The sequence below is a fragment of the Schistocerca gregaria genome, chromosome 2, assembly GCF_023897955.1.
Source record: "Schistocerca gregaria isolate iqSchGreg1 chromosome 2, iqSchGreg1.2, whole genome shotgun sequence".
Classification (NCBI taxonomy): domain Eukaryota; kingdom Metazoa; phylum Arthropoda; class Insecta; order Orthoptera; family Acrididae; genus Schistocerca; species Schistocerca gregaria.
The window spans coordinates 385,668,424-385,740,512 of record NC_064921.1 but is presented as its reverse complement, the minus strand read 5'-3'; the positions used below and the strand labels follow the sequence as shown (position 1 = coordinate 385,740,512).

At 42.8% G+C, this 72,089-nt stretch overlaps 1 protein-coding gene across 1 annotated transcript; it reads right to left on the bottom strand.

Annotated features, from left to right (window-relative positions):
* Positions 1-15,532: 15,532 nt before the first annotated feature.
* Positions 15,533-68,586, bottom strand: LOC126336162 (outer dynein arm-docking complex subunit 4-like). Its single transcript, XM_049999654.1, has 5 exons — positions 68,514-68,586; positions 63,461-63,686; positions 53,345-53,477; positions 33,196-33,345; positions 15,533-15,813 (listed from the first exon to the last, which is right to left on the bottom strand). The coding sequence occupies exons 1-5, from the start codon at positions 68,570-68,572 to the stop codon at positions 15,665-15,667; spliced, it is 717 nt and encodes a 238-aa protein (XP_049855611.1). The 5' UTR covers positions 68,573-68,586; the 3' UTR covers positions 15,533-15,664.
* Between the last annotated feature and the right edge of the window lie 3,503 nt (positions 68,587-72,089).

Genomic DNA, 72,089 nt, shown 5'->3' with positions numbered 1-72,089 from the left:
GCACGTCAGCATGTATCCCGTGCCTCCCAACGTGCTCTAGAAAGTGTAAGTCAACTACCCTGGCCAGCAAGATCTCCGGATCTGTCCCCCATTGAGCATGTTTGGGACTGGATGAAGCGTCGTCTCACGCGGTCTGCACGTCGAGCACGAACGCTGGTCCAACTGAGGCGCCAGGTGGAAATGGCATGGCAAGCCGTTCCACAGGACTACATCCAGCATCTCTACAATCGTCTCCATGGGAGAATAGCTGCCTGCATTGCTGCGAAAGGTGGATATACACTGTACTAGTGCCGACATTGTGCATGCTCTGTTGCCTGTGTCTATGTGCCTGTGGTTCTGTCAGTGTGATCATGTGATGTATCTGACCCCGGGAATGTGTCAATAAAGTTTCCCCTTCCTGGGACAATGAATTCACGGTGTTCTTATTTCAATTTCCAGGAGTGTATATATATATATATATATATATATATATATATATATATATATATATATATATATATATATATATATATATATCGATTGACTGTATCAATGTTGGTCTCTGTGAAGTTATGTCATATGCTGAAAATACAATTTTCATTTGAAGAACTATGTGAATACAAGAATTAATATTTGATGAAAAGTATGACAAGTATCGTCTATACTAATATTATAAATGTGAAAAGAACTCTGTCTTTTAAGGTTTCATGATTAAAATGCTGTACCAATTTTGATGAAATTTGGTTTTCAGATAGCTTGAACACTGAGTAAGAATGTAGGCTGCTTTAGAAACTATATAGTACAATACATTTAGTGATTTAAAGAATATAATGTAAAAATGGAACAATAATTGCACTTTGAAAACGCTTTGTACTCTTTCACTTTTATATTTGTGAAAATGCTTTTATTGTTTGCTACAGTTTATGTCGTATGATTCAATGTAATGAATACAATGCTCATACACCTCTCGGCTTGTTTAATCTGTACTTCCATACCAGTATTAGTCACAAACCCATTGCACTTTAGCCACTGACCATCACCCTTAACTTACAACTTCTAAGATTTTTTAAATTTTTTTTATTTACACATAAAGTTCCATAGGACCAAATTTAGGAGCAAATCTTCAAGGTCATGGAATGTGTCAGTACATGAAATTACAACATAAAAGTATTAACAGATAAAAATAAAATGTTTATGTACCCGAAAAATGTCAGTCCATAAATTTAAGTAAATGCAATCAACAATACAACAAGACCCAGCTTAATTTTTCAAGGAACTCCACGAAGGAATAGAAATAGTGACCCATGAGGAAACTCTTCAGTTTTGAAATGAAGCTGCGTGGATTACTGCTAACATTTTTTAATTTGAGTGGTAGGTTATTGAAAATGGATGCAGCAGTATACTGCACACCTTTCTGCTCAAGAGTTAAGGAAGTCCAATCCACATGCAGGTTTGATTTCATACGAATATTAACTGAGTGAAAGCTGCATATTCTGGTGAATAAGCTAATATTGTTAACAAGAAATGACAGTAAGGAATAAATATATTGTGAGGCCAATGTTGAAATGCCGAAACTTGTGAACAGGGCTCAAGAAGAGTTTCGTGAACTTACACCACTTACTGCCCAAACTGCCTGTTTCTGAGCCAAAAATATACTTTTTGAATGGGAAGAGTTGCTGCAAAATATAATATCATACACCATAAGAAAATGAAAATAAGCAAATTAGACTATTTTTTGTGTCAAACAATCACTCAATCCAGATACCGTTCAAATAGTAAAAATGGCAGCATTAAGTCTTTGAATAAGATCCAAAATGCAGGCTTTCCACGACAGTTTACTACCTGTCTAAGCTCCTAGAAGTTTTAACTGTTCGGTTACACTAATCAAATGCCCATTCTGTGAAATTAAAACGTCAGGTTTTGCTGAATTGTGTGTTAGAAACTGTAAAAACTGAGTCTTAGTGTGATTTAGCGTTAGTTTATTTTCTGCAAGCCATGAACTCAGGTCATGAACTCCACTATTTGAAACTGAGCCAATGTTGTACTCAACATCCCTTACTACCAAACTAGTGTCATCAGCAAACAGAAATATTTTAGAGTTACCCATAATATTAGAGGGCTTATCATTTATATAAATAAGAGACAGTAGTGGCCCCAACACTGATCCCTGGGGCAACCCCCACTTAACTGTACTAGCATGCATCAACTGTTGGTGGTCCTGTGATTAGCATTTCTTACCTTCGCTTTGGAGTTCCGTGTTTGATTCCTGAGCAGAAAGAGTTTTTTCTGCTCACACCAGGATGTGTGTGTTGTCCTTGTCATATTTTACTATCATCTGCATGCATGTTGCACAAGTGGCATCAAATAAAGAGACTTACACCAACTGCCCAAACTTCCCGAACAGAGTCTCCAGACTGATAAAGCCATACTCACTTTTCACTTCATTTTACTGACATGCGAGTATGAAATAAATAAGCAACAGCAAACAATTAGTTTTCAGCCAGTTACTAAATGAAAACACAGACCAACAGACTGGAAATTGTGGATAAATGAATTCTGCCCCGTAAACTACTTAAACTAACAAAAAGACAAGTAAATATCAGTGTTCTAGCATTGGCTTCCAGCTACTGACACCTAGGATGTGTTTTGTTCCTAACTTCTATAACAATGTGGCAAGCTTATCTTCCTAATGGCCCATATGTAGCCCCCACAAGAATTGAACAGTTTATGGGTCACAGAAAACTTCTCTTTGGACGCTGTGTAAAGATACCCACATTTTATGAGTACTCACCACAAGCAGTGCTTCTCCACAGATATGTGTAGGTAATTTCTGAATACAATTTTATTTATTTTTGCTAATAAGATTGTATGTTTTTCACAAGGAATGATCGAAAATAATATTTTTGTGAATATGACAAATGAACAGATTTGTTTAACTAGTCAACTCAGATCTGCTTCCTTCAATAACTGTGTCTTAGCTTATAGTGACTAACAATGTTGGAAAACTATTACTCATGCTCTATATCACAATACTCCTTTTCCTCATGTATCCTTCACTGTCAAAGTCAGTACTTTGCATTGAATTTTGACATATGTTTACAAAACCTTCAGTTTTCACTTAATCTTTTAAGAAATGTAGTTCATTCTGGTTCATTAAATGTATACTAAAATCAGAACCTGAAATCATACCTCACTCATTCTTTGTCATTTAGGTATTAAATCCATGGTTTATTGAGTACTTGTACTTCAGTACTACGTGGCAAACTTTTTATACAGTTACCTTAAACCAGCCCAACACACTTAGTGTTTATAACTTTCAAAATGAGCCAAAATGTAAGATCTAATGGTAAAAACAGGTGATGTCACATAAGAAAAAGTATGCAGAGCAATTAAAACACTTAAAAACAATAAAGCAGCTGGTTTGGATGAAATCTAATCAAAAATGCTGAAATTTGGAGATTTGGACTTAATTCATCACCTACTGTTGACTGTTGGCAAATGAGGCAAGCTATGTAAGTGTGGTGCCACTGCGAGACACCACACTTGCTAGGTGGTAGCCTTTAAATCGGCCGCGGTCCGTTAGTATACGTCGGACCCGCGTGTCGCCACTATCAGTGATTGCAGACCGAGTGCCGCCACACGGCAGGTCTAGAGAGACTTACTAGCACTCGCCCCAGTTGTACAGCCGACTTTGCCAGCGATGGTTCACTGACTTCTACGCTCTCATTTGCCGAGACGATAGTTAGCATAGCCTTCAGCTACGTCATTTGCTACGACCTAGCAAGACGCCATTATCAGTTATTATTGATACTGAATCATGTACCGTCAAGACCAACGTTCGTCATTACTGGATTAAAGTTAAGTATTCCACCAGCTACATCCGTTGTTTCTAAATTCTAATTTCCTTGTCCTGTTCCAGACCTCACGCCAGCCTGCGTGAGCTAAATCGCGTGCCTATCGGCCTCCTCTAGTAACACGGTGTTGGCTCTCCTGTCAACCACAACAGTAAGACTGGAGCCTGGCATCATCAATAAACTATCAAAGAAGAGAAATCTAAGCGAATGTACAGTCTGAGAGATATCTGGCTTCTTTCAGTGTCAGGCAGAGTCTTTTGCCTCCTTGTTCTAAAAAGGATGCAAGATGCAATAGATTGCTGACTATGAGAAGAACAGGCTGGCTTTCAAAATGGGGGGTCATACTCTGAACAAATATTTATCTTTGAAATGTAATATAACGATCCGTAGAATTTAACTCTCCTCTTTCTTTACTTTATATGTCTTGCCATCAAGCAATGGTGTGGAATTAGCTCAAGTGTTTTATGGATATGAAAAGTTACTTATACTCTTGCTTTAGTAAAGACAGATAAATTTAAGAAATCTGGAATTTACAAAATTCATTGTGGGTTTTGCAACTGTGTCTGTGTCTGCCAAACAATTAGAGACTTCGTGGCCAGGTGCAGAGAACATTCATACAGCAGGAACAGAGTTGGTGGTTGCTATTTAAGAGAGGAGGTCCATATGAAGCAAAGATTTGAGGTTTTGCATGTTGAACCTAATACATCTAACCATTACAGTGTGCTTCTTCATGCATAGGACAGGTGTTCTCCATGCATCCTTTCGGTTTTGGTTTGTTATACGATATCTCTGTTAAAAAATCAAGCTCTCTCTGTTCCTTAGCTTTCTTGGATCTGTTTACTATGTCTGGGTATTTCTATCAATAACGCGGAGAGAGAGAGAGACAGAGAGAGCTGGAGGGTGGTGTACGGATTTCAACGAAGGTCTAAGACAAAATTGTATTATGGGAAATGCTCGCTAGTTTTACTGGGAAGAGAGTTGTTTATCGGTAAAAGAAGGAAGAATTTTGATCATCGTCCTTTGCTGAAGATATAAGAGAAAAACAGTGGTACTGAGAGATAAAGTAACATTTGTACTCCCAATATATTCGTTCTGTGGCTTGTAATAACGAATAATGTACAAAGGAAAGCGAATTCGCAAGAGGAGAAAATCGCAGGAGAAGGAAGAAGTAGAAGAGGGAAGATGTGGAAGAGAGAAGATATTGGGGAAGATTCATCACAGAAGACAGCACAGTATACTTTTAAAATATTTGAGTACATATCACAGACAGCTGCTGTTAACCTGGAATAAATCAGATATCGCAAAAATCATCGGACTGTTTTGTGGGTCGAGACAAGTACAGTGAACTCTTGTCATTGGTGTAGTAAACTGTATTGCATAGTTACATGCAGTCATAATTGGTATTGTATCTATGGGCAGAGTGTCAGATACTGTTTGGCTTTGAGAAGTACGAATCAAAGGACGAGCTGTTTAGTAAGGGTATGTTAGTCAGCTGCCTGTAGTTAATACTGAGTGATGTTTTCTACTTTCAGAAGGCGGTTGCTTCTTCTTCCATGAAAATGATCTTTTCCTTGTTTTTACAGTGTGACTAAACTTTCTGAAGCAGATGTCTCAGAATTAATAGGTTCTGTAGTTGCTCCATATGAACTACGGAATGTAGCATCGCCGTATTTGCTCCAGACCAGCGACCAACGAGCAAGAAGTGTCGGCCACAAGTTATTGCAACAGTCATCCTAGGTATGGAGCAGCAAAAAGCGCATCTATGCAGTCACATCATTAGATGTTAATTGACATTTGTCAACAAAATCTCCTGGGTATATACATTTAAAGTAAGTCACTTACTTTTGTGTCAGCCTTTGGTTTATCTCTTTGGTAACTCTCTCGCTGTAATTCAGCAGATTAAAATTACATATGTGCCATAAATGATCAGTTTCAGTGCTCGAAATTCACATAATTTTTCACATGATGAAGTGTATTGACTTAGCGATTTACAAGGAAGGCATTAGTTTTACTACTTAATTACTCTGCAAACGTTTCAAAACTGAAGTTTAAAGAATGATTTTTATAAAATTATTGGAGGCATATGGCTTCCTGACTTTACTGATACTTTGGAACACTGCCTACCCACATTCCCAGGGACATTTATTATCACATCAGCACTTACTCTCAAATATTAGTATAAAGTTTATCCAATTGAGTGAATAACTTACTTGTATTCGTTTTGTGTATGAGGTTTTTGTTTTGTGTCTGAAACTTCGGTCAAACGAGTTAATGGAGTACAGAGAAATGAAAGATGTTTGTTTGCTTGTAGGCACCTGTAGAATATGATGAATAGCTGGGCTATAGCAACATTAATTTTCCACAAAAGAGTCTTAGCCAGACAGTGACAGCAATAGGAACCAGGTAAAGGAAATTAGAAGCATCTATGACCATTACAGTCTGGTTGTTATTTTATAAATACATGCAATTGCTTTGTTATACAAAATAAGGCTTTTTATTTTTGTAACAACCTTCTTCTTTACATATAATTATTATAAATAAGTGTTTTTTGTACTCCAATTTAATTCTGTTACTTTTTCATGGCTTACATTGCCACGTGTCCCTTACATAACAGTTGTTTGAGGTGTTTGATCTGTACTGTTCCCGGCTTTCCTAGTGCATTTGCGATACATCCTAATAAATTCACCAACAAAATTCAAGAATGCTTTCACTTCGGGCGTCCATTAATTTTTTTTGTTTTGTTTCTTATACTTTTGTGGGCCGGATGAATTGGATTTATTTTAAATACATCTTAATTTACAAATATGCAAAGGATTCATCTGACTATTACATATTACAGGACTTCCCGCTACAGTGTATCTCATTTTTAAACAAGTGTGTCTATGATTTTAAATTTACTGAATGCGTTTTAACTTTGTTAGTTTAATTCATGGTGGTATTCTGTTTTGTTACTATATAGTTGTTTGTGTGCGCGAGCTGATCTTCACAGATTCTATTGTTCCTACATGTGTTTGGACATTATTTTAGGGCACCCTCGCCACCTAGTTCTATTTGATTGGTAACGTTGTCCACTGTGATTATTTGTTGGTGAGCCTGGCTAGGCTCTCAGCAACTTAAAGGTGTTTATCTTTTATAAATAGCCAATATGTAATTGCCCTCATATTCTGAGAGTCCTTAATGTGAGGCTTTGCACAGCATTGTGTTTTTTCTCTACCGTTTGGTCTTTGGTAACACATTTGTAATTACTCTCAAGTTAATTTTTTGTACTTTTACTTCATTGTGTATTGGTGTTTAATGTTAATTGAAAAGCATACATTCCTCATAGATGCCTAGATTATTAGGAAACACAGTGGTATATGAAATAGTCAGTGTACCACGGCACCATCCATGAATACAGATGCCTTTCCCCATTAATGGTTTCTTCCCTCAACTATGAGCGCACACGGATGTTTATGTCAGCTAGTACTAAGGACGAGTTTGTTGCTGTATATTTTTGACTCTTTGTTTGAGTTTTGTATTAAGATAGTTTTTTATTTCCCCAATACACCGTTTCTGGACCTTCTCATTTTCCCTATCCTATTATGCTATTTTCTCATTCCCTACTGGTCCTAATGGAAACATGTAAATGATGTATACTATTTGCAATGTTTTGTTTACGTTTTTGGGTTTAATTTTAACATTTAGGTCTTTCTTCCTATTTCTCTACAATTTTCAATATTTTTGTTATCAAGCTGTTCATTTATTTCTATGGATGCTAGTAAGGCCATCATATCCACACATCTTTTCCACTTGGTGTCTTTTCTCATAGGTATGCTTTTGTAATGGCAGCTTTCCAGCATTTGAGCAATGATGGTGTGGTCATACACATATGATGACAGTAGTTTGTATCTAGGCTATTTTGTGTGGTACGATTATTTTGTGAATATTTATGTAATACTTTCCATATCTTGATGCATAACAACTTTTGTAACTTATGCTTGTGCTTACAACTTTATTTTTTTATCTGGCAGATGCTTGGAAGATGGGGTGTGCCTGAAACACCTCAGTATAAACATTTTTGAACAGATGACCAGCTCATTTCTAGTGTCCATTTATCATTGACATAATATGTGCTCTCAATTTTTAAAAAAAGCTTTTGTTGGTATATGTCAAGACTCTTTGTGGAACATTGTAACTGTATATGGAATTCCTGACCATCTCGCTGATGTTTCCAGAAACCTGAATCTAGACTTGAGTTGCTGTATCAGAAGAAAGGATAGAAAAATCCCTTTCTTTAGCATTCTGACAGGCATCAGACAAGGATGCATTTTGTCACCATTACTTTTTATATTAGCCATAGAATTCATGATGAGAAAACTCCAACACGAACATAACTTGCAATGAGCAGTCTAGGTTTAGGAACTTGGATTTTGCTGATGACATCGTTCGACTGGCAGAAACACCTCGAAGTTTACAACTAATTTCTACTATCTGGATGGAGTGACCAGTTCTACAGGGCTAAAAATAAGTGTTAAGACAAACACAATGTGTATAACAAATGTATCTACTTAAACTGTACTACAGCTTTTGACTGATTTCCATCTCTCTGGGGATGTAGACGCAGACATTAGCAGCAGAACTAGGAAAGATTCTATTGTCTTCCAACGAATGCGATCTGTTTGACAATTAGTCTCCGTAAGTAGGTCTACAAAACTTCGTCTGTACTTTAGTATGATCTTAGGGATGGTCATATATGCAGATGAGATCTGAAAATTGCCAATAAAATCAGCACAGCACAATGCTTTTCACCAGCGATACTTGAGACGAATTTCGAAGATCAGTTACCACGATCAGGTTTCAGATGATCATGTCATGAGAAGTAGTAGTTAATGCAGCCTACACAAAATCGTTGCTGAAAAGAGACTGAAACTTGCAAGACATTCTGTGCATTACAGATGGAATGATCTCTAAATCAGCACTGCCGTGGTAGCCAGTGGATGGATATGGAAGTAGAGGAAGACCTCATTACAGCTGAAAACGAACTTTTGCAAAAGATCTCCATTGCACGAAAATGAGGTAGGAGGAGTTCACAGAAGGGGACTTGTTGCTCAATAACCTGCTTTGTGTTGCAGAAACTAAGTCCAAATAATTTGAAAGGTTCATGTAAGGGGAAAGCCACCTACTTTGCATGATGCAGGAACATTTTGTGAAAGGATTAAAAAGAATGAGTAATGTTATTAAATAGAGTTTAAATGTTAATCTGCAACTCCGAGAAAATTAAGTAAGCACTAAGAGCATTGTTAGCAAATACACAGAAGATAATGTCAATGTTCAAGGTTCATTTCATTAGAAATTTAATAATTTTAATTAAAAAAAGTGGAAAATCCAGGATAGAATGTGACAATATTATGAAAGGATGTTTGCTACTCATTATATATTGCCGAGTCGCAGATAGGCACAACAAAAAGACTGTCAGAAAGTGAGCTTTCAGCCAACAAGGCCTTTATCGAAATTAGACAAAACACACATACACACACAAACGCAACTCACACACACATGACCAAAGTCTCTGGCTTCCGTTAGAGACTGTTGTCATGTGTGTGTGTGTGTGTGTGTGTGTGTGTGTGTGTGTGTGTGCGTGCGCGTGTGTGTGTGTAACTTCAATAAGACGGCTTCATTAACGGCACAAAATGATGCATTCACACCTCTCCAACAGAATGAAGGACCCAAAAGAAAAAGCTTTGTTGTGGATGGTGGTCACCTGCTCCATAAGGCTGTTTGGAACATTTAAAAAAGGTCTGAAGTCTTCCGAATGAAACATGAAACCTATTCGAGAAAGCGCTACATACCGTATCCGAAATCACAATTATATTCGATGGCTATCCAAGTGATGCTTTGCAAATGGGAACAAAGTCTTCTGAAAGGTCAGATACAAATGGTGTAGTTGCACAGGAGACGTTTCTCGCAAATGAAAACAGGAAAACTGCTGATGCTCATGCGGAAATTTGAGGAAGTAAATATTCAAGTGCTCAGGCAGAAGAAGATGCGGATTCATTAACTGTGAAATCTATTTCCCAAGCTGCTGAGTGTGGTAGTGAGGCAATCGTAAACAAAGACATTGACGTGCTTGTTCCCCTAACGGGTCGACGAAACGACAACAACTCGTTCTTCCATATGCTGGGAAAAGGGAAATCAGCAGGAATATGGTAGTCCAGTAATTCTTTCAATTCAGTCCTGCATTTGCCCTTTTAAACAATGTCTTCACAGGATGTGATACCACTCCCCTGTTTTTGATCAAGGAAAAGAGAAGTTACTAAACCTACGGAGCAACAGCCATACCTCAAAGCGCAAGCTGCTGAATTTGTTAAACCCTCAGTCTCTCAAGATGTAGCAGCACAGGCAGGAGAACAGCTGATGTTGACAATGTATGGGAATTCCAACTACGGGACTTTTGGACGAGCTCAGGCACGAGCTTTTTGTAAATTCTGCCCTGAGAAATTCTTTCAAACTTGAAGGGCTGCCGCCACAACTGGACGCAGCAAGGTGGCAGCCATTGCGATTCTACCACCAAGTGCAATCTTGGCAGGGGAAGGAAACTGATCCATGCCAGTGGGACCGGATGAAAAACTTATCAGGCTTGTTTGCTGTGATGATTTACGAAAGGTGCGGCACCACACATGCTACTGAAGATGCGCGTGCAAAACAGGATGCACAGCAGTATGTGGACGTCGCAAATCTAGATTGAACTGAAACCTCGACGTGCAAATGCTGTTGCGGGTTATTTTGCGAGAACGCCCTTGAAATTCAGGTCTACGAGGATGGGGAAGAGACTGAAGATATGTTCCATGATGAGAAAGTTGGTGAAGGTGCCGCAATGGATCTCGAAGATCGGATGTTGGACCGGGAGCAGCCGCAACCTCCCAAACGACATCGGTGGAAATGAAATTTAGTAAAATGTGAATCTCAGTTAGTTAAATTGTGTTTCTTCATATTGTTATGGCGTGTTATTTGTTCATTTGTATAGATTTTTAATCATTTATATGTAAATACGTATTGGTCATTACTATATATTTGGTTTTCATTTTGGTAAAATAGATTTAGGTTTTGGAGAGTTTTAAAGGAGAGAGTCGAATTCGCCCACACCGTACGATATATCCAAAGAACTCAATAGTTTTCTTCAGAGCTACTATTTTGTAAAATTTCAAACACGTATTTGGACCAAACCTGATTCTATAGCTCCTTGACCAAGCCTCACATGGACTTGTCAACAACTTCTTTCTTTACTATCCGCAATATGTTGGTTGCTCTTCTTTAACAACAACCTTCATTCTGAAATCTGTATACTTTGCCTTTGTTTGGATGTAATTAGTCACTAAGTCATCAATATGTTCGTCTGTTTCATTACTAACAGAGCTTTCAGTATCTAATGCTGGTTTTTTTGCTTCATGGATACACATGAGTTTCCCCTTGTGGTTTCCTAGCACAAAATCTACACGTGCTTATTAAAACTGTAGTTGGTTTGGAAGATCCTTCCCAACCACCATTTCTAATTTCATTGTGTCTCTAGAAATCATATAAATATGTTTCCACTTTCACATAGTCAATGTCAACAGTTCTTCAAAAATACACTTGTACAGAGACAAAGTTTTTCACAAATTGTGCAACCTCGTAGCATCCATAGTCTGACATTTTGTCGTAATAAACTAAAATAACTATCACAGTCAACTAGCGCCCTCACCTCTCGCTTACTTATTCTATCATTTCAAAATTTAGGTTAATACTCTTCCGAAAAGCATTTGCGTTGATTGTCGCCTTTTGGTTATTCTTTTCCTTCGCGCATTCAGACGAATTTCGGCCAAACTTACTGCAACTAAAGCATCTCTTTCCCTTGTTATTGTGATTGCAATCATTGGACCTGTTGCCGCTGGCGTCACAGTTGAAACACTTCCTATATGAATCGCAAGCTGCGCTTTTAGTGTTTCTGTTACATGTGTCTTTAACATCATTCTTGCTAAAATTTCCGAAATTTTCGTTACTGTAACTTCTGTTATTTCTTTCGGCAGTGGCGACACAGCTCTTTCGTATTCCCTTGTAGCTTCTGTAGTTTTTTCCACATTTCCAGCGCCTTGAAGTTGACGGTTTGCCTGCATCATCTACAGCCCTATCAGCCACATACTAGAATATCGATTTGTTATAAATATCAGCACGGGAGGCAATATCTTACATTCAGAAACTATTCTCTACTCACTTCCTTCTTTCGTCGAGACGTCAGTTTGTCAGTTAGTAGATCTCTGTAGTACTTATCTTCGTGTCGAATTCTTCTTGGAAGGTTGCTTCCGTGAAGCCACGACTTCAGATACTTCTCGCTCTGAATGAAAAGCTTAGCCAAATGTTAAAGCGTATTTTTTTTTAAAACAAGAATTTTTAATAAGTTCAAAACCATTAAAAACGCCGTTTCCCTCACTGTAGTTAAACGGCTTAACAGCACTCTCGAAGTCACGAAATGACAGAGAAATTTCATAATTATTCTGTAATTGCAGTCAAAATTGTGTTTCGTTTTTGTTGTCTGTTTTTGAATCGGAATTTTTTTCGTCTTCTTCTCCACTAAACTGAGTCTTGTATCGCTACTTATTCGGACTGTATTCTCTTCATCATCACTACGTTGTTCACATTCCATGCCATCGTTTATTTTCAACTCAGGTTTGCCGAGATTAGGTAAATAATAACAAATTTCTGTTGTCGTTTCATTTTTATCCCAGTATCTATTTACAACATATTACAGACTGCTCCCAGCTGCCCCTTTGAAAATGACGCTTCGGTAAATGGTATCTTAGCTTCAAGTTGTCCAGCTTTTGGTCGAACAGTAAAACCATCAAATTCTCTCAGGCGATTCTGATTTTTCTGTCATCTGGAATTGTTTAGAAAATTAGTAAATTAATTTATGTGAAGTTTTAATGGCTTTAATCGATTCAGTCGTTATATTTTCATTGACTTTCTCCATTTCGGCTTATGTTACCAATTCTGGATTTTTACCAATTTGGTTCACTTTTCACAACGTTCCAAACTAGACCAAATTAATCTTTTGTAGCGTCTCAGAATTAAAAGATAATTAAACCTGTTGTTGTGGGTTCCAGCTTGGCGTTCCACGTTGTAATTTGTTACGACTAACAGTTTTTTTTCGTCAAAATGTATAAAAAAATTTCTTGGGTCATTCTTCTATTGCTAATCGTCATTAAAAAGTAAATCCTCGCCATAGATTCAAACCCCACACAAACACACGTCGCTACGTCGTCGCAGGCAAAACCATGTTCAGAGAAGTTCGTCGTAAACTCCGTAGACAGACGGGCAAAACTGTGTCGTTACTCGTTCATTGGATTGCTGCGGGCTCTCAAAAGTTTTAGGAAAATAACTCTTCTGGATTTCAAGTAAACTATTTATTACTTTCGCATTTACAAACTCTAAAAATGAATTAACAGATGAACAGTCCAATATAACTCGCATTGTATCCATGAAAATACAAAAACTACTGGACGTTAATCGATTATTCTGGTGCTCCACTCGTGTAGTCGCCAGGAATATCTTTAAATCTGTCATGCGAACCTCACATAATAATTTGTATTGGGTTTGTCTAGCCATACTCTTAACAGATTAGTGCAAATATAAAAAACATTTTTACAGAAAATTCACAGTAAAAAAAGTTTGGAAAATGAATTAAGGTTATTTTACAGTATCCTCTTGAGCACACTACATACATGTAATGAGACTTAACATGATGCCAACTGTAGACCAGACAAAAAATAAGAACGATCTCAACAGAGACTGAGGAACATACACCTGTAACTTAAAGTGTTAATGTAATTACTGATTGTACACAGTATTTCATAAACACACGATATCGTTTCGTATAAAATCAAGAAGGGTTCTGTTCATCATGACACGATGAAACTCGAGATCTTGAAGGGGTTCCTTCTTTTTCGGAAGATTTTGCGGTAAGCTGTTTTATTTTGCTTAAAAAAACTGCTGGAAGAAATCAAGAAGCTTACATCACCTTCTACTTTCTTTTTATAGTCACAGAAAAAAATTCCTCAGACTAATGGGGTACTTTAGGAAATTTATTACACATTGATCTACATTTGCAAAATCCTCGATTTTACTAAGAAATAATCAGGCATATAAGTTTGAAGAAGGGCAGAAGCGAACATTCAAGAACTTCAGCGCTATCCATTTTCGGATCCTGTTTTAAAAATCTGCAACAAAAATACGGTACAGAATTACACACAGATATATGTAAGGAAAGCATTGAAGTTGTGTTATTACGTGAATCTCCAGATGGTGACAAGCTACATCCAGTCTCTTACATGGGTGAAGAAGTAACATCTGAAGAAGAAAACTGGGTGTCAATACGAAACTTCACCATACAGAGAAGATATCGACAAGAATCGTAGGACTACAACAACGTGTTCCAAATTTATGAAATTCTGACCAAGTGATTATGCCTTTTCATCATCTGAGTCGGATGATTCTCAGGATGGCCAAATATGAGATTGGGATGGGACATTTTAAAGTCTCCCTGCCAACGAGACGAATGACACACCAGAGAAGCCAACTAATATGCAGTATTTTTTGTATGTTAATGGAGAAACGGTAAGGTGCGAACAAAAAGTTTCCGTTTATGACGTTCTGCAGCATATACGCAGCATAGCGTGACTCCGATGTGGGTATATAAGGATCAACATTTCGGTAAAGGATCAGTGTGACATTCGTGTCTTTTCGACATGCGAATGGTAAAGGTGATAACATGAACTATGGCGACGTCATTACCAAATACGTCCAAACAGGACCAACGTGCTGTCATTCTTTTCTTCGCTACAGAAGGACAAAAACCGATAGATATTCATCAGAGAATGAAGAATGTATATGGAGAAGTATGTCTGTCGCATACCAGAGTTGTGGATTGGGGTGCTGCTTCACACGACCGCATATCGCATATGTCATAACGCAGATGTTACACTCGAACATCCGCCCTACATTCCTGATTTCTTCCCACGCAATTATTACTCCGTTCGTCCCTTAAAAAGGGCCTTGATGCGTGGGACGAGGATGTACAGCAGGCAGTTACCGACATCTTTACGCAGCAGGACTCGGCGTTTTACCAAACGGTTGTCTTCAACTTGGTGGATGGGTGGGATGATCATTATTGTCTCAACGATCACTGTGATTTTGCATGAGTGACACACCGATGGCATACCGATTCCACACTACACGCCCTTCGAACGGAAACTTTTTGTCCGCTCCTTACAGTGTGACGGAAAGGATGCGAATTGCAGTTGACTATTGTTTTGTTTCTGTCATTTTTAGAGTTTGTAGCTATGAAAGTAAGCAGTAGTTTACATGAAAGTTGGAACCCTTTTTTCCTACAACAACAATAACAACAGTAATGACAGACATTATACTTTTGTTCTGTTAGTTTATACAAGTAAAAAGTTACATGATCTGGTAATAAAGTAGGAGATGTTTCATTGATCACTCAGAGTTTTTCTGTAGGCGCTGTATTTCGACAATATTTGTTTTATATCTATTATTGGTAGTTGCATTCAGCAAACCTTTATCGTCTTCGTAAACACTTGCATAGTGGTGATAATTACACAGAAAGGGAGACATGTTTTTCAGGTAGCGAGGTGATAAACATACAGTCATGAAAGTTGATAGTGCCAGGTATATTCAACATGGATATTAAATTTATTGATGAAAATTGTATGACAAATTTGACTTATTTGTTAATTCATTTAGTAATCCAATAATTTTGTTTCTTTTGCACAGGAGAGATATGTTAAGAATGTTGAAAACATTGGCTAGTTTCTGTGTGTTTTCAGTTTCGATGCGTTAATGCTGATTGGGTACTGTTGTCGCCAGAACTCCTGCCGCGTTTTTAGAAACGAGACCGCCTCCTCAGCTTCAGCAGCTATGATGCTGGCACCGTTCGGCTGCAGACTGTTTATATCTGCAAAATAAAAGCTTACGTTAATTCGTTGAAACTTTCGTAATAGGAAAATTTAGGACCGACTCCGTCTGCACGTTCGAAACATCTGTCGTGTGAAAGCCTTTGTGCATCAAAATTATTGTGTTTGATTTTAAAAGTGCAAAATGGGGAGAGGATTTTAAAAGTGCAAAATGGGGAGAGACGCGCCTCCGTAGCCCAGATCTCTAACGACCGCCTGTGCGGTGGCTCTCGACTCGGAGATAAGCCGGTTCAAATCCTGGTGGTGGAAACTTTTCACTGCCAGTGTTTGACCGGATAGGAGGGAAGAGGCGGTGGCGTTAAGTTCCTGATCGCCAGACTTTGAACCAATATTATGTTCATCATGTCATTTCTTCTTGACAGAGCGTAGGGAACGATGCGGGAGACGCGCATCGCCGTACTAGGCAAGGTCCTAGTGGAGGTGGTTGCGTTTTCTACAAAATGCACGCTGATGAGCTGTGTCGTAGACGTTCACCATAAGAAGACTGATAACTAGATGTGGCTGGTCACAGAAAGTGTACTTCTGGAGTACTTTACAGGTGGCTTAGCTTCTACAGTGATTCTTTGTAGCATTATTAAATCGTTATGTAGCCGTGGCAAGTCAGAACAATCGAACCAAGTAAGCACTGAATGTGGTGGGATATCAGGAATTACTTACATCATAAGGTCGCTTGGAGAGACTGCTGATATTAGCATCCATGGATTTTATCTTCGTGCAAAAGTCACTTTCAAAGAAATAGATTGTACTATGTAGACTACACAACTCTACACAAACTGTGCCACAGGCAACTCCACGTGTTTTACAGAATGTAAACAAATCAAAGAATCTGACTAAAGCTAATGTTCAAAATTTTGTGTTGTAGCAGATATTTTCTTTGGTCAACTCTCCATTTTCGAAAGTTTCAAATTAATTTAATCGATTTAAATTACATTCATTATTATAAAGGTAACATGTATTCATTACTACAAAATTTACATAACGTATTTATAAAAGCTCTAAAAAAACCAGAGTTCAAGACGATACTCCTACTTGTATATATTTCTTGGTACTGGAATTACGTTTAACAGGTATAGTCTCGCTTAACACATAATATATATTGATTATGAACTAGACATCAGAGTGTAGCATGTTGATGGCTTCATTTAATCATAATATTAAGTTATGTGGCATTTGGGAGTATGGTGTTGGGGTTTGTCTGAGTATCTGCAAAGAGAGAGAGAGAGAGAGAGAGAGAGAGAGAGAGAGAGAGAGAGAGAGAGAGAGAGAGATAATTGTGGATAGCACTGCGACAGAAAGGGGTGTTACGAGGAAAAGTGTGTGTGTGTGAGTGGGGGGGGGGGGGGGGGTGCATGTTACTGTGTATTTTAGTCTTGTGTTTTTTCATTCAGAATGAGTGCGTCATCACTAACAACTCTGTACCGCCTGGAGATGAGTCGTCAGGCAGCCTGAAACCGCCACAGAAAAAAAAATTAAACCTTCATAAAAGTTGACTGGTTGCAGTAAATTCTGAAAAATCTTCATTAATCACAGTCGCAGTATTACGCATCCATTACAGATCAAAGTTTTATCCCTTGAGGTTTCCCAGGTAGTGTTGGGCAATTCAGGAACCTAATTCTAACACATGCTTAGTGTTTCCGAGAACTGACATCGAATATTCGAACATCAGGACCGACTGAGGTTTGGCTCATGGCAGCAGCACGATTCCAGTGGCCCTATGCTATTAGCGGCTCAGAGAACATGTTGTTCGTTCGACCATGCAACATCGCATAGTCTTGCCACGTACTGTACACTGATTCGTGAAATGGGCCAGTCTACAGCAAGACAATATTCACACGGAGAGGCGTTCTAAGACCCGCGCACGCCAACTCACAGCAGCTACTGCGACTGATGAACTCGGGCATTGCGTTCAATTAACATGGAATGACACACCTGTACCTTTTATCCAAGCTCAGTTTGGCTGGGTTGGAACCGTCTTTGATGGAAGAGATGGCAGCTCTGTGTACAAAAGTTTGCAACCTGTACAACCACAAATCACATACTAATTTAATCATCTACTCTTCCTATTACGCTGTACGCGCACAAAAAGTAAATTTATCGTTTGATTCAAATTTATTGACAAGCAATGTAGAACGTACATCAAATCACTATCATCTTTTGTTTTTTATCTTCTTTAAATATTTTATGTTAATGAAGAAATTTTATACCGGCGGTCAGAAACAGCGTGATAAACTTTTAAGGGTGTTGCAGTGTACGTTGTGAGAAATAATTAAGAAAAAAATTCAATACGTTCGAACGTTTCGGAGTTAATTAATAGGGAAGTTAGTCAATCTGGCCGTTGCGCGCGCTAATTCTGCGGCCCGGCAGAGACGGTGTCGCCAAACGTATACTTCATTTGGTTTCCTGAAACCGAACAAGAGAGCGATAAAGAAACTGGACATGGGATGGTAGTAAGGGTCGAACCCGATCTAAAGGCTGAGCAGTCTCGTGCGCCATCATCTACGTCTGAGAACAGCCGACACAAATTGTGTCTGGTGGGCCGCTTAAATCTGCGCTTGGAACAGCCTGATTGGCTAACTTCAATGCTAACTGAGTCGGAAACGGCCCAGTGTATCAATTTCTTTTCTTAACAGTTACTTATCAGGGAAACATACCCTGCAACACTCTTACAAGCTTTTCAGATTGTCACTGACCACACTGTATAACACATTAACTGAAGAGTGGCAACTCCGTCGTAGCCAACCCATCCATATCAGAGGGACAGTGCATAACTGTCCATCAGTCCTCCTTGCAAATAATCATAGGGAGGGAACATATATGGAATTGGCGTCGTCAACATGAAACCAAAATAGTCACACGAATTTGGCATAACGACGTTGTTTAAATTTTACGCTATGACGGAACAAATATTTACCATATTTTCACACATTTATTTATTAGTAACAGCAATGGCGCTGAACTGTTGCTGCTGCAACTCGAAATTCGTTAAAGGAGGAAAAGTTATGTTTTGTAAACTAGTACTAGAAAGCTGTAATGACAGTTATCACAGAAGTAACGGATGCTTTATGTGTTAATTAATGTTGTGACACGGTGTAAGGGAGCCAAAAAATTCAGGCCTTATTTATGAGAGAAATATTGGGTACATAATGTAACGTCGGTGTGTACTGTTAGTTAATCCGTTGAAAGTATACGTATTTCGTGAAATGCACACTTGTAGATAAAATTTGTGTATGACAATCTGGATAATTTGCCCTGTTATTCAGTTTTGAAAGTTATTGTGTTTATTTTACAGTAATAATAAAATTCCTACGACATGGCGAACTCTTACGAGTGCTTAATATTTTATCTTCCCAAAGAATGAAGAAAAATCGTAGCAGGAAGTAAAAATAAAATAAGTTCATAGCTAAAAATATTTCAAAGTGTGACAAAACTACAATTTTAAGTTTTTCGGAACCTTTGGTGCACAAGGAAACCATTTAGAAATGCCACTGAAGCATTATTGAGTAAAATAGCTTCAGGAATGCAACAAACAGCAGTTGGAGAAACGTTCCCGGCAGCGGTAATGCTTTGACAGTTTGAACATAAAGAGCGAGCAGCTTTTTTGTTTAATTTCGCAAATTTCAACAATAAGCATGCGAAACCTGCAATGTATTTTTTAAAAAATGTGCATGTTTCTGAAAGACGCAGAAATAAAATTTTACCACCAACATTTGACACATGTTGTGAAGCCTTAAACAGTTGAGTCGTACAGGCCCTTTTCTTTCATTTGAACTTTAAGCTATACACAGAGTATTTCACAATTCAAGTTGCACCCTTCTAAGGGTTGTAGAGGGGACTTAGTAGATTATGTCTTACATAGGACCCCATATCCGGAAACGTCATTCAACAACACTACGGCGCCTGTAAATGTATGTGTATACAGGGTGATTTCGTAGTGACGTTACATACTTTCTAGGATGGTGGGGAAGGATAAATGTATCAGTCTGAGGTAAGGGTAGCCTTACCGGAAACAAACGAGTCGAAAGTTATAAGCGAAAACCGCTCTGAAGCTTCTGACAGTGCGACTCATGTACTGGTATTATTGCTCTTAAGATTGTAGTGTAGGCAACTTTCAGAGGTGCTAATATGGATCAAAGCAAGGAAAAAAAGTCCAGTAAACATGGGCCCTAAAATGCGTACATGAGGAGCTATGAGTACTAGCTCATCTTTGCTACTATGAAACACATCTCTCCTATTGAACAAGTGCTTACAGCTCTTCAGCTACGCATTTTGGAGCCAATGTTTACTGGACATTTTTTCGTGTTTTGGTCCGAATTGTCACCTCTGAAAGTTCAGTACCCTACAATCTCAGCAACAACAGTACCAATAAATGTATTCCATTGTCAAAGGCATCAGAACAGTTTTAACTTATAACTTTCGACTCGTTCGTTTCCGGTACAGGGGGAAAAATGGGTTCATATGGCTCTGAGCACTATGGGACTTAACTTCTAAGGTCATCAGTACCCTAGAACTTAGAATTACTTGAACCTAACTAACCTAAGGACATCACACACATCCATGCCAGAGGCAGGATTCGAACCTGCGACCGTAGCAGTCGCGCGGTTCCAGACTGTAGTGCCTAGAATCGCTCGGCCACCCCGGCCGGCCCGTTACAGGGAAACTTACCTCAAATTGATACGTTTCTCCTTCTCCATCATGCAAGAATGTTTCTAACATCATCACTGAGTCATCCTGTATATACATACATTTACAGGCGCTGGCGCCTAAACTTTGACACTCTGTAGTTGGATGACGTTTCGGACATAGGTTTGTACGTAAAAATTGATCTACTAAGCCTCCTCTACAGTCTCTAGCAGCGTGTAACATGAATTGTGAAACACTCTGTAGCGTGTACAGTAATACGAAGTCATGCACAGTCTGGCGCTAGTATTTTAATATAAGAAAGGGTGCAAAAAAGGGCAGTTCGTTTTGTATTATCACGTAACAAGGGAGAGAGTGTGGCAGATATGATACGCGAGTTGGGATGGAAGTCATTAAAGCAAAGACGTTTTTCGTAGCGGCGAGACCTATGTACGAAATTTCAGTCACCAACTTTCTCTTCCGAATGCGAAAATGTTTTGTTGAGCCCAACCTACATAGGTAGGAATGATCATCAAAATAAAAGAAGAGAAATCAGAGCTCGAACAGAAAGGTTTAGGTGTTCGTTTTTCCCGCACGCTGTTCGGGAGAGGAATGGTAGAGAGATAGTATGATTGTGGTTCGATGAACCCTCTGCCAAGCACTTAAATGTGAATTGCAGAGTAGTCATGTAGATGTAGATGTACATGGAAGAACAAACTTCTTTCCGGCTCGTGTTGATCCAAAGGTAACAACAGGGTACATTCAACCTATCGAAAGCAAATTTTTAATACTCCTATGAAACGAGTGTACAAAATGATCGGTAATTATTGGTGATGTTATGGCATTTAAAATCTGCAGAGAGCTTACGGACAGACCTTCCTCCAGCCAGTAGTCACGTGGCCTTTGAAGTCAGTGTATTTCGGCGACAAAAATCTGAACGTTCACCCCATAAATATTGCCCCTGCAGCGACAGACTGTACTGAAACAAGTACGGGCCAGCGCACAGACCGGGGTTCTGCAGCAGCTGCTCCAGGTACTCCTTGTCGACGCAGAGCTCGCCCAGCAGGCGGCGGCCGCTGGGGGACCTGGCGCGCTCCCGAGGCCGGCTGCCGCCCCCGCCGCCGCCCCCGCCGCTGGCCCCGGAGCCGGACCTGGAGGTGGGCCCCGTGCTCGTGCCGCCGCTGCTCGCCTCCTCCTCGGACGGCCGCCGGGCCGACTGGCAGCGCAGCGCCCGTCTCGCTTCGGGGCCGGTCAGCGCCTGCCCTGTACGTCACCAACACAAAGTACACTGGCGGCAAAGGGAGATGATACACCGTCCGATGCTTATCAGAGTTTGTGGAATTGCTCTTCACATAACGCGCATTAAATGACATATTCATTCCTTTCGAAACTGACGTCGATCGTCGACTTAAAAAACAGCTGTAACCCCGACAAGCACGAATACATGCAGCCCTGTGTTCATTGTGGCAAACCGTCTCCGAATATCATCTTCAGGAGTTTCTGGTCATAAGTAACTTCAAACACATCCTGTTTCAGTTCTTGAATATTGCTCTGTGGAGGCTGGTATCCTAGTATACGTTTGGCTGACTGATCAGGAGCCTGGGCAGGTCAATCGATGAACGGTACATTCCTCAAGACATCTGAGGTGTGAATTACAGTGTGCGGTCTTGCATTATCCTACTGGAAAATCCTTTTTGGTATCCTCCACTTTATAGGTTTGACAACAGGGTTTACAACGTGATTTCGTAGGCTTTCCCGACGTAACAACACTCGATAGGCTCCTCGGATTTGCTTCCGGAGCCTAAAATCGGCATGATTCGATCTTTCGGCAGTCCATCTATCCACCTCTACATCTACATCTACATCCATACTCCGCAAGCCACCTGAGGGTGTGTGGCGGAGGGTACCCTGAGTACCTCTATCGGTTCTCCCTTCTATTCGAGTCTCGTATTGTACGTGGAAAGAAGGATTGTCGGTATGCTTCTGTGTGGGCTCTAATCTCTCTGATTTTATCCTCAAGGTCTCTTCGCGAGATAATCTTACGAGGGAGCAATATACTGCTTGACTCTTCGGTGAAGGTATGTTCTCGAAACTTTAACAAAAGCCCGTACCGAGCTACTGAGCGTCTCTCCTGCAGAGTCTTCCACTGGAGTTTATCTATCATCTCCGTAACGCTTTCGCAATTACTAAATGATCCTGTAACGAAGCGCGCTGCTCTCCGTTGGATCTTCTCTATCTCTTTTATCAACCCTACCTGGTGCGGATCCCACACTGCTGAGCAGTATTCAAGCATTCGGCGAACAAGCGTACTGTAACCTACTTTCTTTGTTGTCGGATTGCATTTCCTTAGGATTCTTCCAATGAATCTCAGTCTGGCATCTGCTTTACCGACGATCAACTTTATATGATCATTCCATTTTAAATCACTCCTAATGAGTACTCCCTGATAATTTATGGAATTAACTGCTTCCAGTTGCTGACCTGCTATTTTGTAGCTAAATGATAAGGGACCTATCTTTCTATGTATTCGCATCACATTACACTTGTCTACACTGAGATTCAATTGCCATTCCCTGCACCATGCGTCAATTCGCTGCAGATCCTCCTGCATTTCAGTACAATTTTCCATTGTTGCAACCTCTCGATACACCACAGCATCATCTGCAAAAAGCCTCAGTGAACTTCCGATGTCATCCACCAGGTCATTTATGTATATTGTGAATAGCAACGGGCCTATGACACTCCCCTGCGGCACACCTGAAATCACTCTTACTTCGGAAGACTTCTCTCCATTGTGAATGACATGCTGTGTTCTGTTATCTAGGAACTCCTCAATCCAATCACACAATGGGTCTGATAGTCCGTATGCTCTTACTTTGTTCATTAAACGACTGTGGGGAACTGTGTCAAACGCCTTGCGGAAGTCAAGAAACACGGCATCTACCTGTGAACCCGTGTCTAAGGCCCTCTGAGTCTCGTGGACAAATAGCGTGAGCTGGGTTTCACACGACCGTCTTTTTCGAAACCCATGCTGATTCCTACAGAGTAGATTTCTAGTCTCCAGAAAAGACATTATACTCGAACATTATACGTGTTCCAAAATTCTACAACTGATCGACGTTAGAGATATAGGTCTATAGTTCTGCACATCTGTTCGACGTCCCTTCTTGAAAACGTGGATGACCTGTGCCCTTTTCCAATCCTTTGGAACGCTTCGCTCTTCTAGAGACCTACGGTACACCGCTGCAAGAAGGGGGGCAAGTTCCTTCGCATACTCTGTGTAAAATCGAACTGGTATCCCATCAGGACCAGCGGCCTTTCCTCTTGAGCGATTTTAATTGTTTCTCTATCCCTCTGTCGTCTACAACGATATCTACCATTTTGTCAACTGTGCGACAATCTAGAGAAGGAAGCACAGTGCAGTCTTCCTCTGTGAAACAGCTTTGGAAGAAGACATTTAGTATTTCGGCCTTTAGTCTGTCATCCTCTGTTTCAGTACCATTTTGGTCACAGAGTGTCTGAACATTTTGTTTTGATCCACCTACCGCTTTGACATAGGACCAAAATTTCTTAGGATTTTCTGCCAAGTCAGTACGTAGAACTTCACTTTCGAATTCATTGAAAGCCTCTCGCATAGCCCTTCTCACACCACATTTCGCTTCTCGTAATTTTTGTGTGTCTGCAAGGCTTTGGCTATGTTTATGTTTGCTGTGAAGTTCCCTTTGCTTCCGCAGCAGTTTTCTAACTCGGTTGTTGTACCACGGTAGCTCTTTCCCATCTCTTACGGTCTTGCTTGGCACATACTCATCTAACGCATATTGTACCATGGTTTTGAACTTTGTCCACTGATCCTCAACACTATCTGCACTTGAGACAAAACTTTTGTGTTGAGCCATCAGGTACTCTGAAATCTGCTTTTTGTCACTTTTGCTAAACAGAAAAATCTTCCTACCTTTTTTAATATTTCTATTTACGGCTGAAATCATCGATGCAGTAACCGCTTTATGATCGCTGATTCCCTGTTCTGCATTAACTGATTCAAATATTTCGGGTCTGTTTGTCACCAGAAGGTTTAATATGTTATCGCCACGAGTCGGTTTTCTGTTTAACTGCTCAAGGTAGTTTTCAGATAAAGCACTTAAAAATATTTCACTGGATTCTTTGTCCCTGCCACCCGTTATGAACGTTTGAGTCTCCCAGTCTATATCCGGCAAATTAAAATCTCCACCCAGAACTATAACATGGTGGGGAAATCTACTCGAAATATTTTCCAAATTATTCTTCAGGTGCTGAGCCACAACAGCTGCTGAGCCCGGGGGCCTATAGAGACATCCAATTACCATATCTGAGCCTGCTTTAACCGTGACCTTCACCCAAACCATTTCACAATTCGAATCTCCGTCAATTTCCTTCGCTACTATTGCACTTCTTATCGCTATAAACACGCCTCCCCCTTCACTGTCCAGCCTATCTCTGCGGTATACATTCTTGAGGAAAACGCTTCTGCTGCTGAGTCCCGCTGAAAGCTGATGCCAAGGCTGCAAACCGTCGTCCTATGTAGGCTTGCGTACCGTACATGGCACATTCGCCGCCCACTACAGTTCCAATTTTCTCAAAGTCCGTAAACTGCACGTGCTCGTCCTCTGTGCATGACGTGGTGTCAGCTCCACAAGAAAAGTTCCAGCAACGTTAATCAGACCCAATAGCCATCATGTACTTAGGTTATTCTTCATCTGTAGGGATTACTTTTTTCTGTACTGAAAATAAGTCTGCCTAAGGGTGAAATTTTGATCAACATATCCCCAAAGGCATAAAGAAACCGTCGTATCAGTTTGGTGTTAACGGTGTAACGCTTTACATTTCCGTCAGTGTATGCGCGATTATGCTCATACGGGTATATGCAACTGACGTAATACACAGTTCTGCAGATTATTTCAATTATATACTGTAGCTGTGCTTTTCGACATAGTATTATGGAAATTAACAGCCACATCTTTTGTTGCAAGAAGTTTGCGGCTTCTTCCACCAGACTGTAGCAGTTAGTAAATATGTGGGAAAGGTGCTAAGAAAGCGTATTCTCTGTATGAAATTCATGCCAATTTGTTAACTAGTGCAACGACCCTTCAGAAACAGGTTTCACATAGACGCACCGAGTGCCAACTCCATTTGGTGGCAGTACGTGTAGTGCGTACGCCTGAGTTTCTTACACAGTTTGGAGTAGTCTACAAACAGAGCAAAAAGCGAGTGGATACTGTACAAACGACATTCGGAAGATCTTACACAGAAGATTGAAACGGAACCGCTACTGGGTGGAGCTGTTACAAGCTTTGGGACTCGAGGGCAGAATCCGTTTCAGCCCTCTACTCGCCTGGAACAGTGCTTGCGAGGATGATTTTGGCTAGGAATTTGTCTGTAGTGATAAAGCAACTTTCGTGAATTATAGTGTTAAGAGACAGAAGGTGAAAATATGGGGCACACTAACGTCTCTCACTATCGTGCAACACCCTGGTGACTTATGACAAGTACATGTGCAGCCCAGGGTCGTCAATCCTATACGCGGTTTCGATCCGGCTCTGGTGGACCTCCATGTCTCTGAAGCTAGCTCACAATGGTTTATGCTATACGAGCAGATCTAATAATGTTGGTTTGATACTGATTATTAAAAAAAAGCTAAAACAGAAAGAAACGAGATTGATTGAGGAAATCCTGTTGGATACAAACAACGATAAGTCCCAAAAATACTACTGAGTAATAACTACTCAGAGTGTTCAAACAGGAAATAAAATTTAGAAAGCGTATTCAGTTTTGACGCCAACTGTAACACTTTCTTTATCTTACAAAAGTTAACATCTGATAATTTGTTGGATTTATTGGATTATTTTCACAGCTTCCGTTTTTTTTAATTTGGCTGGCATAATACGAGTTGAGAAATGTGATTTACAAGCTATTTTTGTTGTTGTAGTTAGCGTTAAGTGTAACTCGCAGGCATCGTTCTGTGAGATGAGTGACTGGTAGAAGCAACTCTTAACAACCTAGGACTGAACCAAGATGGTCCCTGTCTCCTGAGTTTGTTCAACTATACCAACTGTACTGCACTATTCATCAATCTACAACTGTATGTTGCGCAGTGTTGCACCCCATGCAATTTATTTGGGTTACAACTCCTGGAGAGGATATCTTTTCGACCTTAAACATATACAGTTTTCGTCTATTCCAGAGGGGAAAACCGCATTTCATCTTTCTGGTAGATGATTTTGGATCCATAGATGAAATATATCTGAATACAAACACACTAAGCTATGGCCACACTCTTCAGAGTCCGCTACAATCGCTTGACAGTGTAAAACTGAGTGTAGTCTCAGTAAGCATCGACGGGTCATGTTCGTGCATAGAAAAATAGTGAACTACAGTGTAATTAAATTATGCAGGTGGGGGAGATGATAATTATGATCATGATTAATATGTGTTGTTGGCTGGAACAGCGTTAACGGCTCACGATGAACTGACAGAGATATCACAAGGCCCCTGTTTTGGCAGAGTTCTGTAAAGGTTCGCATACGCAACGACTGCAAAACAGTAGCGAAAGCACCGTCGCCCGGTATAATTTATCGTGAACATCCTGAAAACGTAACACACCCAGGTTACACTGGCTGAAATGGGACGTGCTGTACCGTGAACACACAGACCGGACGCTATCAAATTGATGCTCCACTATTTACATGTCTGTGAGATATGTCGATTGCGATTTAGTCGTTATGTTAGCTCGTTTTCAGTACAGAAAAAAAGCGTTTCTGCAAATGAAGAATGGTGTGAGTGGATATTGGACGCCGGGAACGTTTCAGCTGGGTTCAAAATGGTTGAAATGGCTCTGAGCACTAGGGGACTTAATTACTGTGGTCATCAGTCCTCTAGAGCTTAGAACTACTTACACCTAGCTTATCTAAGGACATCACACACATCCATGACCGAGGCAGGATTCGAACCTGCGATCGTAGCGGTAGCGGGGTTCCAGACTGTAGCGCCTAGAACCACTCGGCCACTCCGGCCGGCGTTTCAGCTGGGGATTGCAGCGCTGCATGACTGGAGAACGGGCAAGTGCAGCTTATTGCCATCGTTCAGGTTTTAGAAAGGCCGAATCACTGGCATGAGGGACATATGGACATCATACCGACAGGCCGCACAGACAAATGACTGTAGTCCACCGACTTCCGAACGAGTGGCGATTAGACGGGAAGGGTACAAAAGTGCACCAAGAACAGCAGGCACGGTCCTTCCAGAATGACTACACCACGGCAATATCGTAGGATTGTTCGACTGGCTCTGACGAATACATGAATGACAACAGCTGAAATCCGACCAGAGTTCATGTTCAGAGTGTCGCCACGAATCTTTGGGAATAGATTACTGGAAGTTGGGTCCATATGTCGAGATGCAGTGCGTTGTTTACAGCTGACAACATACATCGGCCAACGAAGATTTACATGATAAAGCGCCATAGTCGATTGGGACACTGAGTAGCATTCTGTGAGACGGCCAGTGATAAGTCAAATTACTGCCTGAGGCAGCGAGATTCACGTTAACGTGTCCGTGAACGATCTGGTGAGAGATCACAGGAAGCAGCAATTCTCGAGAGATACAGCCTCCCATCTCCAGGAATCATGCTGTGGGGAGCTGTGAGATATGACCGATTTGGTAACTGTTGAAGGGAGGCTCTCAATAACAGCAATAATGATAAACGACGTTGTTCTATCCTCCTTGACAAGCGTAACAAATGCCACATTCCACCAAGATAATGCAAGACCCCATAATGCAGTTCTCAACGCATCCTTGACTGACTTGCACGGTTTCGAAGTTTTCCACCTATAGAGCAATTCTTGGATTCGATAGGAAGATCTATAACTTCATATCCGCTTCCAGCCAACAATGCTCGTGAACTGTCTCACGTGTGTTTCAGGTATGGCAAGAAATAACTCGAGTTGACATTCAGAGACTGTTTCATTTCCATGCCACAAGCAATACAAAAGTGTATTGGTGCCAGTGGGTATCTCATCTCATATTGATATTGGTGACGAACTTTCGTTTCGGGTAGAATGGTATTTTAACGTCAGCACGAAGTTAAGTAAAAATACACTCCTGGAAATTGAAATAAGAACACCGTGAATTCATTGTCCCAGGAAGGGGAAACTTTATTGACACATTCCGGGGGTCAGATACATCACATGATCACACTGACAGAACCACAGGCACATAGACACAGGCAACAGAGCAGGCACAATGTCGGCACTAGTACAGTGTATATCCACCTTTCGCATCAATGCAGGCTGCTATTCTCCCATGGAGACGATCGTAGAGATGCTGGATGTAGTCCTGTGGAACGGCTTGCCATGCCATTTCCACCTGGCGCCTCAGTTGGACCAGCGTTCGTGCTGGACGTGCAGACCGCGTGAGACGACGCTTCATCCAGTCCCAAACATGCTCAATGGGGGACAGATCCGAAGATCTTGCTGGCCAGGGTAGTTGACTTACACCTTCTAGAGCACGTTGGGTGGCACGGGATACATGCGGACGTGCATTGTCCTGTTGGAACAGCAAGTTCCCTTGCCGGTCGATGAATGGTAGAACTATGGGTTCGATGACGGTTTAGATGTACCGTGCACTATTCAGTGTCCCCTCGACGATCACCAGAGGTGTACGGCCAGTGTAGGAGATCGCTCCCCACACCATGATGCCGGGTGTTGGCCCTGTGTGCCTCGGTCGTATGCAGTCCTGATTGTGGCGCTCACCTGCACGGCGCCAAACACGCATACGACCATCATTGGCACCAAGGCAGAAGCGACTCTCATCGCTGAAGACGACACGTCTCCATTCGTCCCTCCATTCACGCCTGTCGCGACACCACTGGAGGCGGGCTGCACGATGTTGGGGCGTGAGCGGAAGACGGCCTAACGGTGTGCGGGACCGTAGCCCAGCTTCATGGAGACGGTTGCGAATGGTCCTCGCCGATACCCTAGGAGCAACAGTGTCCCTAATTTGCTGGGAAGTGGCGGTGCGGTCCCCTACGGCACTGTGTAGGATCCTACGGTCTTGGCGTGCATCCGTGCGTCGCTGCGGTCCGGTCCCAGGTCGACGGGCACGTGCACCTTCCGGCGACCACTGGCGACAACATCGATGTACTGTGGAGACCTCACGCCCCACGTGTTGAGCAATTCGGCGGTACGTCCAACCGGCCTCCCGCATGCCCACTATACGCCCTCGCTCAAAGTCCGTCAACTGCACATACGGTTCACGTCCACGCTGTCGCGGCATGCTACCAGTGTTAAAGACTGCGATGGAGCTCCGTATGCCACGGCAAACTGGCCTACACTGACGGCGGCGGTGCACAAATGCTGCGCAGCTAGCGCCATTCGACGGCCAACACCGCGGTTCCTGGTGTGTCCGCTGTGCCGTGCGTGTGATCATTGCTTGTACAGCCCTCTCGCAGTGTCCGGAGCAAGTATGGTGGGTCTGACACACCGGTGTCAGTGTGTTCTTTTTTCCATTTCCAGGAGTGTAGGACTGGTGCATCATCTTACATTTCCGTCAGTGGATGCAGAGGGTGGTGAGAAGTGCCAGTATGTACCTTGACTTTGTAAAGTTGAGGAAATACATGACTGTTTTATTGGTATCCCTACTTTGCGGCTGACGAAAATAACTGTTTTGATTACTGCATTGATTTGATCGTGAAGCAATGGCAGATGTGAGGGGAGATAGTTACTCTACTGAGGGGTGTGTCGTGTGTGGGATGCGCAAATGTCCACAGACAGTGCAAAGATTGACAGAGATAATGAGTGTGCTTAGATATCGCATGGTAAGATCCCAAATGGTAAAGCAAACCTGCTTTATTGGGAGAACGTGCTTGTGTTCCAGGCACTGTCAGAAACAAAATACGCAGCTGACGTAAGAAAACGCGGCTGGAAACCTGTGGTGGCGTCGCTCAGTGAGCTGAGTGGCCTCCAACGAAATCCATTCGCAAGAGCAACCGTACTTCAAGTATCGTTGTCAACTGCTTACGACCACTTTAGAAAAATATTTCACAATCAAAGGATTTAGATCGAAGTTTGTCGATGAATTATTTGACAATGACATGGAGTATCGAGTTGTAGCCTCCCGTGGTTTGGTGGCACAATTTACAAGTTATTTTCCATGTTATTGTCATACAGATGTGGGATGTACCGCAGTTCACACAGGAGAAAGATAGTTTTCTGGTGTCAGGAAGTCCTTATTACGTGCAAGAGTTGGAAAGAAACTCACCACATGTTTGATATCGGTTGGCATGTCATCCTGATTTCTGTTAAGATCATGTTTTTTTAATGACATGTGAATGAGAATTCTTATTTGGACATGAGGTTAAAAACTCAGGTCCAATACAAGCAGATTATGGATCGCGATTAATTACTACAGGATAGACTTCCATAACATTTTATTAATAAGACGGATGTACCTCTTGATACACAGTTACGAGGCCAGTGGACTGGGCGTGCTTCAGCAATGTCTTAAAACCGTTTGAAATTGCCACCGCAAAACCCGGACCGTACCATCTCAGACAACTCATTATGGGAAATAATCAAGTCCCACGTGGCTCTATGTCGGTTCAAGATAATCAAGAATTGAGCAGAAGTGTTGAGGAAGCCTTTCAAAGCGTAACCACTGAGATACCCCATAAGGTCTCAAGGACGGCATGGAATCGCATAGAAATCTGTGTAATGCGTCATTGTGTGCATACGTATCAGCCTGATATAAATTTCTGTATGAAAATACTCCAGCATTCAATACAGGGTTATTCATAAGTACCTCTGGGATCTCAGAAGTTGATTGTGTTACAACTCAAAGATATACAGAAAAGAGACACATATCATATGATGGACTATCTCTCCAAGCCTTTAACTCGCACTACAGGTGCTCAGTATGGGCACCGTATGTGATGTAGCAAAGATTAATACATGAATGAAATTCATTATAGTCATGACATGAATTGCCCGGGAAGGGGCGATGGCTGGCTACTTTGGAAATCTGTTTATTGCGTTGCCTATCTGACGGTGCGAACTATTTCGGAGCTACAACACAGAAATGATGATTTGTCTACGGAGAATCCCTGATCAAAAATATCTCGACAGCCCTATGCAATACAGAACTGACACTATATGTCAGAAGAGGCAGACCCGTCAGTGTAATAGGTGGCGGGAAGTGTAGTGTTATCCAACAGCAGAATGGGTTGGTGAGGAGAGCTTTGTGATTTCGAACTTGGACTAGTCACTGGACGTCAACTGGGTAAGAAAGTGTCAGGGTCATATCATCAACCGTTCTGAGGCTGTCCAATTCGGCTGGTGCTGATGTAATTGTGAAGTGGGAAGGGGAAGGAACAACCACAGCCTAAGCAAGACTAGACAGACCCCACGCACTGACAGGCAGGGATCGCCGAGCATTGCGGCGGATGGTTGTAAAAGTAGCTTGACATCAGTGGAATGAATAACTCGTTAATTCAAAAATGCTACCATCAGACCAGCTAGCACAGTTGTGTGCGTAGGGATTTAAAGAGGACGGGGTACAATGATCGAGCACTTGCTCATGGGCCGCACATTTCTTCTGTGCTAAGCGACACTTTAGTCGGGGTAAAGAGGAACGCCACTGGACAATGAATGACTGGAAACGTATGATTTGCACTGACGAATCACGTCATACTCTGCGGCAATCCAATGAAAAAGTTTGAGTTTAGAGAATGTCTAGAGAATGTTACTTGCGATCATGCGTGGTGTCAACAGGGAAGTATAGAGGAGCTGGTGTTTTTCGTGGTTAGGGTGTGGCTCCCTTATTGGATTTAAGAAAACGATCAGTGTGGAAGAGTATGAATACATTTCACACAGTTGTGTACTGTGTGCAATAGAGGGACAGTTTGGAGGCGATACTTGTTTGTATCAGCGTGACAATGTACTCTGCCTGCATCTGTGAGGCAATAGTTTGTGGACAACAATGGTTTGTGGACAATAACATTCTTAAAATGGACTGGTATGCCTAGAGTCGCGATCTAAACCTAATGGAACACCTTTGGGATGAGTCAGAATGTCGACTTCGCTCCAGATCCCATCATGCATTGTCACTACCTGCTCTGGGTTCGTCTCTGGAGGAAAAATGGGCTGCTGTTCTTCGACAGACATTCAGATACTTCAATGAAACTGACCCCAGCAGAGATCAAGCTGCCAAAAAGATGAAACGTGGACACACTCCACATTAACATTCAGTGCTAAGGGATCGGATACGTTTGATCACATAGCGTATTCTGAAAGACCTGCCCCTTAGTGCAAGTACACTACGGAGCGTGTTGTGAATAGAAACTTGGAGAGATGCTCTATCTACTGATAAGTGTTATGTGTCTGTATGTTTGTATTTTTTACGCGGTATCTTATGGATCTGTGGATGAACTTATAAATGACTCCGACAATGTTTTGATCTAAGGGTACAGAGACTTCTCGGATACTCTGCAGTGTCTGCTAAAGCCACAGTGTTTCCCGATTCGTTCAGCAACGTTAGAAGGTTAAGTAGAACCACCGACAATCATTTCTAGAAATGCTTGAGAATTACGTAAGGAATAAAGTGAGTTTCCCAGAGTCACTCCTACCGCCTTAGCCTATGGTACGGTGGCCTGCAGAATACAGATGAAGGTTGCAGATGTAGGCGAAAGAGGACGTGTAAGAGGGAGCATGGCAGCTCACCGATGGTGTTCTGGATGGCCTGCTGCGTCTTCTGCACGCCCAGCCGGAAGGCGTCGAGCTCTGGGCGCAGGCGCTGTCCACGGTGGTAGAACATCAGGCTGTGCTCGAAGTCGCCCGTGTTGTACAGCGCCTCCGCCTTCTGGAAGATAGCTGCCACGCCAGGGGCACTGGGTCAGCGCTGCTGTGAAGTGCTAGCAACTATTTCGTGTGACATAAAACATTTATAGCACCGAGTACGATAAGAACATAGGTGAATCTCCACTGAATTGCAGCGGTATGCAGTTAGAAGACAGGTGGTGGAGCGATGCGCAGGAGAAAGGGGCATTGTACCATGTGACTTTCCAGACAGAAGCGCCATTCTGCCACGCGTGTCTGTAGTGGGGACTTCAGAGTGCGAATAGAGCATTTCGCCTTGATTTCAGTGATAGCTTAGGTGTGGTGGTGGCTCTTAGCCACTATGGTGTTTGTGGGTAGTCTAGAGCAAACAAATCGAATATTGCACTAAGAAGCGACAGTGATAGTTGTTCGACAACATAAATTCTTGCAGGGAGAGTGAGAAGCAGATAAAGAGCCTCAAAGTTAGCAGGGTAGGCAAAATATGGGCCGTGTGGAGTGGGACAGGGACAGTGAGCACACTGGTAGGGCAGCAAAGTATTCTTCACACTCTAGCCTGGCAGTTTTAGGAGAGAGGTGTTTTTGAACTAAGATTGCCTTTCTTTAACCATTTCAGGCGTCCTATACTCCTGATCTCGAATTACGTTAAGCGCCCACTAATCTCACTAGCATACGCTATAGCACTATTCCGACTAATGGATTCCCAAGCTGTGATCTGTGGGCTTGTGAAGCTAGCTTCATTAGTCAGAAGAGCGCACAGAGAAATAAAGGGGCGCCCACTGCATACCCCTGAATGATGTATTACAGGTAATTGTGGAACTACGCCTGTCGCAGTTGGAAATAAAAAACAGAGGAGCCTAGTATTGATTAAACGGAGGCAATCAAACAGAAGTAGAAAGGATACAGTGGAATGTCGTTTATGCGGCCCTCATTAATCCACATGTAATAGCGGCAACAATCTACGATGGGGATTATTTGTACAGGAAGGCGTATGGTTAGGCGGTGGGCGTTATGGAATGAATGGGATAATATTTAGACAGAGGCCATTTATTGGCGAAAACATGTTAAAAATGGGTGACATAGCTAGGGAGGCGAGGGTGAGCCAGAGCGTAGAGATTGGCGAAACATAGTTCACGAAGCTAACGAAAGTTGGCGTCTGCCAATCGGGCCAGTCCGAGCGGCATGCCGGCTGCGAAAATCGAAGTCCCCGGCGCCGCAGCACCAGAAGCGGGTTGTGTTCACTGCCACAGGGCACGCGTTCAAGAGAGCGAGAAGACAAGAGAGCGGGTCCGGCGATGGGCGGCCGGGTATACTCGACGCACCATGTGGCTACCTCTGTCCTGATTGGTAGGGATAGAGAAAACCGTGCGGGCGGCATCGAATTTCCCAGAGCGTCGCCTGCTAAGCGACGCCTGGGGCGGCGCTACCTTGTCAGCACATGAGAGAGGCGCGTGGCCAAGGTGCCCTTCCTCGGTGCTGACTTCCTGTTGCTAAACCATGGGACGAAAGAATTTACAGGCAGCCGACACTGCCGGCCGAGGCTTGGCCGTAACAAGAAAAATGAAGTTACCGTTTGAGAGCTCATATACACTCCTGGAAATTGAAATAAGAACACCGTGAATTCATTGTCCCAGGAAGGGGAAACTTTATTGACACATTCCGGGGGTCAGATACATCACATGATCACACTGACAGAACCACAGGCACATAGACACAGGCAACAGAGCATGCACAATGTCGGCACTAGTACAATGTATATCCACCTTTCGCAGCAATGCAGGCTGCTATTCTCCCATGGAGACGAACGTAGAGATGCTGGATGTAGTCCTGTGGAACGGCTTGCCATGCCATTTCCACCTGGCGCCTCAGTTGGACCAGCGTTCGTGCTGGACGTGCAGACCGCGTGAGACGACGCTTCATCCAGTCCCAAACATGCTCAATGGGGGACAGATCCGAAGATCTTGCTGGCCAGGGTAGTTGACTTACACCTTCTAGAGCACGTTGGGTGGCACGGGATACATGCGGACGTGCATTGTCCTGTTGGAACAGCAAGTTCCCTTGCCGGTCGATGAATGGTAGAACGATGGGTTCGATGACGGTTTGGATGTACCGTGCAGGTCGACGGGCACGTGCACCTTCCGCCGACCACTGGCGACAACATCGATGTACTGTGGAGACCTCACGCCCCACGTGTTGAGCAATTCGGCGTTACGTCCACCCGGCCTCCCGCATGCCCACTATACGCCCTCGCTCAAAGTCCGTCAACTGCACATACGGTTCACGTCCACGCTGTCGCGGCATGCTACCAGTGTTAAAGACTGCGATGGAGCTCCGTATGCCACGGCAAACTGGCTGACACTGACGGCGGCGGTGCACAAATGCTCCGCAGCTAGCGCCATTCGACGGCCAACACCGCGGTTCCTGGTGTGTCCGCTGTGCCGTGCGTGTGATCATTGCTTGTACAGCCCTCTCGCAGTGTCCGGAGCAAGTATGGTGGGTCTGACACACCGGTGTCTGTGTTCTTTTTTCCATTTCCAGGAGTGTAATAAAGTAAAATCCCCTACTGTCTGGCTCATCCTTTACATATTAAAATTAAGTTCAACCAATCGTCACGAACAGATTCTGACAAGCTGTCAGTTGAACTGGACAGAAATGTATTGCCCACGTTTGTTCGGAGTATAAAGTGACATCAAAGAGAAAGAAGATAGTAGTGTTCATGGAAAAACAGTCAGAAGCATTGCAGACCATGAATACAGATAAACAGTTGAAAAACATTGCAGTTGAATTTGATGTTCAGACTTTTGCAAAGATTTGAGGACTCTCAGACATTGGTGCTACAGACGTAAATGCCTAGTTGCCAAAAGATGATAGCGCTCCCTCCGAAGTTGTCGTCGTTTGTTCGTTTGTAGACGATGACGGTAGGGGCGATGGATTAGATGACAAAATTGGCGCTCATTCGCAATACGCTATTACACGCACAGATGCTACAACGCAGCTGGGCAAAATAATGCTTTAGTTGGAATTCCAAGAGGGACGACCTTCTTCCGATATAATGCTGGTGAAACGCTTCCTTGATTGTGGTGCACGTAAACGACACACGAACATGGCTCAAAAGTAACATACTGACTATTTCAGTGCATTAAACACATGATTTATTCAATATATGGTTAAGATTTATGTGAATAATGTTATATTAATTATTTATTAAGGTAAGAAAGGACGAACCACGAAGGAACTATCCGAATGGGACGGAAATTGTTAGATGTTGTGTACATGTACAAACAAATGATTTAATTTTTGAAAAACTGGATGATTTATTCAAGAGAAACAGCTTCAGAAACTGAGATAATCAATAACGCGTTGGTGCACCTATATCCCTTAGGCAAGCAGCTATTTGGCTTGGCATTGATTTACAGAGTTTTTGAATGTCTTCTTGATAGATATTGTGCCAAATTTTTTCCAGCTGGATCGTTAGATCGTCAAAATCCCGAAATGGTTGAATGGCGGTGTCAATAATGCTTCAAGAGTTCTCAATTGGGGAGAGATCGGCGTAGGGTTTGGCAAACACGAAGCCAAGGATTGGAAACTCTCGCCGTGTGCGGGCGGGAATTACCTTGCTGAAAAGTAAGCCCAGGATGGGTTGCCACGATGGGCAACAAAACGGGGCATAGAATATCGTCGACGTACTGATGTGCTGAAAGGGTGAAGCGGATAACAATCGCAGGGGTTCTGCTATGAAATGAAATGGCACCCCATACCATCACTCCTGGTTTTCGGGCCTTTTGGCTGGCGACAGTGAGGTTGGTACCCCACCGCTGTCCAGTGCGTCTCCAGACACGTCTTCGCTGGTAATTGGAGGTTAATTTGAAGTGGGACTCATCAATGAAGACAGTCCTGCTCTAATCAATGGAATTTCAGGTCGATGTCCCTGCTACACAGCGGGACCAAGAAGGTTCACCTGACTTTAATAGAGGGCATGAGTTTGCAATTACACCCATTATACAACCTAGCAGTCATTCATGTTTAGGAAAGGTGGTTAAATGTAACGGCGTGCTCAATATCAAACGCAATAAAATATAAAACATCGATAGAGAAAAGATCCTTTCCAGAATTTGATGAGAAATCACGTGAAAAGTGAATGGACTGCTGCCTTTCAATGTAAATTATAGTTGTGACAAAGAAAGTGTGAGCGCCTCAGTGCACATGTTCCGGGTCTCTGTGCTCTAAGAAGACGTAACGAGTAACTGTCGTCAGGCATCAGGGCCGCTGGATCCAAAAGCAGCACTGAGGAACGAGTCGACTCTGCGCATGTATAATGGTACAGCCGCTGCAGTATCCAGAAGGACCTAGGAGGATTTCGACAGGCCACTCACACGTCAGCATGCCACCATTCCGGAGAGATAAGTTTCCGTACACTTTGAGAGAAGGTACCTGAAGTCTGTGACCACTGAATGGAAATGCACTGTTTTCAAGAGTGTCTACCGTGTACTGCAAGTGATTACACAAACATGGATTGCAAGAAGTTACAGCGAATAGAGGAATCAACTGTCACAGTGGGAACGCAGCTGAGGTAATGCCGTACGCCCAAGGAATCCAGCAGACAGTAGCTGGTGACGGCAACAGTTTGAGGGCACATCCTTTTATGGAAACAACATTCTGTAGTTCAGATTAACGCCAGTGAATGAACAAGACAAGTCTACCGATATTACTCATAGAGGCAGTAAGATCAGCAGCAACACTAATAGTTGGTTAATTGGTTGAGGGTTGATAGCAGTTCTGTAGAGACAGAAAATAGATGTTTTTCATATTTCTGTCCCTTTGATGTGATGTTAATTTTTTTGCAGAAGTAGGTTGTATTAAGGTGTCCACGCTATACGTCTTTATGATGCTGTATTTATTTGACAGTGGTATAACATTTTGAGAAAATAGTTGTTTTCATATTTCTTCCGAGTTAATGGTGCTTCCTTAAGGTAATGAAATATTTTTTAAATATATTTCTAGTTATTTTAAAAAATATTACAGATTTGTTAATAGCAATTAAGTACTTCCATTGTTTAAAATATTCATTTATTTTTATGTAAGACCATCTTTATTTTCCTGTATATATTTTATGAAACTGAACCGAAAGAGCATGTGTGAAAAGGTTTCCTTATTCGCGAGAAAAAAAGAAGAAAATAAAAAGGCGGTTTACGCTTCTCATGCAGCTTAAGGCCCTGAATGAAGTATGAGAGATACTTCAGCTGCACGAGTGCAGCAGCTAAACTGTCTTGGTAGCTGGGAAAAACCCAGTGGCGCTAAGCCATTGGAGAGGAATGTGGAGGGGCAAGCCGCCATGGCAGAAATAACGAAATCCAAGACAGCTATAAAACAACCAAGCACGTCCACAGAAAGGGAAAAAAACAAGACGAGTGCATGCGTCTAAACACGCTCTAAATCAGATTAGTGGTTTTTCAGTTATCAGTTATCTACGTTCTGCAAATAATATTAGTTCTAAAAATTAATATATTTCCAATGCCTTGGACAATTTTGATAAACTAAGCATCAATGGAGCTTGAGAAGCCCTATCAGAACATATTGGTATAATTTTTGTAAATATTTTGAAATATATGCCAGAATATATCTCACAAAATAATAATAAATTGACCAAAGTGGCGGCAATACAGCAAATTAGCCTAAGGTATTTATATATAAATCTATTTGTTTCTAAATATTTATGACTTTTAAGCAGCAAAATACTGTAAACAAACTTTTGCGCAGATAATTTATCAGAAAACTGAAGGACTCAGCAAAAACCAAAGATGTTACTGGAAATCTGAGAAAAATTTCAGGCCAGTCTGATACTTTGTACGTAGAATGAGGTGGCAAAAGTCGTGGAATGTCTCCTAATATTGTGTCAGATCCTCTTTTGCTTGGGCTAGTGCAGCAGATGGACGTGGTAAGGACTCAACAAATCTTTAGAGGACCCCTGTGGAATTAACGAGCCCTGCCGCCTCTACAGCCGTCCGTAACAGCGAAAGTGTTGTCGGTGTAGGATAATGTGCACGAACTGACCTCCCTATCATGTCCCGTAAATGAGGGATGGCATTCATGTCAGGAGATCAGCGTACCCAAATCATTCACTCGAATTGTTCGGAATGATCTTCAAAGTAATTGTGAATAATTGTGAGCTAGTGACATGGCGCAATGTCATCCATAAAAATTCCATCATTGTTTTGGAACGTGAACTTCATGAACGGCTGCAAAATGTCTCCTAGTAGCCAAACACAATCCTTTCCAGTCAATGATTGGTTCAGTTGGACCTTGTAAACAGAGCCCATACTATTATGGCATCACCACCAGCTTGCACAGTGTCTTGTAGGCAACTTGGGTCCATAGTTTCGTCGGCTCTGCGCCGCACTCGAATCCTGCCATCGGCTTTTGCCAACTGAAATAGGGCCTCATCTGACCAGTTCACGGTTTTCCGGTCGTCTAGGGTCCAAACGACGTGGTCACGAGTCCAGTAGAGTCGCTGCAGGCGATGTCGTGGTGCTAGCAAAGCCACTCGCGACGAGCGTTTGCTGCCATACATAGCCCATTAACGCCAGATTTTGCTGCACTGTTCTAACGGATACGTTCGTCGTTCCACATTGATTTCTGCGTTTATTTCACCCACTGTTACTTGCCTGTTGGCACTGAAAACTGTACGCAAACGCCACCGCTCTCGTTCGTTAAGTGAAGGCCGTCGGCCACAGCGTTGTCCGCGGTGAGAGGTAACGCCTGGAACTTGGTATTCTTGGCACACTCTAGACACTGTGGATCTCGGAATATTGAATTTCCTAACGATTTACGAAATGGGATGTCCCTTGCGTCTAGCTCCAACTACTGTTACCGAGCGAAGTGGCGCAGTGGTTAGCACACTGGACTCGCATTCGAGAGGACGATCGTTCAAACCCGCGTCCATTCAACCTGATTCAGGTTTTCCGTGATTTCGCTAAATCGGCTCGGGCAAATGCCGGGATGCTTCCTTTGAAAAAGCACGGCCAACTTCCTTCCCCATCATTTCCTAATCAGATGGGACCGATGACCACGCTGTTTGGCCCCCCTCTTCCAAATCAACCAAGCAACCAACCAATCCAACTACCTCTCCGCGTTCAAAGTCTTTTAATTCCCGTCGTGCGGCCACAATCACGTCGCAATTCTTTTGACATGAATCACCTGAGTGCAAATGACAGCTCCGGCATGCACTGCCCTTTTATACCTTGTGTACGCGATATTGCCGCCATCCCTACATGTACAGTTTTGTCATCTCAGTGTACGTTTAACATTAGACAAGTGTTTGTTGAAATGATAGATATTGTATATGAATTTTAGCGATGACAATACGAGAGCTTAAACAGCCCGCTGGTATTTTGGTCTAAAAACAGCTAACCTCGAGAGGTACAGCAAAGTAATCTTGTGTTTGTATTAGAGACGAGTAAGTCGAGGTAAGTACGAGATTTGGGGCTTGTGAAACTTCGCACATTGGTCGCGAAAACTTAGAAGATTTTTGGAAAAAGTTCGAGAGAACTTGCAAATTTTGCTTGTTGGTGATTATTAGCAACTTGTAATAATTGTCGCAGGTTGGAGAGTTTTAACCCAACACATTTGCTCTAGTTAGTTCTGGCATGTAGTAATTTTTTAAGTCTTGGACAGAGTTGAATTTGGAATATCTGAGTGAGTTAATACGAATTAAACTTCGATTAATGATTAATTTCATGGTGTTTAGTTAGTGTGGAACTTCAGGTTTGTGCACAAGTGGTTGTATTATGAATGGTATTGGTTGTTTATCGGATCTAAATGTAGTTATTGTGATGCGCTGCTCTGGTCTATAAATTCAAGAAACATTAGTCTGTGGTTGTGATTTTAAGAGAATCAATAACCAACATTTATTTTAAATCAAAACCCGTGTGAGCTGATAATATTATTTAAATTTTTATCATTGCATTTATAAACTCTGCCTGCATTTTTGCATAAACTATTGAACAAAAGTACGATGATTAATAGAATGTTGTGACAAATGAATTGATTGTTTCCTAGACAATAAACAAAGCAAATAACCTAAACAACCTTGCCCCGAAAGCCCTCAATTCCGTTGGAATATATACCGTGCAGTAGCTATAAATATAGCGTTAATTTTAACTTGCACATTAGAAAAAAATACCCTACCTCGGTGTCCGTTGTAAGCCGCCGGTTCACTTGGCTTCCGCTACGGGGCTCCCTCGTTCGTTATGCAACATGGCAATAACACAGCAACAAAACGTGTCTTGCTTTCTCCTTTTCAACAGGGTCAATTCAGACAAAACTGCTCGTCATGATTTTGATCAGTAATCCTGCAATGCACCTCCTGCAGGTCAAAGCATTCGATATGGAACCAGCAGTATCAAGACACTGGTTGTTTGTGTGAGATCGCCTGATCTTATTGCACGAGTTTTTTGTTACCATTTTTACATTTTTGGGAAGGTGGGCATTGGAATGACCACGTGTATGTGCCTCCCATCAACTTTGGGGGTACTGCATCGCCGTATAGCAAAGCATAGAATGCAATAACTCCAGGCATACGGAAGTTGCAGCATTTCCACTCGGAACTGCTTTCGTGACGATGTTGACTGGTCGTTACAGCCTAATAGTTCACGTGGGAGTTATGGTTGGACACGTTCATTTCAGGGACATGTCTCAAAGGTTTGTTCACTCTTTTTGCATGTTGTCTTCGATGGTCCCTGTTGTAGAGGATCTCGCGTGGCTGTAGGTCTGTCGATTACAACTTTTATGATTGTAATGGGGATTGACGATTCTCTAAATCTGCTGGTTCAAAATGGCTCTGAGCACTATGCGACTTAACTTCTGAGGTCATCAGTCGCCTAGAACTTAGAACTAATTAAACCTAACTAGCCTAAGGACATCACACACATCCATGCCTGAGTCAGGATTCGAACCTGCGACCGCACGGCCACTCCGGCCGGCATCTGCTGAATGACTTCGTAATTTTCAGTGTTGCCAGAACAGTTTATTACCATGGTGCAATGTGAGCCACTACATTTCATCACAATCACAATGTAAAGATTACGCACTAAATAAAAAATCACTGTCTCACTATATACATATCAGAGAGACCTTATCATCCTAACTCTCCTTCCGAACTTGAACTTCCAAACTTAACTGCCAAGTCCGAACTGACAAACCCAACCCTCAGAACTGAAGTCATCCCACGAACCTGTTGTCCAGTTGTTCTGGAGTCTCTGTTCTCAACTGTCAGCCGGTGAGAGGCCAGAAAAGGCAACGTTTACTTTTAAGGGATAGCCGGTGGGAGACGAGAAAACCTGTTTGTCTATTTTTCACGTTGTCACCCATGGACCTTCTTTGTCGTTACCCGATATCACTCACGTACCCATCGCGTGCTCACGACGTATCTCGAAGTAATTATTTTAGGTGATTTTATGCCACGGCCGATTAACCATAAATATTACAAAGCAAAGGATGAGTCTGACTGTAGTCTGTGCATTTGTCATACTTTCAGTCAAGGGCACACTGACTATCCTTGAGTGATAAATCATAACTTTGGTCCTATACGTAATTACAAAAAGTGCCCCGATGTCATAAATGCATCTATGTGAAAGATAGACCCTTGCAAAATGGGATAAATATTTTGAAAATAAAATTTTGTTGTCCTGTGCGTAAGTTAATCCCCAGTTTTTGTCTTCATTCGTGTACAAGTTAAGGTCAGGTTCTCATACAAAACAGTCGAAAATTCGATTTTTTTGAAAGGTATGTGTGCTTAGAATATTAGGACGAAAAGATTGTTTAGTCCGTGCGTTACGAAAGCTGCTACAGCCCTTTGTTTGAAGCAGTCTCTCGTCTGCTGTTGGGCGCTCTCAACCGGAGATGTCCGGCTCCAGTAGAAAATTTGTGCCGCGGCGCACGTTCACAAAATTATTTATATTGCAGTACGCATGCAAACATATTCGCCGAAACAGCTGACGAACAACGTGTGCAGGCTGCCGAACGCAGCGTATTCAGCTCCGCCAGATCGGCTTTTCTCTCCAAGAAAAACAAGGGGATTACTCCAGGATTAATTCGAGTTAGAGGAAGGTTTGGTATAACGTCCTGGAATTGCAGACTAAACGTAAGAAACGACACTCTTCTTTTTTGGTTAAATTTTGGTCAAAATTGGTCAAAACATAATTTTTGGTCCGACATATTGGATTATGTTTTTTGAATTTTGAAAATCTAACTTCAGATTTGTGTTTAGCGAGATCAAATATATGTAATAACTTGTAGTTTTTCAGCAAATTGAACTAATAATACGTATAAAAGTTTTCCCTAAATATTAAACAGATTTTTCTCGAAAAATGATACTGCGTGCAGTATAAAATTAAAACGGTTCAACCTGTTAACTTGTACCTTTGACCCACGAAAAATAAGCATTTTTCTTGGGAGCTTATACGTATAACATACGAAATATGTTAATGTTAACTGTTTTTCGTTAAGCCATAAAGAGTGAACAAACCCAAAATCAAAAGTTAGTGTTACTACCATATCGCTAAATTTAAGGTTATTACATCGTGGTTAGGTATAAGCTCCCATAAATTTAATGTAGTATGGACTGATATTATCCATTCCTGATTTCAGGAATCTATTGAGGAGCTACATTGCATGAACTCTGCATACTTCAATCTCACAGATCCTTGATAAAACTATAATTAAGGGCGCCATTTTGTTTTTTGTATTGAAAATCTAAAATCAGAATACGACAAATCATAATCCCCAAAAACATCCTTTGTATCATTGTCCAAAAAAAATTATTTCAAACTTTGCCTATTTTTTGTTCATTTGAATGAGAACCTGGCCTTAAATTCTTGAGAAATAGGATGAATCTATTCGATTCACGCAGGAGTTGGGAAACAGTCGCGAAGAAATTATCGAAGTTTATTAGCCATTTTTAAGTATAGATATTAATGCGAGCAACTAAACGAAAGGAAAACATTTTTATGTATTTTGAAACATTTCCTTTTAATATAACTTGTACTCCACGTGCAACTTTGTATTTTATCTTAAATACGTTCCATTTTAGAATTTAGGCGTTACAAAAGCGTTAATTACCTTTGACTGCATGCAGCTTTTTAAAATGTTGCTTGTTACTTTAAGTGACATGCAGGTGTGCAGTTCATATCCTGTTGACGTGCACCTGTGAAGGAGAAGAAACAGATGAAAGTAATTATTTTTTTACTATAAGATTGTGGTTTGATAGTTATCTAAATTTTGGAGAAAATTCCAACACGTGTACAAACTGTGATACTCAACGGGGACCACCAGTCTGCAGTAGAATCAAATAAAGCTAAGCCGTAATCACGGAATGTTAACAATAAACTGCTTATGTTTTTAATCACTCTTCCTCAGTTTCTACATCAATGATTTTTACCTTGTAGACAACAATAACTTATCATTTTTGGAAGTGAATTTAGGCTACAGGTGCAAAGAACGAGTAACAGACATTCTTCGCTGCCAAATAAAGTGTATAAGGTCATTACGTAGCATATCAGAGACAGCGTATTGGGAGTGGTAGGGAGGGGCGGTCGATACTTGTCAGTAGTTGTTGGAACGTCATGACTGTGCCAGTCAAAGACCGTAATTGACATGCCATACTACTATGCCTCAGAAGATCAAAGAGTAAATACATTTCAGCCATTAGTACCAAAGGATGGTACATAGCAAGATAATCTTTCTGTTGTGCAACAGATAGCGAATTGCGGTCGTTGTACTTCATGTGGCACCTGGACCCACCAGTACCTGCCATTCATACAAAACTACTGAATACTGCCACGTCCAGTGGGCTACAGCTGTGGTCTGCAACACCACAACTATGTTGATACTGCATTCAGTGCGCTACATTTGTACATGTTGCAAAGAAAAACATCTCAGCATGATATCTTAAAATAAGAAAAATGAAGGATACAAGCAAAATAAATGCACTCACCTTCAAAGTAATCTCTGTTGGCCAAAGTGGACTGTATGTCACCGCCAGACACCATACTTGCTAGGTGGTAGCCTTTAAATTGGCCGCGGTCCGTTAGTATCCGTCGGACCCGCGTGTCGCCACTATCAGTGATTGCAGACCGAGGGCCGCCACACGGCAGGTCTAGACAGACTCCCTAGCACTCGCCCCAGTTGTACAGCCGACTTTACTAGCGATGGTTCACTGACTACATACGCTCTCATTGCCGAGACGACAGTTTAACATAGCCTTCAGTACGTCATTTGCTACGACCTAGCAAGGTGCCATATTCAGTTGCAGTAAGTACACATAATATTGTGACTCATGTACCGTCAAGAGCGGCGTTCATCATTAATGGATTAAAGTTAAGTATCAACTAATTTCGTCCGCTTTCTAAATTCTAATTCCTTGTCATGTTCCAGACCTCACGCCAGTATAGTTCTTCCCTCCTCACGCCAACCCGCGGGAGCTAAACGCGTGCATTTCGGCCTCCTCTCGTAACACGGTGTTGACTGTCTGCCAACACAACATGGACTACTAGCGAAGATTATACAGCTGATGGAAATCGTCAGCGAAGATGTCTTTTGAAATCGAACGATATGCCTCACCATTCTGTGGTGGTTAGTACCCTGGACTCGTATTCGGGAGGGCGACGGTTCAAACTCGCGTACGGCCATCGAGATTTAGGTTTTGCGTGATTTTCCTAAATCGCTTCACGCAAATATCGGGATCGTTCCTTTGACAAAGGGTATGGCCGATTTCCTTCCACATTCTTCCCAAACACAAGCTCATGTTCCGACCTCGTTGTCGAAGGACGTTAAACTCTAACCCCTCCTCCTCCTACTACCATTCTGTATGATCGGTATACCCGTAGACTGTCTGTCTTTCAGGAATCCCTTAAGCGGGAAAATAAAATAAATCTGCTGGCCCCCAAACCCGTGAAGCGCGGTGGATGTTTAAGAGGAGTTTTGTGATGCTCAGCCAAGAAACTACACATATGGATCGCAGTGCGAGAGTAGGTTTTCTCGTGCACCGGACGTGCCCCCCTCCCCTCCTCCCCAATTCTGTGTAACTGAACGAACATTAAGAATGCGTAACAGGAACCTTTTCTTAAACTGGCTATTAGAAATCGGAGTTGACTGTTTAATCTTTGGGTAAATATTCCTCATGAACAATGGCGTTGCAATTTAAAAAGGTGATGAATATTGTCTTGATTATGATTTTCAAGAAACGAACATTTTGGTACATGGAGAAGGCAAAGAACGCCATTACATTGCTTGTAGTTTGGGCTATGCGTCTAACTAGTAGTTGCGGGTCGAATCCTAGCAATTGTAGTTTGTTTTGCAGATAATATGAGCTTTGTGCACATGTGTCAGGAACGTCTCGTCCATTCTACTCGTCAGCTAAGTTACTTTTTGTAAATCGAGAACGGATATTACCTAAATCTTAGTGAACGCTGGCGTCAACACGACTTCGCAGCCTCTAATTCCAGCGATATCAATAACAGAGGGTGTCACCGACTTTTCTTGACGTTGTTTATGACATATCATCAAAATATTTGTTTTCCCACCCTGAAGTGTTTCATCAAGACCTCAATGCTGAAATGAAATGATGGTATGGTATCAACGACCGGAAGAACTCATCTGACGTTGTTTAGTCGCCTGGTGCAAGGGATTCTAACCGACGCCAATTCGGTTGCTTGTGCGTCGACGGAGGTGAGATGAAATGATCAGGACAAAACGAGCACCCAATCCTCTAGCAACGAAAATCTTCGACTGGACGGGAAATCGAACTCGAAACCCCATGACGTAGAGACAGTGACAATAACCAATTTTTACCTAACTTTAGATTACGAGTTGGGGATGTCTTACACACTGTCGAGTACGCACAAGGTAACTGCGCTTACCTGTGCGGACGGCGCAAGAGGGGGGGAGGGGGGGGGGGGGAGACAAGAGAAGTGCTGTGGGGGTTCCCATGTGTGTAGTGGAGGGGACAAGAGCAGTGGTGTGGGGGTTCCCCTGTGAACGGCCACGGAGAGGTAAGGGCAGCGCAATTCGACAGATGTAAGGTACACACATAAAAGCATACCAAGCGTAACTTGTAAGCTACACATGGCAGTCCAAAAACGATCGTGTTAACATGTTATGTAAATGCGGCTATACTTAGACAAATGTAGACACTCAAAAGTCAATAATTTCTTATTAGAGTACAGAAAAAGAAATACTGGCATAAAAAATAATCAGCCAAAGTAGAACAAGTCTGATTACACATTGCCAGAAGAAAATCCTCTATAACAAAAAAACGGGAAAAATCTGTAGCGTAACAGATAATGTCGCTTACTATGATGTTGGCAATATAAAACGAAGAACATGTGTGACAAGAAAGAGATATTTCACTTGCCTGATTACCAAATTATTACCTAATTATAAAATTATCTTCTCCTTCGTCTACGTCCTTCGGGAGGTGCTGAAGTCTTCGGAAGTACCTGTAGCTGTGTTTTACCTCTCCTTTATTCTCTTCATTGTACGATTGGAATATTTAGTGGTTCCTGAAATCTTTTGAAGTACACACTGTAATGAGATTTTAGCTTCTTCCGATATAAATTTAGTGGCATTGCGCCAAATCACACTTGCCTGATTATTAAGAACTTTGGATGCAACACTTGTGCCAGAGATAGCAACGAGAACGGTCCAAGTGTGCAGGTCGGCAGGCGGCGCTCCTTCGGCACAAAGGGATAGACTTGTTCAGCACTCAGGACACGAACGTGTTTCTGCACAGGGCCACGTTGTTCGACGGGAGATTTACCCGTTGTCATCTGCAGTTTCGAAAGCCTGAGCCAAAAATGCAGAGCTCTGCGACGGCTGACTACGGAACGAGACCTTACACTCGGTGCCTTGGAGTTTCGTCAGCAGACAAACCTGCTTTACCTCTGTGAGTTAGAGCGGCAGCTAACACTCCTTGCCGTCTCGAACACGTCCGTGGAAATGCATACGAGCCTTTTAATACAGATTACCGTTTAGACACCCAATGGTCAGCGAAATTTTCGTGTTGATCCTCGCCTTTTCATGACACTACGAGTTCCAGGACACGAACAGCAAGGGTCACAACACAGTTTCCTCGAGGATTATAGAAGTTACTGCTGCATCTTTTGATGACTTTCCAAAATAACGTGCTGCATCTTCTCTGCCGTACTTATGTTAATAAATGCTGCTGTGGTCAACTGCGTTTCGGAAGTCAAGGTGTATTGCATCTACCATACAGTCTCGATCTATGGCTCACAGGGTGCCACGTAAGAAAAGGACGAGTTGGGTTTCGTATGACCAATGTTTCCGGAGTCCATGCTGATTGTAGGAGGTCGTTCTGTTCGAAATGCCTCATTGCCTTTGAGATCAATATTCTGCAAGAGATGGATATCAAAGACATTCGACAGTAGTTTTGTGGATTACTCCTGTTAGCCTTCTTGTAGATGGATGTGACCTGTGCGTTCTTCCAACTACTGGGCACAATAGTTGGTCGAAAAATGTACGTTATATTATGGTTAAAAGATAGGCTAACCGAGTCAGAAATTCTTCGTAGAATCTGGTAGGGATTCCATTGAGCCCTAGAGCTTCGTATAATTTTAGCGATTTTACCTGTTTCTGAATGTCAGTGACACATATAACTACATCACTCGACTTTGTAAAGGTGTGAGAGTTAAGCAGGACAATGCTTCCGGAACCTTCTTTGTACAGAAAAAATTGAAAACGTATTTCATTCCATCTATATTTGCTCTGCTCTCCGCAATTTCAGTTCCTGTGCCTTCCATGAGAGTCTGGACACATTACGACGAGGAACTTGTACTATTTCAGAAGAGCCCATGAATATCTATGAAACGGATCATTTCTTTTGTGTCGAAGGAAAGAAGGAAGATTAGGTTTTACGTCCAGTCGAAAACGAGGTCATTCGATAAGGGGCACAAGCTCGAACTGTTTCTTAAACGATGGGGTACGAAATCGGCCCTGACCTTCTAAAGGATACACCTCAGCATTTGCCTAGGGGGATTTAGGGCAATCACGGAAAACCTGAATATGGATGGTCGGACGCGAATTTGGACCGTCGTCCGTCCAGCCAACTGACCACTGCGACTTCTCGCTCGGTGTTTGGTGACGGACTATGATCAGGACTCTGCAAAGAGAGCACTACCCCTCATACTTCAAGAACAGACAGCAAAAAGTCAGTCTCCACAGCAGTGAGGCTGATAATGAAGGACGTAGAGTGCAATATAGGCAATGTATGAAACGGTGCAGTTCAAGACATAAGTTCATGGCTTGCAAAAAGTAAATTGATGCCAAATCACAGTGAGACTCCGTTTTTAGTTTCTAACACACAATTCAAATAAAACTGACGTTTTGACAGCAGAGAATGGGCATGCGATTAGTGAGTCTGAACAGTTCAAATTCCTAGGTGTTCAGATAGATGGCAGATGACATGGAAAGCCTGTGTTGTAGATCTTGTTCAGAAATTGAATGCTGCTATATTTAGCACTAGTTGTAGCCGGCCGCGCGTTGCAGTGGCTCGGTCTGGTTAAATGGAAAAGTAAGAAAAGAGAAAGGACATGTTTCTAACATGTATGGGAATTGGATACACGTCCTCATCTCCTCCTCCCTCCTCCCTCAGTACGTGTCCACCTCTCTCCGTCTTTGTCCATCTCTTCTTCTTTCACCTCTCTCTGTCCATCACGTACTCCTTTTTTCTCCATTCATCTTCTCCTCTCCCTCCCTCTCTCCATCTCTTTCTGTCCCCCCTCCATCCCGCTCTCTCTGTCCATCACCTCTTTCCCCCTTTCTCTATGTTCTCCTCCCTTCTGACTCTTCATCTCCTTCTGCCCTCTCTCTCTGACCATTACTTCATCCCCCATCTCTCTGTCCATCTTCTCCTCCCCCATCTCTCTCTCTCTCTCTCTCTCTCTCTCTCTCTCTCTCTCTCTCTCCATCTCCACCTGCCCCCCCCCTTTTCCTTCCATCTCCTCCTCTCCCATTTCTACATCCGTTTCCTCTAACCCCTGCGTCCCTCTCTTCTCCACCGCTCTCTCTGACATTGAGCCTTCTTTATTGTTATCATAAATTCAGATTCTGTGGTAGTATTCTAATCATATGCCGACAAAACCACAAATACAACTTTCGTGTTTGCTGAGAAACTTTCACTATATATGTATCTAAACATTTATACAGTATCAGGTAAAAATTTGAAGTAAATCGGTCTAGTATCTGCTGACATTTAAATCGGCCGAGTATCTGCTGACATTTTTGGTAACAGTATTTCTCCTTTACACATTACATGTATATTTATTTATAATACAGGTGAAAGATATATAGCCTATGTCGGTTCGTTAGGGTATTGTATAAAAACTTGAAGTAGCTTGGGCAAGAACTTTTGGAGATTTTTGGTAATAACCTTTACCCTTTATTAATTACAAGTTTATTTATGTGTTACATGTATTAAAATTAGGCATTCAAAAACAAGCTGGCATTGGAACGCAACGTTTTTTCAAAATTTGAAAGCAATTGGTGAAGGACCTTCGGAGGTATACGATTTTGAATAAACGAACGTTTACATTTTTATTTATATAGAACAGAACAGTACCTACAATAAGTAGCAGTGCAACACGAAAATTAGTCTACTTTGCTTATTTTCATACGCCTGTGACATACGACATTGTAATCTGGGGTAACTCTTCCCATATGCAAGGGCTTTTTTGGCTTAGAAACGGGCAGTTAGAGGAATATGTGATCTCAGTTCGCGAGCGTCCTGCCCACACTTATTCAGGAACCTGGGCCTTTTGATGTTGGCCTCTCAATATGTATTTTCTTTAGTGTCGTTTGTTATTAACAACATGAGCTAATTTCTGAGAATTAACAGTTCTCACTTAGTTAATACTAGGCAGAAACCCAATCTCTCTTTGGGTCGCACCTTCTTACTCTTGTGCAGGAAAGCATGAAGTATTTTGCTGCGTCTGTTTCCAGTAAGCACCATAAGAATTTAAAAATGCTAGCGGCTGTCCTCGCACTTTCAAGGCTAAACTCTCAATCTTATTCTGTAGAAGAGGTCCTGGAAAAAAATTGTTGGTTATGCTTATACCTACTCAAAGCAGTAGGATTCGTGTAATTTTATTTTGTCTATTATTACTGCATTACGTTTCTGATGTTACTTTCATGTACGGACTCGTTCGATGACCATCGAAATTTACTCCTCAGTTTAGTGCTACAGGAAGAGACGTGCAAAATAGAGAATCAAAGGAATCGCAGCGTTGGAAAGTGGTTGTGGCAATGGTAAGAGTGTGCTGTGGAGAAGGAGCTGTAGCGACTACGTATGAGAGGATGAGGTCTGGGGTACTCTGATGGCCAGCACAAGTCATTACGAGAGTCAGTCGCAAAGTTTTAATTGTCGCCTCGAAAAACTCAAGCCTTGACCTTGTAATTTGATGTGATGTTAGTTCTTCTCTACATATTCACCTTTTAATGATGCAGTTTTTGGAAAGGATGGATAACCTGACACAGACCTCCTTGCAGAAGCCTGCACTTTGGCTGTTGAGGGAATGTTGCACGTCAAAACTCACCTTGTTCTTCATTCGAAAGAAGAGGACGAAGCTACTGGATACAAGGCCAGGGGAATGAAGGGGGTGTGAGGCAAAATTTGATTGTCCAGAGAAGCAGCATATATGACTGCGTCTTGTTACAGACTGTCAGGAACGTTATTGTGGATCAAAACATCCCTTTAGACAGCTTTCTGTGACGCTTCCTCTAGACATTCTCCCCTAACATCGGCAGAAAACTTCGGTAGCGTGTTTCTCTAATAGCTTGTTTCTTACGAGCAATATTCGTCACCATCACACCATGATAGGCTACAAAAGTCTCAGCATCACCTTTCCCGATGATGGTTCGATCTTCGTCAGTTTCGGCGGATGTGAGTCGACTTGCTTCCACTGGCTGGTTCGCTTTTTTGTCTCGGGGTCATGGTGATACACTCAGCACTCGTACGCGGTGATTAGGCAGCTAAACAAGTAATCTAGATAGGCCCGACAGAGCTGCAAGAATTGCACTGCTGCTTCTTTTCGGCAGGTTTTCCGAACGGACATCAGTAATCGGTGAACCCAGTGAACGGGATCTCTGTCATGTCGCAAATGTGGAAAACGTCGGAAACTCATGCATTACTGATTTTTCGAGTGTTCCACTATCGCTCCGAGTATGCTACGGTGGTCTTTGATATCTCGGTCTCCACTTCTCTATCGTTTCCCGGTTCTTGTCCGAGAGATGGCCTGTCAGCTCAAAATGTTCAAATGGGTGTGGAATCTTATGGGACTTAACCGCTAAGCTCATCAGTCCCGAAGCTTACACACTACTTAACTTAAATTATCCTAAGGACAAACACACACACCCATGCCCGAAGGAGGACTCGAACCTCGCCGGCCGCGGTGTTCTCGCGGTTCTAGGCGCGCAGTCCGGAACCGTGGGACTGCTACGGTCGCAGGTTCGAATCCTGCCTCGGGCATGAATGTGTGTGATGTCCTTAGGTTAGTTAGGTTTAAGTAGTTCTAAGTTCTAGGGGACTACTGACCACAGCAGTTGAGTCCCATAGTGCTCAGAGCCATTTGAACCATTTTTGAACTCGAACCTCCGCCGGGACCCTGTCACCTCATTCTACGCCACTAAAGACTCGTATGACCACACTGGAAGCGTCTGCGCTACTGACTGTGGTTTTATTGTGCATTGTTGCTACACGCTTCCACCAACTCAGCACTGGTTTGTTGCAATGTTACTTGAAATGTGACAATCAAATCACCGCACGACACTCCACTTTTTATGGGTGCTCTGATGGTGCGCTACGGTACTGTGGCGCAGAGGTTTCAGAGTCTACGAGGGATGCTGAAACTAACCGGCAAAGAAAAAAAAAATCACGAATTACGTAATTTTATTTTTTCGAGGTGATAATTACAACTTATCGACTGCCCCTGGCACAACAGAGCGGACAGCAGACAGGTCGTGCGGTTACCCTTGACGAAGTTCTTGTCGATGCGCAGCGCGGCCTCTGCGTCGTGAAGCGCCAGCTGCGGCTCCCCCATCTGCAGGTGGCACTTGCTGCGCGCCACCAGCGCGTTCTTGTCGCGCGGGTTCAGCTCCAGCGCCTGCCGGCACCACACACCAACGCCTCACACACCGCCACGCACTCCTCGTCTCTGCACTTCTTGTGACACACAAAATAAGAACACAATATTCCCTCAGCTTGTACAGGGCTATACACTACTGGCCATTAAAATTGCTACACCACGAAGATGACGTACTACAGACGCGAAATTTAACCGACAGGAAGAAGGTGCCGTGATATGCAAATGATTAGCTTTTCAGAGCATCCACACAAGATTGGCCCCGGTGGCGACACCTACAACGTCCTGACATGAGGAAAGTTTCCAACCGATTTCTCATACACAAACAGCAGTTGACAGGCGTTACCTGGTGAACGTTGTTGTGATGCCTCGTGTAAGGAGGAGAAATCCGTACCATCACGTTTCCGACTTTGATAAAGGTCGGATTGTAGCCTATCGCGATTGCGGTTTATCGTATCGCGACATTGTTGCTCGCGTTGGTCGAGATCCAATGACTGTTAACAGAATGTGGAATCGGTGGGTTCAGGAGGGTGATACGGAACGCCGTGCCGGATCCCAACGGCCTCGTATCACTAGAAGTCGAGATGACAGGCATCTTATCTGCATGGTTGAAACGGATCGTACAGCCACGTCTCGATCCCTGAGTCAACAGACGGGGACGTTTGAAAGACAACAACCATCTGCACGAACAGTTCGACGACGTTTGCAGAAGCATGGACTATCAGCTCGGACACCATGGCTGCGGTTACCCTTGACGCTGCATCAGAGACAGGAGCGCCGGCGATGGCGTACTCAGCCGGCTAGGTGTCCGAGTGGTTCTAGGCGCTTCGGTCTGGAATCGCGAGACCACTACGGTCGCAGGTTCGAATCCTGCTTCGGGCATGGATGTGTGTGATGTCCTTAGGTTAGTTAGGTTTAAGTAGTTCTAAGTTCTAGGGGACTGATGACCTCAGATGTTAAGTCCCATAGTGCTCGGAGCCATTTGAGCCAACCAGGTTCTCTTTACAGCACCATGATGGTCGCATCCGTGTTTGGCGACTTCGCGGTGAACGCACATTGGAAGCACGTATTCGTCACCGCCATACTGGCGTATCACTCGGCGTGATGGTATGCAATGCTATTTGTTACACGTCTCGGTCACCTCTTGTTCGCATTGACGGCACTTTGAACAGTGGACGTTACATTTGAGATATGTTACGACCCGTGGCTCTACCTTTCATTCAATCCCTGCGAAACCCTACATTTTAGGTGGATAATGCACGACCGCATGTTGCAGGTCCTGTACAGGCCATTCTGGATACAGAAAATGTTCGGCTGCTGCCCTGGCCAGCACATTCTCCAGATTTCTCACCAATTGAAAACATCTGGTCAATGGTGGCCGAGCAGCTGGCTCGTTACAAGACGCCAGTCACTACTCGTGTTAAACTGTGGTATTGAGTTGAAGCTGCTCTGTTTGACTCAACGCCCAGGCGTATCAAGGCTATTATTACGGCAAGAGGTGGTTGTTCTGGGTACTGATTTCTCAGGATCTATGCACGCAAATTGCGTGAAACTGTAATCACATGTCAGATCTAGTGTAATGTATTTGTCCAATGAATACCCGTTTATCATCTGCAATTCTTCTTGGTGTAGCAATTTTAATGGCCAGTAGCGTACTTAAGTACCTCCGGGGTTCCAGAACACGTCAGTGCAGAAACTACAAGACACACAGGAAATAGACGCCTATCAATGGAAAAAGCATCTCTACAAATTTTGAACTCGCATTACAGGTTCTCAGCGTTGACACAAAATGTGACGTGGCCAACGTCAGTGCGATAGTCAAACTCTTGTCATACACATTCTAACATGTCAAGGTAAATACCAGTGTGTGTATTAATTATTATTCCTTGCAACTTTTCCAGATGACTTGTGAGTAGAAGCAGGAATACACTATCTTCGATATAGCCCCATCACAGAAATCACATGGAGTTAAATCACGTAATCATGGCGGTCACTGAGGGCCAGTCTATACTGAGGAAGTTCAGTTATGAGATAATCATGAAAGTCTGAACAAAAAGATGGTGGATCACTGTCTTTTTACAGAATGAATCCTCCATTGTCTTGTTATAATTCTGGCATGTACCTTTACGACAGCATATCCACATTCGTGAAACACACACATTACGACAATTCACTTTTCAGACAAATGAAAGTTGTCTTCGTTACTGAAAACCAGCTTCTGCGTAAGGTCGTCTTCCTTCATCAGCCAATACAAATCCAGCAAAAGTTAGAATGAAGTTCACTGTCCCGAATAGTCAATTCATTGAGCAATGGCAGCAGGCATACTTTTACAAATAGACGTTTGCGTAGAATCATCCAGACAGTTGCCTGCAGTATCTGCAGTTCGCAAGTGTCGTCCATTGCTTTGGACTCATGAAGACTAATTCCCACATACACTCCACCTTCTCTACTGGCTGCCCTGCCTCCCCTCTTTGCTTTGCACCAGAAGGGCAGCCAGTCTCACGAAATTTGTTGTACCACCCATGGATTGTTTCGTCTGCTGGAGCTTTCACCCTATGTTTGGCACGAAAACGTCGCTGAACCGTTATATTTGACTCACTTTTAGCGAAGTCAGGGACATCAAATGCACGTATCGACTCATTATACGCCATGTTCTGATATGTCTGTCTCCTACTGGTGCACCCAGTAACTGCGCTATTGCGCGTATTACGAACTGAAACTTTTTAATCTTCCTGTATATCTTGTACTTTTCGCGCAGTTGTCTTCTGCAACGCCAGAGGTATTTACGAATAACCCTGTATAAATTGGGAACACTAAAACGTTATCTTCTCATTGTCTTGTACATCAACAGAAGCCATATCAGTTCCAACTTGCGTCTGAAAATATCACCTGGATTCTACACCCCCAAAATCCCACAAACCTCTCCAAATCCTTGAATGCCGTCAACTCCATCTCACTTTCTGCATTCGCCTAGCCTCCCAACACGAATCCTGCATCACATTATCCGTACTGAAGTACAGGGTTATTACAAATGATTGAAGCGATTTCACAGCTCTACAATAACTTTATTATTTGCGATATTTTCACAATGCTTTGCACACACATACAAAAACTCAAAAAGGTTTTTTAGGCATTCACAAATGTTCGATATGTGCCCCTTTCGTGATTCGGCAGACATCAAGCCGATAATCAAGTTCCTCCCACACTCGGCGCAGCATGTCCCCATCAATGAGTTCGAAAGCATCGTTGATGCGAGCTCGCAGTTCTGGCACGTTTCTTGGTAGAGGAGGTTTAAACACTGAATCTCTCACATAACCCCACAGAAAGAAATCGCAAGGGGTTAAGTCGGGAGAGCGTGGAGGCCATAACATGAATTGCTGATCATGATCTCCACCACGACCGATCCATCGGTTTTCCAATCTCCTGTTTAAGAAATGCTGAACATCATGTTGGAAGTGCGGTCGAGCACCATCCTGTTGAAAGATGAAGTCGGCGCTGTCGGTTTCCAGTTGTGGCATGAGCCAATTTTCCAGCATGTCCAGATACACGTGTCCTGTAACGTTTTTTTCGCAGAAGAGAAAGGGGCTGTAAACTTTAACCGTGAGATTGCACTAAACACGTTAACTTTTGGTGAATTGCGAATTTGCTGCACGAATGCGTGAGGATTCTCGACCGCCCAGATTCGCACATTCTGTCTGTTCACTTCACCATTAAGAAAAAATGTTGCTTCGTCACTGAAAACAAGTTTCGCACTGAACGCATCCTCTTCCATGAGCTGTTGGCAACCGCGCCGGAAATTCAAAGCGTTTGACTTTGTCATTTGGTGTCAGGGCTTGTAGCAGTTGTAAACTGCAAGGCTTCTGCTTTAGCCTTTTCCGTAAGATTTTCCAAACCGTCGGCTGTGGTACGTTTAGCTCCCGGCTTGCTTTGATCGTCGACTTCCGCGGGCTACGCGTGAAACTTGCCCGCACGCGTTCAACCGTTTCTTCGCTCACTGCAGGCCGACCCGTTGATTTCCCCTTACAGAGGCATCCAGAAGCTTTAAACTGCGCATACCATCGCCGAATGGAGTTAGCAGTTGGTGGATCTTTGTTGAACTTCGTCCGGAAGTGTCGTTGCACTGTTATGACTGACTGATGTGAATGCCTTTCGAGCATGACATACGCTTTCTCGGCTCCTGTCGCCATTTTGTCTCACTGCGCTGTCGAGCGCTCTGGCGGCAGAAACCTGAAGTGCGGCTTCAGCCAAACAAAACTTTATGAGTTTTTCTACGTATCTGTAATGTGTCGTGACCATATGTCAATGAATGGAGCTACAGTGAATTTATGAAATCGCTTCAATGATTTGTAATAGCCCTGTACATAATATTGTTTACCTGTCCAGTTAACTTGATACCCACCACACCGTTATTTCTACCTTCATCTCTTGATAAGCTCACTAGACAAACGAATAGACATCCCCTTAAAAGAGCACACTGGTCGCTTTTAAGGGCTGTAGTTGTGCAGAATTGGTACTAGGCGGTAATGTCAGCTTCAACTGCTGACTTGGGTCATCAAGTGGAGCGTAACAGCAAGTCCATTTTATGGAATAGGCGCAGTAAGGTGCGTCGACCAGCAGACGTCATAGAATGGTAGGAAAGAACTACACCGGTAATGATGCTGCCTCTCCTGCTGCTGATCTACTTACAGCCAATTACACGGCGCAAGAAGTGTAATGGTACGACGAACTTCAAAATTAGGTTTCACATTATACAGCAGACCAAATAACTTTTATTGAATGCTGCACTACACTTAAAAAGCGATACACACACATGACACTATTTTTCAACGCAGTCAGTAAGCTTCCACAAAGCTTCCACGAACTGCTCAATTTCTCGACGTTAGAAATCCGCTTCTTGGTCATTGAACCATTCATAACTGCTGTGCGAATGTTTTTATCGTTGGAAAACTGTTTCCCCCAATGTTCTTTCAGCTTTCCGGCAAGATGAAAAAAATATTTTAGTGCACAACTCATCTCTGTGCAGCCTTTGTCAAATTATTGGCACCATTTCAACACGACTGGACGCAAGTGTTACCAGTGAGTAACCGCCGCCGCGCTATCTGTGTTCTACATGAAGAGAACAAGAGTTAACACACCATTCGTCGGTGGCTAAAAATCATGCCACACACTGTGTGAGGCAGTAGACAACAGCAGATCCCCACCAGCACCACCACCACAGGGGATCAATTACAATTAAGCTTCCCACTTATTTCCCCACAAGAGATTAACAATATAAACTTTTTTTAAATTGTGACATAATGTCATGCTCAGTACAGCAGTCATGACAAAATGTAGTGGAATCTGGTGTAACCAAGGGCGAAGCGTTGGTTTCATCAGTGACAGTTATTTGTAATAAGACGTGGTGCCATACCCGGAAAACTTTTATTTTATTTGACTCTGGCCGCAGAAGGCCAAGCTGAGTAGAGATGTCTGTACATTGACTGTTTTACCGTCCGATCAAGGTACATAGCCCTTCATATCTCTCCTTCATCCAAAGGCTCTTAGCTGAACAGCACGGCAAGATCACTTGCGCCCATTAGAGCAGAAAGCCTTTCCGCATCCTTCAGTCAAACAGCTGTCTTTTCTAAATCAAGTTGTCCGACTCTTGATGTATCTTCCTCATAATACCATGGGGCTTACAATTACAGCTTTAAAAAAAAAAAAAAAAAAAAAAAAAAAAAAAAAAAAAAAAAAAGCCAATGACTTTTCGATTAAAAAACAACAATGTTTTATCTCGATTTGAAAGTCATTCTTCACCCTGTTACAAACAATTACCACGCTTTACCATGCGACATTCTCCCGTGACCAAGCCCCGAGATGAATCAGTGTATCTGCGTTCCTCTTTCTTACAACTCAGTAATTCCATATTGATAGATTTTGTCCGATCCCTGTCATCTTCCCTTTACCATTATCTGCAGTTACTACTATTACTTTTATTATTATTATTATTATTATCATTATTATTATTAGAAACAACATTAATTGTTGCACTGACACGTGAAGGAACACAAGATATCAAAGGATAGTCACTATGACTTTCGAAAATACTCTGCTGGACATAAAAGTGCCTACATGTACAGTGTACACCATTAAAATTGCAACATACGTTATTTGACATGAAGTATCGTAACTGAAGTAATGATGTCTGAAGACACCGTGACCATTTTAGTGGAATGAAGAAAGGAAGATAAATTCTAAGTCAGGATAAATGAACGTTAAGAATGACGCACGGTGTCTGCGTTTCTTCATAGCATGAACTGTGCTACGTGGTTGGATACGCAGCTATTTAGCATATCAGGGCAATCCCACAATTTATGCAGGAGGGACAGTGTCTACGTTCTGTATGCATAAGAAAAGATTACACAGTGAATATCTCTCTCCGAAATCTTGTTTGAAAGTGGTTTGTTTGAGAGAAGTTTGTGTAAGAATGACAAACGTCTTGCAGCAGGTGTTGGAGGTCGACAGCAGCAGGATCATTGTCTATGGAGACAGCAATTTCTCGTTTCACAATATCGTTGTTCGAGTTAGTCGTGTGCACAGGTCTGGTACGTGAGTATGAAATATTGACAAGGATCACAGTTCACGCCATACAGCGCCTAAATGACCCAATACAACTAACATCCTAGAGAGCAGATATATTGTTCGGCGAGTGTGGCGGTACACCACAAGTGAAGATGTGGAATTTTTTGCAGAAAACAAATGTCCAAACGGGGAACGCAATAATGTCTGACGCGCTACAATCTGTCCTCAGCGAGGCCACCGTTGTGGCTTCACTCGGGAAGCACCAGACTGAAGTCTGCCGACAAGTGGTGCGCAAGATCCCAATGCTGGACACAGTAGTCACACCTCGTCATGTCTTCAGATGAGTCCCACTTCTGTGGACAGTCTCGTGATAGAAGAATCCGCGTGTGGAGGCTCTGAGGAGAGTGAATATTGGCAGACTGCATTCACACGCGCACAGCATTTGGCTTGACGGAATGAAGTGCCACTGACTACACAAAACCATCGCCTTTTGTTCGCATAGCTGATAATTTGTACAGCAAGGGCTTGTTTTCTGACGTGTTAAGGTGTGCGTCAGTGCGCTATTTTCGAGATCTCCGTGACGTATTCCGTCAGCAAGATTACAGAAGACAGTATGTTGCCTGTGCTGACGTGACCTGCCGCCACAGGGATGATGTTCCGCCTTTGCCCTGCCCAGGCGTTTCCCAGATCTTTAACCAACTGAGAACGTCTGACCAAGGATTGGCTACAGACTGGAAATCCACCACTCGTCTCCGACTAGGATTGATGAGGTGTGGCGTGCAGTCGAAGCGGCATGCAGTGACGTACCCATATATGACATCTTAAGCTCATTTTGACTTGATGCCCAGCAGGGTTAGAGCTGTTGCTGCTGCCAGAGGTGGCAGTCCTGCACACTAAATTTTGTACCTTGTATACAACCGAATCACTTACGTTTTTTTCCTGCTATACTGTGCACGCGCAGTATATACAATTCCGTTATTGTCTGTCCTTTCTGACGTTAGAATCTTAATGGCAGCGGAAGAGGGTTACTAAAAAGTACCCCCGGGATTTTACAAGACGAATTCGTGAAAACTACATTACATATCAGAAAATAAACACATATCACGGTTAGAGCACCTGACCAAGTTTTTGACTCACATTACGGGTGCTCAGTATGGACAGCAGTTATGATGCACCAAACATCAATATTTGCCCGAAATTTATTCAAGTCACTGACACGAATTACCAGAGAAGGCGCTAGTGCAACTCACTTGGGAGATCACTTCAATGCTTCGCCCATCATCAAGTGTGAACTAACTGGATGCGAAAGTACGGAGGATATCATTTGACTACAACTTCTGACAAACCTGTACCCTAGTGGCGACCTCTGTAATTACTTAACGTCTCGTATTACGAATCGAAACTTGGAAAGATGCTCTGTCGACTCGTATACATCATTTATCGACAGGGTGGTCTATTGATCGTGACCGGGCCAAATATCTCACGAAATAAGCGTCAAACGAAAAAAACTACAAAGAACGAAACTTGTCTAGCTTGAAGGGGGAAACCAGATGGCGCTATGGTTGGCCCACTACATAGCGCTGCCACAGGTCAAACCGGTATCAACTGCGTTTTTTAAATAGGAACCCCCCATTTTACTTACATATTCGTGTAGTACGTAAAGAAATATGAATGTTTTAGTTGGGCCACTTTTTTCGCTTTGTGATAGATGGCGCTGTAATAGTCACAAACATATTGCTCACAATTTCAGACGAACAGTTGGTAACAGGTAGGATTTTAAATTAAAATACAGAACGTAGGTACGTTTGAACATTTTATTTCGGTTGTTCCAATGTGATACATGTACCTCTGTGAACGTATCATTTCTGAGAACGCTTTCTGTTACAGCGTGATTACCTGTAAATACCACAATAATGCAATAAATGCTCAAAATGATGTCCGTCATCTTCAACGCATTTGACAGTACGTGCAACTACATTCCTCTCAACAGCGAGTATTTCGCCTTCCGTAATGTTCGCACATGCATTGACAATGCGCTGACGCATGCTGTCAGGCGTTGTCGGTGGATCGCGATAGCAAATATCCTTCAACTTTCCTCACAGAAAGAAATCCGGGGACGTCAGATCCGGTGAACGTGCGAGCCATGGTATGGTACTTCGACGACCAAGCCACCTGTCATGAAATATGCTATTCAATACCGCTTCAACCGCACGCGAGCTATTTGCCGGACATCCATCATGTTGGAAGTACATCGCCATTCTGCCATGCAGTGAAACATATTGTAGTAACATTGGTAGAACATTACGTAGCAAATCAACATACATTACACCATCTAGATTGCCATCGATAAAATGGGAGCCCATTATCCTTTCTCCCATAATGCCGCACCATACATTAACCCACCAAGGTCGCTGATGTTCCACTTGTCACAGCCATCGTGGATTTTCCGTTGCCCAATAGTGCATATTATGTCGGTTTACGTTAGCGCTGTTGTTGAATCACGCTTCGTCGGTAAATAGAACGCGTGCAAAAAATCTGTCATCGTCCCGTAATTTCTCTTGTGCCCAGTGGCAGAACTGTAAACGACGTTCAAAGTTGTCGCCATGCAATTCCTGGTGCATAAAAATATGGTACGGGTGCAATCAATGTTGCTGTAGCATTCTCAACACCGACGTTTATGAGATTCCCGATTCTCGCGCAATTTGTCTGCTACTGGTGCGCGGATTAGTCGCGGCAGCAGCTAAAACACCTACTTGGGCACCATCATTTGTTTCAGGTCGTGGTTGACGTTTCAAATGTGGCAGAACACTTCCTGTTTCCTTAAATAACGTAACTATCCAGCCCTCGGTCCGGACACTTGAATGATGTCGTCCAGGATACCGAGTAGCATGCATAACACACACCCGTTGGGCATTTTGATCACAATAGCCATACATCAACACGATATCGACCTTTTCCCCAATTGGTAAACGGTCCGTTTTAACACGGTAATGTATCACGAAGCAAATACCGTCCGCACTGGCGGAATGTTACGTGATACCACGTAATTATAAGTTTGTGACTATTACAGGCCCATCTATCACAAAGCGATGAAAGTGGTCCAACTAAAACACTCATATTTATTTACGTACTACACGAATATGTAATAGAAATGGCCGTTCCTGTTTAAAAAAATGCAGTTGATATCCGTTTGACCTATGGCAGCGGCCTCTAGCGGGCCAACCATAGCGCCATCTGGTTTCCCCCTTCAAGCTAGACGAGTTTCGTTATTTGTAGTTTTTTTTTGTTTGATGCCTAGTTCGTGAGATATTTGGCCCGGTCACTGTCAATGGACCACCGTGTATATGTCTGGTAGTTTTCGTACAATCATCTTCCGAAATCGAGTAGGTAGTAAGGAATAAGCGTGTGTTTGAAAGCGAGTGCAGACGCGCTTCGCGCCGGACCTTGTGGACGAATCCGATGGCGGCGCGCAGGTTGCCGCGGCGCATCTCGCGGCTGCCGAGAGCGAGCAGCGCCCCGGGCCGCGCCTCCTCGGGTATCTGCAGCGCGCGGCTGCGCTCCTGCTTGCGCTTCAGCCGCAGCGACTGCTTGATGTCGCGGGAGCCCATGTTGGCCGCCGCGGCGCGGTCCTTGTCCGTGTACTCCTCCTCCTGCACCACGCGCCGCGACCTGCCCGCAAAGCACACCGCAGCTCCAGGGCGCGTCGCTAAATTGCTACACGGTAAAGTTAGAGTAGGGAAGGTGCTGACATTTTGCCATTATTTCCACGAGGAGCAATGAGACCTGCGTGCATCGACTAAGGTAGCTGTCTCCCAAAATGGGCACACTCACGGTTCCATCTGTGTACCTCTTAGTGACAATGAGAACATGGTAGTATAGAACAACCAATATAAATCAACTTTATTTCAACCGAACTTTGAAATTTTCTTTCCAAAAGCATCACATCAGTACCTATCTATTAAAAATAAATAAATGAAATAAAGTAAATGAAAAACATCAGGCATTAAAAATCCCTCCAATATCTTCCAGCACCCCACTTCCATAAAAAATTATGAGTCAGAGTTCTTAAATTTATACCATACTTACGAAAAGATTTATATTAACGTGCTGACTGCTGTAAATATGACATTTAATAATGGAATAATATTCGTTTCATTGGATAAAAGCAAAGCAGTCTGCGTTCTAATTCTATAGGCAGCATGGGGGAACCAAAACAAAAACAGGTAAATACATGATTCAGACCGCGCAGAAAATTTTCTGACTGAGAATTTCTCAACTATTCCAGAGAACCTATAACAAAAATTCCTATAAGGAAATATAACACAGGTAAATAATTGTACACTAAATACAATGATCTTGTTACCTACCACACAGCATGAAGTCAATAAAACTATAGGGAACATTAAAAACAGAAATTCAGCAGGTTGGACTGAAGTATCAATCTGTTTGCTGAAGCAATGCATTCAGGGCATACAAACTACCTTGACAAACATAATATATGAGTCATACATACCCACAGTATTCAAAACAGGTTAGAGTTGTGTGTCTGCTAAAGAAAGACCATGTAAAAGATAGAAAATTATACACCCATTTCCTAGCTGTCAACAATGTCAAAAATGGTAGATTCTGCTATCAAACACAGATTAATGAACTGCGTCAATAAATACGACCTTCTACGTGAATCACAGTTTTCCTTCTGAAGTGATGTAAGTACGTTCACATGCACAGTACAATTAAAAAAAGGATGAGCGCGGTACAAGTATATCCATAAATTTTTCGATACTGCTGACCATATGATCGTTAAGAAAAAGAGGTGTACCTAATGACTGGATCCGACCATACCTAGCAGATACAGTCAAAGAACAAAGTTCTAGGATGTAAGGTCGCCAGTTATGCAAACCACCGTTTTTTCCAAGTTCCCAAACATGTTGCAGCACCACTGTGGCATCATCAGTGTGTTTCCGTTTTATTTAATCTGCAATGTCAACATTTTTATTAAGAGTTTACAAAATTAATTGGATATTTAGTTCAAAGAATAATTTGTTTCTTTTTATTAATACTTTTACATTTGGTGTGCATGATTTTTCAGACCGACTTGTGTATTACTTATTACATGTAGGTTGACATCTGCAACCAAACATGTCGATGAGAAATTTTGTTGGGAGTTGGCCTATAATCTTAACGTAATTTAGTTTGTAGCGATATTTTGCGCCTATATTCTTTTGTACTGACGTTTTCGTGTGACAAGACCTTTTATTCTCAGCATCATGGTGAGGTGTCGTGATGCACACGTACATATAACACGTATTTTCACAAATGAGGTCGTAAAAGCACTTTGCACTTCACCAAAACACAGTGTAATTGTGGTTGTTGTGTGTTCCAGCTCAGTCAGTGTTCATTTGTTCATGAGTGAGTTCGGCGCCAAATATTAATTTCGTTTTCATTTTATCTTTGTATGTGTGTGTGTTTTCTGTACGCTTCTTAGCTGTTTGTGTTGCTTTTTTCCTCATGTTCCATTTGTCTGTAAATGATGAGTTTTTCATAGCGAAGTATATACATTTTTGTGAATGTGGGTAGACTTTATTTGTTTGTGTTGTCTTTTTTGTAAAGTCCCTTTAATGTGGTAAATAGTGTGCCCTTGCAGAGTGTAGTGTATTCATTTACGACCTGTTTTCCATCTGCTACTGCCTTCTGTATGTGGAAGTTTTCCTCAGTGGTCAGTTTTCTGTATAGGCTGTGGCTGGGTATTAGTATTCTTAAGTCTGTTTCTATTGGAGTTGGGTGGTGATTGCGCAATGTAAGGTGGTCAGAAAATCTGCTATTGGAGCTATTGCTTTTTAAAGCTCTGAGGTGTTCTGAATATCTGGTTTTGAAGTTTCTGCATGTTTGTCGTATGTACACTAACTGGCAAGTGTTGTATATGAGTTAATATATTCCTGATCTGTTAAATTTATCTGTGGGTGTTTCTTGTGTTCTGATGTTTTACTGTGTTGTGTTCTCTGCCCTGTATCCTATTTGGAGTCCCTGTTTCTTTAATATGTTGCCTATTCTGTGAACAATCTTGTTACTATAGGTGAGTATGTGCCATTTCGTTTTGTATGGGTGTTGTTGCTCTGATATGTATTGTGTGTGGCCATTGTTTGTGCTTTTTGTTATTCTGCGTTGTTTGAGGATTTGTGTGCATGGTATGTTTATTTTTGTACTAATCAAAATATCCACGGGTGTACTGCCGGTCTACAGTGTCCAACGGGCACAATATTTCGGCGATCATACATGTCGCCATCATCAGGTGAACTGACGGACTGAGCTCCCGTGAACGTGCCGGTACGGAGATCCGTACGCTATGGCTGCTCAGGGGGAACTGGGTTCGGTCGCGGCGGCGGTCGCCGTCCGCGTCCCGCGCCACGGTGCTCGATTTACTCTTGATTAACCCAATCGCTGGTTTCCAAGCCTTGCTAAGATTATAGCCACAGTCACGGTTTATGAGGTCGTCATTGGTGCGAATTTCGATGGCCTCTCTAACAACGCTGTCCCAGTATCTCGACGTCTGTACCAGAATCCTCGTGCGGTCATACTCCATAGCGTGATTTTCCGACGAACAATGTTCAGCGACCGCCGACTTGCTCGGATACATCAGTCGAGTGTGCCTCTGGTGTTCACGGCATCCTCGACGGTACACATCGTATGACCAATACATGACTTGCCACATTGACACGGAATCTGGTACACGCCGGCCTTCCTCAAACCGAGGTCATCTTTGGCGCTCCCCACCAGTGCACGAGTTTTATTCGGAGGACAAAACACAGTTCCGACCCGGTGTTTCTTCAGAATGCGGGCGATTTTCCCCGAGAGTGCGCCTGTATAAGGAATAAACGCAGTGCCTACCTCCTCCCTCGTGATTTCATCCATCTCCACAGGTTGTGCTGTCGTGGTTGGGCGGAGAGCACGTTTAATATGCCACTCTGAGTACCCATTTTTTCGAAATACAGTTCTCAGATGTTCCAATTCCTGGGGAAGACTCTCTGTGTCAGAGATAGTGCGCGCCCTATGTACTAGAGTTTTAAGTACCCCATTCCTCCGTGAAGGGTGGTGGCAGCTGTGTGCGCGCAAATACAGATCAGTGTGCGTTGTTTTCCGATACACCCCATGACCTAGGATGCCGTCAGCCCTTCTATTGACCAAGACATCAAGGAAAGGTAATTTACCCTCCGTTTCAGTCTCCATAGTGAATTTGATGTTGGGGTGTATGGAGTTTAGATGTGTAAGGAAGTCAAGGAGTTTATCCATACCATGTGGCCAGATGACGAACGTGTCGTCCACGTAACGGAAAAAGCAAGTAGGTTTCCATTCGGATGACGACAGGGCTTCCTCCGCGAAGTTCTCCATGTACAAATTCGCTACCACCGGTGAGAGTGGGCTACCCATGGCGACTCCCTCCGTTTGTTCGTAGTATTCCCCATTAAAAAGAAAATAAGTGGAAATCAAGACATGCCTAAAAAGTTCAGTGGTCTTCTCGTCAAACTTCTGACTAATCAATTCTAGTGACTCTGGGAGGGTTACCCTCGTAAACAAGGAAACGACGCCAAAACTCACCATGATATCTGACTCATCCAACCTGAACCTATCAAGGCGTTTAACAAAATCCACGGAATTACGGATGTGATGAGGGCATTTACCCACATTAGGACTTAATATTCCCGTTAGGTATTTGGCCAACAAATATGTAGGTGCCCTGATGTTGCTAACAATGAGGCGTAATGGTATCCCCTCTTTGTGAACCTTCGGGAGTCAGTATAGAAATTGTTACCCCAAGGTGCGGTACCGCCGTTCACTATAAAACTAGCTGAAATCGACCAGAATTCACTGACAGAAGCAACCGCTGTCGGCGTTGAAACTTATTTTCATAGTCAGTGTTGACACTCGTCTACGATCACTGCCACGAAGGAACTTTCTGCTACAACTCTTCTTCTGGCGTATTACACTGCTGCGAGTGACAGTTCATTCTAGTGACACTGGGCAGCCCACCAATGTACACCAGTATCTGGGGTAACTTCGTTCACGGTGAGGTCATGGGCACGTCGAAACACGATATCTTCTTTGTGCCACTCTGCAATGTCTCGACGTCGACCCACAGTGCTGCACTGATTCCATTATGCAGACTGGCACATATAAAACTCTTCAGCACCACGGCGTTGACGCTGAACCGTCACCTGGCACCAGCTCTACATCGACTACAGTGCTCCGAAGAGACTAGTTCGCTCTTTTTCAGGGGAGTCTAATATTTCATCCGTTTACCTTATTGGCTATAACGGATAGGTCAGGTGGTACATCATACACTTTGGAAGACATCTACAGACATTCCTGTCACACAAATGTAGTGGTCTTCCGATCCTCTTAGGAACCTGCGGGGCTGTAATTTAGCAGTAGTTGCCTACGAGGCTGAGGAACTACTGGCGCCTAGACTAGTACAGAAGAAAGGTAACAGGAAGCACTGACCTCCGGGAGCGGGAGACGCGCGAGTTGGCGGCGCTGCGCTTCATCTTGATCTCCCGCATGATCTGCTGGAAGGGCGACAGCTTCTTCCCGCCCTCCATGGGCACCGGCAGCGGCTGCGAGCGGGGGCGGCGTCTCGACGCTGGTGCGGCCGGGCCACCCTACCAACAACACACTACACATTGCCTACCTACTACGTCATTTCCTTTTCCACCCAAACCGACCAGCTGACAGCCCACTCCACTGAAATACCTCCCTCTTCCATCCTCCCAGAGCTGATGATATTGGCCCCTTCGCCACAATACATCCATCTTTTCCAACGTCCTCACAACAACTTTCCCTAGCATCCCAGTCTGTATTCCACCTAACAAGGCACACTTCATATTTAACTGCCTACCCACCCTAATTTGATCTACCCACTCTTACATCCTACCCTATCCACTTCGATGACATGGAAACAGAGAACATTTCCTGATCACCCATGGAACCCATTGATTCTATCAATCATATCCTTCCCTCAGCCATCCTACCCATTAAATGTCCCAACCCTTACCTATACTTAACAGAACCCACCCGTGACGTGACGCCACCACTCCATCTATTCAATCCCATTACACGTACACGCCATTGTTCAGAAACCTTTTGGACAATTCTCTCCGCACCTGGAGCACTCAGAACTCCATCATCACATATCATAAAACTAGACACATCGTGGCTGTATCAACCATTTATCATGTTTAAAAAGAGACGTTTATCTTGTCAAATTAGTGTAATCTATGGATGAAGAGCGGAATGTCGGACCTCTGCGAGTCCATCCCCACCCGTGAGGCTCAAGTATGTGAAATGACGAGCAAGAATGATAAAAAAAAATGTACCATGCATACTATAACGGCGTGCAACGTATCAGTTTTACGATACGTCCTTGCACGCGATCTCAATATATATGACAGTTCCGAGGCAAGCGAAGAGAATAAAAAAGGAAAAAAACTATACTGTACCAGTTCGTGGTTCTGCTGGTTTCCTTCTTGCATGGCATATCACTATCCATCAAATCTCTTTTGTGGAACCGATGTGCTCGTAAACCACATTCAAAATCTACTTGTAGGCAGTAAGATGCAAAGATTGTGTGATCTTTGTCTACTTATTTATGTCGATAATTTCATATATAAAATTATAGGAGCAGACGTAAAGAATTAAAACAGAATTGCTACCTGATACACATTAACATTCATGGCGTAAGTGGTCACAATTTAGTGACCGCATTACTAATTTATTCCAAAAAACAAGAAAGTTTAACGAAAAGCACTAAACATCAGTTACTGCCATTTCGCATTGTTTTGCGGTCGTCATCAATGACAAACGTCAAGTTTTACTACGTTCTCTAACGCTAATTGATGATTGGTTGTATGAACAGAGTGTCCAACACTGAGGTCATAAACACCCTTACTAACGTAATTTAAGACGAATGTCCCTAAAAAGTTTAAATTTGCGATCTATAAGGAAAAATATGTTTCCCGAAATCTGAAGCACTACCCTCCATTCTCATTCAATATGACTAACATATTTGTTAGTCATAAAACTATTTAACATCACAGATATAGAAGAGGAATATGTTGTTGTTGTTGTCTTCAGTCCTGAGACTGGTTTGATGCTGCTCTCCATGCTACTCTGTCCTGTGCTACCTTCTTCATCTCCCAGTACCTACTGCAACCTACATCCTTCATCTCTTGGTCTCCCTCTACGATTTTTACCCTTCACGCTGGCCTCCAATGCTAAATTTGTGATCCCTTGATGCCTCAGGACATGTCCTACCAACCGATCCCTTCTTCTAGTCAAGTTGTGCCACAAACTTCTCTCCTCCCCAATCCTATTCAATACCTCCTCATTAGTTACGTGATCTATCCACCTTATCTTCAGCATTCTTCTGTAGCACCACATTTCGAAAGCTTCTATTCTTTTCTTGTCCAAACTAGTTATAGTTCATGTTTCACTTCCATACATGGCTACACTCCATACAAATACTTTTAGAAACGACTTCCTGATACATAAATCTATATTCGATGTTAACAAATTTCTCTTCTTGAGAAACGCTTTCCTTGCCATTGCCAGTCTACATTTTATATCCTCTCTACTTCGACCATCATCAGTTATTTTACTTCCTAAATAGCAAAACTCCTTTACTACTTTAAGTGTCTCATTTCCTAATCTAATTCCCTCAGCATCACCCGATTTAATTTGACTACATTCCATTATCCTCGTTTTGCTTTTGTTGATGTTCATCTTATATCCTCCTTTCAAGACACTGTCCATTCCGTTCAACTGCTATTCCAGTTCCTTCGCTGTCTCTGACAGAATTACAACATCATCGGCGAACCTCAAAGTTTTTACTTCTTCTCCATGAATTTTAATACCTACTCCGAATTTTCCTTTTGTTTCCTTTACTGCTTGCTCAATATACAGATTGAATAACATCGGGGAGATGCTACAACCCTGTCACAGTCCTTTCCCAACCACTGCTTCCCTTTCATGCCCCTCGACTCTTATGACTGCCATCTGGTTGAATATAAAAACATGAAAAAGATCAGAACTAGACAGCATACAATCAGGAGCTCTGCTGAAACAAAGCATTGTTTTTTTATTTTAATACAAAATCCTATATACAGGGTGTTACAAAAAGGTACGGCCAAACTTTCAGGAAACATTCCTCACACACAAATAAAGAAAAAATGTTATGTGGACATGTGTCCGGAAACTCTTAATTTTCATGTTAGAGCTCATTTCACTTTCGTCAATATGTACTGTACTTCCTCGATTCACCGCCAGTTGCCCACGCCCGGGCTCCCGGGTTCGATTCCCGACGGGGTCAGGGATTTTCTGTGCCTCGTGATGGCTGGGTGTTGTGTGATGTCCTTAGGTTATTTAGATTTAAGTAGTTCGAAGTTCTAGGTGACTGATGACCTAAGATGTTAAGTCCCATAGTGCTCAGAGCCATTTTTTTTCACCGCCAGTTGGCCCAATTGAAGGAAGGTAATGTTGACTTCGGTGCTTGTGTTGACATGCGAGTTATTGCTCTACAGTACTAGGAACAAGCACATTAGTACGTAGCATCAACAGGTTAGTGTTCATCACGAACGTGGTTTTGCAGTCAGTGCAATGTTTACAAATGTGGAGTTGGCAGATGCCCATTTGATGTGAGAATTAGCACGGGGCTATAGCCGTGGCGCGGTACGTTTGTATCGAGACAGATTCTCAGAACAAAGATGTCCCGACAGGAAGACGTTCGAAGCAATTAATCAGCGTCTTAGGGAGCACCGAACATTCCAGCCTATGACTCGCGACTGAGGAAGACGTAGGACGACGAGGACACCTGCAAGGGACGAGGCAATTCTTCGTGCAGTTGACTATAACCCTAAAGTCAGCCTCAGAGAAGTTGCTGTTGTACAAGATAACATTGACCACGTCACTGTATGGGGAGTGCTACGGCAGAATCAGTTGTTTCCGTACCATGTACAGCGTGTGCAGGCACTATCAGCAGCTGATTGGCCTCCACGGGTACACTTCTGCGAATGGTTCATCCAA

Bases quoted from the DNA above. Each gene is read 5' to 3' on its own strand.
- LOC126336162 (XM_049999654.1), bottom strand. From the start codon at position 68,572: ATGCGGGAGATCAAGATGAAGCGCAGCGCCGCCAACTCGCGCGTCTCC. The intron at 63,687-68,513 runs GTCAGTGCTTCC...CTTTGCGGGCAG, and splicing joins CGCGTCTCCCGCTCCCGGAG to GTCGCGGCGCGTGGTGCAGG. The intron at 53,478-63,460 runs GTCCGGCGCGAA...TGGTGCCGGCAG, and splicing joins CCATCGGATTCGTCCACAAG to GCGCTGGAGCTGAACCCGCG.